General features: G+C 51.6%; 2 protein-coding genes and 1 pseudogene across 4 annotated transcripts in view; 2 read left to right on the forward strand and 1 right to left on the reverse strand.

The window, feature by feature from the left end:
- Positions 1 to 11,853: 11,853 nt before the first annotated feature.
- PGF (placental growth factor) lies at positions 11,854 to 24,942 on the reverse strand. Of its 3 annotated transcripts, none has more exons than XM_069465123.1 (7): positions 24,524 to 24,942; positions 23,282 to 23,324; positions 18,786 to 18,982; positions 17,579 to 17,655; positions 15,413 to 15,442; positions 15,244 to 15,306; positions 11,854 to 12,749 (listed from the first exon to the last, which is right to left on the reverse strand). In XM_069465123.1, exons 1-7 carry the CDS (start codon positions 24,596 to 24,598, stop codon positions 12,722 to 12,724), a joined length of 513 nt encoding a protein of 170 aa, XP_069321224.1. In that variant the 5' UTR covers positions 24,599 to 24,942; the 3' UTR covers positions 11,854 to 12,721. The 3 variants fall into 3 exon arrangements, with proteins under 3 accessions (XP_069321224.1, XP_069321225.1, XP_069321226.1); XM_069465124.1 differs by having other exon boundaries at positions 12,098 to 12,749; positions 23,282 to 23,321; positions 24,524 to 24,598; XM_069465125.1 differs by lacking the exon at positions 15,244 to 15,306 and having other exon boundaries at positions 12,098 to 12,749; positions 24,524 to 24,598.
- LOC138398619 (elongation factor 1-gamma-like) lies at positions 24,702 to 55,398 on the forward strand (annotated as a pseudogene).
- A 7,384-nt stretch (positions 55,399 to 62,782) lies between these two features.
- The window catches only part of EIF2B2 (eukaryotic translation initiation factor 2B subunit beta), a 6,160-nt gene continuing 270 nt past the window's right edge, over positions 62,783 to 68,672 (forward strand). Inside the window, exons 1-8 of the mRNA XM_069465126.1 lie at positions 62,783 to 62,995; positions 63,117 to 63,237; positions 63,389 to 63,537; positions 64,388 to 64,551; positions 65,184 to 65,279; positions 65,874 to 66,011; positions 67,082 to 67,148; positions 68,394 to 68,672. The exon at positions 68,394 to 68,672 is cut by the window's right edge and continues 270 nt beyond it. Coding sequence (XP_069321227.1) covers positions 62,833 to 62,995; positions 63,117 to 63,237; positions 63,389 to 63,537; positions 64,388 to 64,551; positions 65,184 to 65,279; positions 65,874 to 66,011; positions 67,082 to 67,148; positions 68,394 to 68,551 — 1,056 coding nt within the window. The 5' untranslated portion in view covers positions 62,783 to 62,832 and the 3' untranslated portion in view covers positions 68,552 to 68,672. The remainder of the gene's footprint in view (positions 62,996 to 63,116; positions 63,238 to 63,388; positions 63,538 to 64,387; positions 64,552 to 65,183; positions 65,280 to 65,873; positions 66,012 to 67,081; positions 67,149 to 68,393) is intronic.

The raw sequence follows: 68,672 nt of genomic DNA on the forward strand, positions 1-68,672 counted from the left end.
GGGTTGGGGAGGGAAACCCACATCCCCAGCTCATGGGGAGCTGAACCCTGGCCAAGATGCAGCGGCGGGAGGTGGAGGGAGGCCGCACCCTCCCTGCTTGGCCTGGCCCAGACCAGCCAAGGGTGACATGCAGCTCTGGGGTCTTGCTCCGGGGGATGGGGGAGTGGCGTGGGGGAGGGGGAGAGGCCAAGGCCGGATGGGCCGGGCTGGGCCGGGCTGGGCCGGGCTGGGCAGGGTTGGGTGGGCCCTGCTGCAGAGGCCGCCCTGCCTGGCCGGGTCCTGCCAGGCAGAGCCGCCTGGCCACAGCAAGCAGTGGTGCGTGCAGAGAGCGAGTCCCGGCACGCAAGGTGCACCATGAAACGGGGAGCGGCCGCGGAAGGCCAGGCTGGGCGCGAGTGGAGAGGGCCCCTCAACCGAGGAGGATGGAAGAGGAGCCGGGCCAACACCGTACCTGCTCGAGCCGGCAGCTCGGTCCGCGGGGCCAGCCCTGCCCCGGCCGCCACCGCCCCTTCACCCCCGTGGGTGAGCGTGCACCGCGGGCAGCTGCTTTCGGCCCCGCTGCCAGGTGCAGGCTCCGGCCGGTGCAGCCCGGCCATTGGCTGCAGATGAGCTCATCCCCCAGCGTTAGAATAAACCACCAATCAGCGGCCGGCTCAGCTTCCGGCCGCCCTTAAAGCCGCAAGGTCCGCGAGGCCCGGCGCCGGGCTGGGGCGCTGCTGAGCAGGTGGGGAGGGATAGGGAGGGGAGGGCACATCTACGGTCACCCGGGGGTGCGGGGGACGCCGCTTCAGAAATCTAGGCCCACTGACGAAACCCATGCCACTGCTAGGACTTTGCTCATTCATTACTTCATTTATTCACCTATTTAGTGGTTACATATTGAGGGTCAGCCGTGCACGAGCTGGATGTTGAGATACGGCGGCGGTGGGCCAGACGGCTCTGCTGGCGTCCGCATGGGAATTACAGTATCCCTAGTGTGGGGAACAAGGACTAAAGACCAGAACAATAGAGTTGATATTTCCTTTCACTGAGATCAGAGTTGTGAGGGAGAAGCAGTACAGGGGCGAAGATCCACTGTGTGGGGGGGTGGGGAGGGGGGTGTCAGAAGGCTTTCCGGAGGACGTGATGTCTGAACTGAGCTGAAAATTCAGGACACAGACCTCAGGTGCGCCTCTAACGCTGACTGGACTCACACGGTCCTTCCCTACTGCTCTTGCTCTCCGGCAGATGCCCTTTCACCCTTCTCCCCTCTCCTGAGGCCCAGCCCCTCCGCCTCATCCTCACCCTCAGCCAGAGCTGTCGCCACCCCCCGCAGGTCTGTGCCCACACCCTGCCTCCCCACCTCTTTCCATAGATGGCCCGTCTGTGCCCCTCGGGCCAGCCTTCTACTTGCCATCAGGTGATGGGACACCACTCCAGCAATTCTTCCCTTTCTCCCACGTTATTAATTTTTGGCTCCCACTGGATCATTCCTAACTGATACAAACATAATGCTGTTTCTCCCATCTTAATAGCAAAACAAGAAAACAAAACAAAATATGCTCTTCGCCTCACTTCTCTCTCTACCTACCATCTTAGGTTTGCAGCAAAACTCCTTAAAAGAGATGTCTATACTTGCTGTCTCCTGTTTCTTTCCTTTCACTTTCTTCTGAGCCCCCTCTGATGACACTGTCTTCTTCAACATTCTTCTGAAACTGCTCTTGGTCAAGGTACCAATCCCCTTTGGGTTGCTAAACCCAATGGCATTTTCTCAGTCCTCGTTGTACTTGACTTATCAGGGGCATCAGACCCAGGCAACCACGGCCTTCTCTGCAAACACTTTCTCCCCAGGCTTCCTGGACCCACAGGCTCTTGGTTGACTCCTGTCTCACTGGCTGTCCCTTCTGAGTTTCCACCGGTGGCTTGTCCCTCCTTGCCGACTTCTGAGTGTTAGAGTGTCCCAGGTCTGGGTCCTTGACACCTTCTTCCTTCCCTCCATTCTTATTCCCTTAATGAGAGATTGTACCTCGTCTAATGATTTTAGATGGTATTTATATCACTTAGCTCTCACTTCTATACCAGACTTAACTATTTGCCAGTCTATGAAACATCTCAATTCAACAAGTCTAGAACTAAACTCTTAAAACACAACCTACACAATGGAACAAAATATTTGGAAATCATATATTTGATAAGGGTCTAGTATCCGGAGTATATAAAAACTCTTACAATTCAACAATAAAAAGACAAACAACTCAGTTTTAAAATGGGCAAAGAATTTGAATAGACATTTCTCCAAAGAAGATACACAGATGGCCAATAAGCACGTGAGAAGATGCTCACCGTCGTTAGTCATTGGAGGTATACAAATTAAAACCACAATGTGATGCCACTGCACACCCACTAGGATGGCCACAATCAAAAAGCTAACAAGTGTTGGCAAGGATCTGGAGAAGCTGAAACCTTCTTGCATTGCTAATGAGAATGTAAAATGGTGCAGCTGTTTTGGAAAGTAATTTGACAGTTCCTCAAAAAGTTAAAAGAGGCCGGGCGCGGTGGCTCACGCCTGTAATCCTAGCACTCTGGGAGGCTGAGGTGGGCGGATCGTTTGAGCTCAGGAGTTCGAGACCAGCCTGAGCAAGAGCAAGACCCCATCTCTACTAAAAATAGAAAGAAATCATATGGACAGCTAAAAATATATATATCGAAAAAATTAGCCGGGCATGGTGGTGCATGCCTGTAGTCCCAACTACTCGGGAGGCTGAGACAGGAGGATCCCTTGAGCTCAGGAGTTTGAGGTTGCTGTGAGCTAGGCTGACGCCACGGCACTCACTCTAGCCTGGGCAACAAAGTGAGACTCTGTCTCAAAAAAAAAAAAAAAAGTTAAAAGAGAGTCACCATATCACCCAGAAATCCCCTCCTAGGAATATACTCAAGAGAATTGAACACATATGTTCATATGAAAACTTATACATGAATGTTGGTAGCAGCATTATATTCATAATAGCCCAAAAGTGGAAACAACCCAAATGTCCATTGACTGATAACTAGACAAATAAATTGTGATATATCCATATAATGGAATATTATTCGGCCTTAAAAAAGAATGAAGTACTGATTTATGCTACAACATGGATGAAACTTGAAAACATTATGTTAAGTAAAGGAAACCAGATACAAAAGGCCACATATTGCATAATTTCGTTTATGTGAAGATTCCAGAATAGGCAAATCTATAGTGACAGAAAGTGGATGTCAGGGAGGGGGAATGGATGTGGCATTTCTTTTTGGGGGTCCTCAAATGTTCTAGAATTAGATAGTGGTGAAGGTTGCACAACTTTGTGAATATACTAAGAACCACTGAATTATACATTTTGAAAGGGTAAATTTTGGCCGGGCACGGTGGCTCACGCCTATAATCCTAGCACTCTGGGAGGCTGCGGTGGGAGGATCGCTCGAGGTCAGGAGTTCGAGACCAGCCTGAGCAAGAGCGAGACCCCCCTCTCTACTAAAAATAGAAAGAAATTATCTGGACAGCTACAAGTATATAGAAAAAATTAGCCGGGCATGGTGGCACATGCCTATAGTCCCAGCTACTCGGGAGGCTGAGGCAGAAGAATTGCTTGAGCCCAGGAGTGTGAGGTTGCTGTGAGCTAGGCTGACGCCATGGCACTCACTCTAGCCTGGGCAACAGAGCGAGACTCTGTCTCAAAAAATTAAAAAAATAAATAAAAATAAATAAAAGGGTAAATTTTATAGTATGTGAATTATATCTCAATGAAAAAATATATCATAATAAAAAAGAAAAAAAAAAACCCTGGACTCTGGATCCTCCCTTGAAGCCTCGTCCCCCTGAAACCTCTCCCAACTGCATCCTGATGACTCACCCGTCCTGTTGGTCAGGCAAAAAATCCTGCAACCATCCTGACTTCTCTTATTTTTTCACACCCCACATCAAAGTCATTAGACTATCATAATGGTTGTTCCTTCAAAATATATCCAGCATCCAACTGCCTCTCACCCCCTCCACTGCTGTGATTCTCGTAGGAGCGTCTTTATCTCGTGCCTGCTTAACTGTAGGAGATTACTGTTTCTCCCCTCGCCACGCTAGACGCAATTCTCAACATTGCATCCGGGGAATCCTCTCAAGGTACAAGTCAGATTCTGTCCCTCCTCTGCTCCAAACCCTGCAAGGGCTCCCATCCTACTCTAAGAAAAACTCAGAGTCCCTGCTATGGAGTCCAAGGCCCTCATGGTCACTTCCCCGCACCGCCACTCCATTCCTTCTCGTCTGCTACTAACCTCACTCATTCAGCTCCAGCTGCTCACTGCCCCTGGAACGCACCAGGACGCTCTCACCCCAGGGCCTTTGTCCTGCAGCTACCATCCTCTTGGAATAGTCGGCCTCCAGATATCTGCCTGGTTATCCCTGTCCCTATTTTCTCCGATGTGACTTTCTTGTGAGACCTCTCCAACTACACCTCACCCCCAGCACCTCCATCCCCCCTCACCCTGCTCTTCCACCTTCTATTCCATTGCACTTAGCCCCATTAGTATGCTGTATAATTTCTTCACTTGTTTCTAGGTTTATTTTCTTTCCCATCCCCAGTGTAAGATCCACATGGGCAGGGTTTGTCTGCTTTGTTCACTGCTATAGCCCAAGTGCCTAGAACAGCATCTGGCACATGGTGTTACTCAATAAATATTTGCTGAATGAATGAGAGAATGCTAAAGAATGAGAAGGAATTAATCAGAAACAGAATATGTATAAATGCCTTAATAAACTAAGGGAGCAAAAATAACACTTACTCATCAGACATAAAGTCATCTGATAAAAGTTAACACCCATTCATGATAAAGACAACCTCATTTTTTTTTTTTTTTTTTGAGACAGAGTCTCACTCTGTTGCCCAGGCTAGAGTGCCGTGGCGTCAGCCTAGCTCACAGCAACCTCAAACTCCTGGGCTCAGGTGATCCTCCTGCCTCAGCCTCCCAAGTAGCTGGGACTACAGGCATGTGCCACCATGCCCGGCTAATTTTTTCTATATATATTTTTGGTTGGCCAGCTAATTTCTTTCTATTTTTAGTAGAGACGGGGTCTCACTCTTGCTCAGGCTGGTCTCGAACTCCTGACCTCGAGTGATCCTCCCGCCTCGGCCTCCTAGAGTGCTAGGATTACAGGCATGAGCCACCTCGCCTGGCCAAGACAACCTCTTAATTTGCTTAATAAACTCTAAATCTCAACTCATGAACTTTACTTCTTAACCTGATAAAGGGATATTTACCAGAAAGTTAGAGCAAACACCACGTGCGATGGTGGAGCATCGGCAGGGTTCCCATGGTCCAGCTGTTCTCTGGCATGTGGTAGGATCCCACCTCCCTATGCCTTTGGAAATTGGGCTCAGCCACGGCACTTGCTTTGAAATGCTATTGAACATTACATGTGTTGCTTTAGGGTGGGAACTTCCAAAGCCAATGCATTATTCATCTCAGCCTTTCCTCCTGCCATAGTTTCACAGAAGCACCTGTCCATGGAGGCACGGAGCCTCCATCAGCCTGGATCTCTGGGAAAGGGAACCTCCTCCCCCATCACGTGACTTGTGTTGGATGTGAGGTGTGAGTGGGAAATAAATATATAAGACTTTCCTGGAGAAAACAATAAGCTTGTACTGAAAGATGCAAAACAGACCCAAATAAATGGAGACGTGTTCAAGAATGGGACGACTACCATTGTAAAAATGTCAATTCTCCCCAAACTAATTTAAAACCTCAATGCAATCTCAATCAAAATCCCAAAAGTAGAACTTGACAGGATGCTTCTAAAATTCATGTATCATTCATTCATTCCATAAAATCTTATAAAGAGCCTACTATGGGTCCAAACCTGTTCTAGGTACTGGGGATACAGTAATAAACACAACAAAATTCCTGCCTTCAGGAAGCTTTCATTCTAATGGAGAAAAATGATTATGAACACATAAACATATGGATACATAGTAGCTCATGGTGATTTTATACAGTGTATATGAACGTGCAACAATAACACTTTGGCAAAGAATAAATGGAGGGGATTAGAAGCTTGCCTTACCAGATCTAAAGTCATACCTGTTATAAAGCTACAGTTTTTATTTACTTTTATTTTTATTATTTCTTTTGGGGACAGGGTCTTCCTTTGTTGCCTGGGCTAGGCTGCAGTGGCATCATCATAGCTCACTGCAACCTCAAAGTCCTAGGCTTAAGTGATCCTCCTGCCTCAGCCTCCCAAGTAGCTGGGACTACAGGCGCTCACCAGGACACTCAGCTAATTTTTCTATTTTAGTAGAGACAGGGTCTCGCTCTTGCTCAGGCTGGTCTCAAACTCCTGAGCTCAAGGGATCCTCCCGCCTCAGCCTCCCAGAGTGCTAGGATTACAGGCGTGAGACACCGCGCCCGGCCAAGCCTCCTGGATTCGGATGTGAGAGAAATCCTAGCCCCTCCTCAGCCTCCCCCATGTCTGGGAGAAGTAGTATTTCCAGTTGATCCAGGACAGCTCCAGGATGTGCCCTCAGGTTCCAACTGGGCCTGGTGACTTCCATGACTCCCAGGACCTGGCACCACACGTGAACCTGAGACCTCAGCTTCTGCAGCCACAGCCGGCTGTCTGCCCCGCTAGAATTCCTCAGGCAGATTTCTCACCCTCTCAGGACTTCCTTCCAGCTTGTCTGGCAAGTGAGAAGAGTCCACAAGCTTTGGAAGAGGAGCTAACGAGCTAACAAGCTAACGAGGGAGGGTATCACCATTCCAGCCTAAACCTCAGGCGCCCACTGGGGCGTCAGGTGGCCCATGTCTGCAAACACCCAGTGCTGTGGCTCGTCTCTGGGTTGCCCATGTGGCGACTCCTGGGTGGCCTAGGCTGGGTGGTGGGGCAGGGCCTTAGAGGAGAGAGGAGAAGAGGAAGGCTGAGAGCATGCGGGTGACGGTGGGGTCTCTCCCACTCTGAGTCCCCACTGAGGACCACGTGTGCAGTGACCTTGCAGAGGAGCTGACTCTCCGGAGTGGCTCAGTGAGAGGTCACTATGGTGGCAGCTCTCTCTCCTGCCACCCAGGCAACACCCTCTCAGTGAACCCAACTCTGTGAGGAAGCCCTTGACCTCCTGCCGGCCTGACTGGCCTGATGGTGGTTTCCATGGTAACAAAGTTCCCTCAGGGACTAGAAGCACCATCTTTTTGGCCCAGAGCCTCTGAAGTGGGGCCTCATCTGCCTCAGTCACAGCCAAGGTCACGGGGAGGTGGAGTGTCCCAGGCTTCCCTCAGGAAAGGGAAGGGTCAGGCTTCTCAAGGAACACAGCTGCTGAGCCCTGGTGCTGACAGATGACCATCTTCCCACACCAAGACCCTGTCCTGTCACGCCCTGCTGGAGCCTTGATTTCCACAGAGTCTGTAGCGGCCTGCTCTGCTGGCCCACCCCAACCCACCTCCAGATGGTCTGGCCGGCCTCTCAGGCTGGGGGCAGACAGAGTTCCCTTCCCGCCTCCCTGCCTCCCGGCCTCGCTCTCCATCCCGAGGAGGAGGTGACGTGGGGAGGAGTCCCATCTGGACTCAGTTCACTTCAGTCACTTGCTGGTCAATTTCAAAATTCTAACTCACTTAACTTACATGGCTTTGGACAAAGCCTGGGCCTCACCTTCTTCATTTATAAAATGAGGAGGTGGAAATGAATTATGCGTAGATTTTCTCTCGGCCCTGAATTGGTTCCTGTTTAAAAAAATTCAGCACCTCCCGCCCCCTGGAACAGCCCTCGCCCCCTGGCACGGCACCCAGGGCCAGCCTCCCTTCCCACTTACCCGGCACTCTTCTGCCTCCCCTACTTCAGCACCGGCCAAACTGAACCACGTGAGAATCCCGGAGCGGCTATGGGTTTTCCACCTCTGGGTCTTTGTTCACGGGCGGCCTCTCCCTAGAATGGCTTCCCCAGTCGTCTCCCCACACCCAAAGCTTGCCTAGTCTTCAAGTCACCACTCAGGTGCCACCAACTTTGCAAAGTTTGTCTTGATATTCCCCAGGTGTAGGTCATCTCAGATTTCATCTGTATTTGCTTAAGCTACATGGCCTTCTTGCCTTCTTTTACAATCACCTGTCCATCTGATTCCTCTGATTAACTTTTCAAGGTCAGAGACCATGTCTTATTTATCTCGGGGTAACCCTAGCTAATCTAGGCGCTCCACTGGGTTCAGTCTCTGCCTGGTGTCTCACTGAGCGGCCTCTCTCAAAGAGCATGAGGGCCTTCAGCAGTGGGGAGGCAGAGCGGTGCTTCCAGCCCTTCTTCCCCCTCCCCCCAGATCATCTCACATCAGCACGGGCTCCACAAGACCCCAAGCTCCTTCTTTAGGAGCCCTGAGACCTTTTATTCATTTCTCTCTCCATGCTTGCCCTCTCTTCCCTGGTTCTTAGGTAGATAGACTTAGCGCACCCCCCCCCAACTGTGATCTCACTCCTTATTCTCCTTATTTCTTGCAGAATAGAATTTTCTTCAGTAGGTGGGGAAACTGCGACTTCTGCATACTAATATATTTTGCCCCAGCATACGTGTATCTACTGCAAAATACCTAGAACTAGTAGGCTCAAAAAATGCCCGTGAATGAGTAAGTGATGAGGTAACCAGCCCGCATGCATAATTAAGGCCAAGCTGACTGTAGCGGCTGGGAGCTGGAACAGCTGGGGCTGGCCGAGCATCTCTCTTTTTCTACATCTCGACATGGCCAGCTTGAGCTTCCTTCCAACGTGGTGACCTCGGGGTAGTTGGATTTCTTACATGGCAGCTCAGGGTTCCAAGAGACCAGGGCAGAAGCTGCCAGTTCTCCTGAAAGCAAGGCTTGGAACCATTAGAGTCTCATCTGCTATATTCTATTGATCAAGGTAGATCCAGGTCAATTCAGATTCAAAAGGAGGGAAAAGAGACCTCACCTCTCAAGTGGAAGAATTTTAAAGCATTCAAAACTATCTCTAATAGGCCAGAACCACATTTGGGCAAAAAGACATTTTCTTATTTATTTATTTGTTTACATGGTTACGTAACTTGCTTATTGAGCAAACAGTGGGATACAAAGAAACCAATTTTGTTTCCTTCCATCATTGCTTCTAGATGAACTGTGTTGGTTCTCCTTTTCCTGTTCCAGACCAGCACTTGCATAGATCTTCTAATGTTCTTGTCACTTTAATTTATTAAAAGTCCATCCTGTGCAAGACTGACACTTTCCCTCCCCTAGGCAGGGCCACCTGGGAGTGGAGGGTGGGGAGGGGTGTGGTCTGCCCTTGCATCCCTGTCCTTCCCTCTCCCAGTCCCCTTCTCTTCTTTCACACGTGTGGGGAAAAGTCCCCCCAGCTGTGCCCATCTCTTCTCTGGCTATGAATGCTGGCATGTCGCATCCAGAGGCCAGCTCTCTTGCAGGCTCACCGCAGGCCACCCTGCATCGCTGTTCCCCGATGAGGGAGGTCCCTTCAGATCTGTATCTGCCACCCCCACTCAGCCACTGCCCCAACCCACACCCCGTGGCCCACAGCCTGTGGGTCTCCTCATCTGCAGGCCTCCCTCTTGGGAGGACATGGGTGACACAACTCAAGGACATGCACCTTCCATCATGTCCACCTGACCCGTGAGGGATGCCTGCTGGATGCCCCAAAGTGTCCCTCCCCTCTCTGTCCCTCTGTCATGCTTCAATTCCTCACTTCCCTCACCTCTCCATCCAGAGAGCACATGGCACAGGCAGAAGAGGGGAAGGGGCCAGCACCCCAGGACTCCAGTGACCCCACCTCCTTCTCTCTCCCTTCCCTCTCCCTGGTCTTCTACTTATGGAGACTGAGGAAGGGGTGCTGGGTGACGTTTCGGCGTAGCAGAATTATTTCAACCATCTCTCAATAAATCCTGTAGGCAACTGTGTCCAGGCCCAAATTGTTTCTTCTTTGTTTTAGAATGTGGGGTGCTCAAGACCTCGTTCTCCTTAGCTCGGAGTCCAGTCACCAATTCGAGCAACAGAAAAGACCCTCCCAATATCCTCTAGCACCGCGGGCCCCAATCCCCAGTCCCCGGCCTGTTAGGGACCGGGCTGCAGAGCTCCTCTGGCCTCACCCCACCAGCTGTGGAAAAATTCTCTTCCATGAAACTTAGGAAATGGAACTGGGAGGAGGGGGCAGGGAGATGCACAGCAGGAGGTGAGCAGCGGGTGAGCCAGGCTCCATCACCCCGCCCACCCTATGGAAAAATTGTCCCTGGTGCCAAAAAGTTTGGGGACAGCTGCTTATCACACGATCATGTAAGACCCATGAGAGCAGGATTCTTGTGTGTTTTAGTCCCAGCTGGATCCTTAGTGCCCAGAACAGTGTTGGTGACATAGGTGGTGCTCCACGCACGTGTGACAAGCAAATGGAAAGGGCCCTTTGGGACCTAAAGGATCTGAATGCACCAGCCAGTCCCCTCCTCCTTGCTCCTGCTGCGAGGCCCCTGGCCATGGACGTGGCTTTTTTTGCATCTGGCCTCTGGGAGCTCTTCTGGTTCCTGGCTAGCTCCCTGCAGGGATGCTGTCTGGGTGGGAGGCTGCCCTCCGTACTGGTGACCTCATGGAGATGCCACAGGGGCTGGCTTGGGGTCCTCAGGGCTGAGCCAGAGGCCTGGCCATGGGGAGGGGTGCTCTTCTCAGCTCTCAGTGGGCCAGATGCAAGGGCTCGGCACAGCTGCAGCTGGAGGTGGAGAAGCAGGAGAAAGTGTGTCCCCTAGGGCTGCCCCACACCCTGTCTGTGATCGCCGGCCAGACGCACATTCTGACCAGCGTGTCCTCCAGGGGACACAGGCCTCAGTGAACAGACCGCCAAGGGCAGCTGCCTCTGCAGGGCCACCCCACCTGCTGGACCAACCTCGTCTTCCCGAGGTGGCCCTGTCACCTGGGTCCCTGTGGGTTTCTCCTGAGTAGACTCAAATGAGGAAGCGGGGCCAAGGAGAGAAAGGAGAACTCCCCTTCCCCCAACAGGTACATTGTAACAGACACACCCGCACCTTGCCTGGCAGAAGCAGATGGGAACCTGATAATAAGAGGTTGAAGTTAAAAAAGAAAGAAAGAAACATTTTTCAGGAAGAAGCATTAGGGGCAAGGCAGAGGAAGTCGGCAGGAGAAAGGCAGGAGAGATCGGGGAGCATCTGCAGCTCCCGCAGCAGCCCGCGGCGCCAGCAGGCCGGATACACAGCAGCCCAGCGCCCTGAGCCCAGGCCAGGCCGTCTCCCCTGAGGGCCCGAGGAGTCTGGGAGCTGCGGTCACTCAGGGTCCAGAGGGCCGGGCACTGGGCCGGGTGTGGGGCACCCTGGGGGAGGGGAAGGGGACTGTGCTCTTGAATCTGATTGTGTTCAGAGGTGGCTGGGGACAGGCCTCTCCCCAACTTTGGGACCACGACTACATCTTGGGACTGCCTCATTCCAGGGGATAGGAACAGGCCTGGGCCACCCCCAGGGCAGCCTTGAAGTAGCCTGTACAGGAAGTCTCCCAAGACCATCTGGGGCCCCTGAGACTGGAACCTGGGGCCCTGCTAGAACATGTCAGCCCCTCAAGTTAGCTAAGCCTCCCAAGTTAGAGATGGCAACTAAGGCAGAGGGAACCCCAGTGCCCTTGGTGAGTTAGAGACAAAGCCCAGGCCTCTGCCTAGCTCCGGGCTCTTTTAACTTTCCGTCAGTCATTTCACCTTCTTGGGTCTCAGTTTCTTCAGCTGTCCAAAGGAAGAGGGAAGAAAGCGACATATTGACATGACCTGTGACATGCTCTCTTACAGGTTTTTTCCCCACTGCATCACAATCCCGTGGACTGAACAGGTTTAGTAAGACGCGGAGACTGAGGCGCGGAGAGGGCGCAGTGCTTTCCAGACTAGAATACTTTATTCGAGAGGATCTGGCTGGGCAGTCAGACGGCCCCTCAGGGGCAGCTTGCGGGGCGCAGGGGCCCTCGGGGAACCTGCTCCCCTTGCCACAGCCTTCCGCTGGGACACACAGGCTCCTCCCCTGGTGACCTCATCCCCACTGGCCGGGCTGCGCCTTGTCCCTTTGGGCCCACTCTGCATGTGTCCCTGAGAGGGGGCGGGATGGTAGCGCCTCAGCTGGAAAGAACAATGTCCCAGCACAAGCAGGTGGCAGAACGTGAGGAGAAGCCACAGGGGACAAGGGAGTGGCAAAAACCCTCAGGCAACCACTGTTCTCCAGAGCTGAACGTTCTGATCTCCAGGGTGAAGGGCTGCTGCCAGGAAGAGGACGAAGTGGCTGGGTCCCCTCCGCCCGCTGCCTGCCGTCCCACCCAGGGCCAAGGCGACAGCGGGCTCCTGCCCCCCTTCCTTGGCCAGGAGCTCCCAGAGCAAGGGCTGCTTGTATGTGCAGTGCCCGAGGCCCAGGAACAGGTGGTGGGGCCCCTTCTTTTCTCTTCTTTAGTCCCCCGGAGACCCTCAGGGCCTCTGGGGACTGGCTTGCCCCTCACAAGGCCACATGTCTTGCTTCTTCCCAAGCGGAAGCTCCCGTGGGTCTGTGGCTGTGGCTTCTTTCTTTCTCTCACGTTAAGGCACTGAATTCCTGAGGGTCCTGTCCCTTCGTGCCCCTCGTCTTGGAGGGAGCGAGTCATTCAGCAGGGATACAGTTGGCTAATAAATAGAGGGCAGGTACCAGCAGGGAGGTAACCGAGAGTGTGACGGTAATAAATACACGAGCCGGGTGTGGGGTCTCTTTCCTCCGAGGGGCTGGTTACCTCCGGGGAACGGCATCTCCGCACCTGCCAGAGACCAAGCACAGATGCGGGGCAGGTATCAGCACACTGTGGAAGGCGGGGTCCCCCCCAGTGGGGGGCAGGCCCAGAGGGGAAGCGTGGCTGGGGGCACGGGGAGGATGCAGCACTCTTGCTCCCTGCGTGTGCCAAGGCAGTGAGAAGCTAGAGCTACCCTTCACCACGCACTTACCCAGGTGCCCAGCCCTGCGCTAAGCACTGCCTCGTCTACCCTTAACGACATCCCATGAGGAAGGCACTGTTATCGTCCTTTCGCAGGTGAGGAAACTGAGGCCCAGAGAGGTTAAGAAACTTGCCTAAGATCACACAGCTAGTCAGCGACAGAGTCACCTTTAAACTCAGCGTGGCTTTATGCAATGATGCCTCTGGTTACCCCAAGACAGAAGTCTTCAAACGAGGGAACTGAGTACTCTTGATAGCTTTAAAGAAATCAATTTTCGGCCTCCACGTCTACTCTGCCTTAACATCGTTTTCATGAGAAAGCGCCTTCTCCCTTCAGAAAGGGAGGGACCCATTTGAAATCCTGTTCAGATGCTTTGCTGCAAGGTAAAAGTATTCTGGGGCCAGGAAACAAAAGACCAATTTGAGATACTTACTGGTGTAGGTGTTCAGAAAGGAAATTTGGCTGAGGACTGGGTTAGCAAGACTTTTGCCAGTCGGGTGGTTTCCAAGGCTTTCAACAAAACTGAAGAACAACTTAACCAAATTGTCAACCCATGTGTCATTAGAAGTAATTTTTGTTAGCAGATCACCTGGAGATTTTTGGCAAATAACTCGGAAGGAGTTCAAGTAACTGAGTGGCACCCTGTACCTGTTCGTGTGAGACGGTTTCTTAACTTCTTCGTCTCTAAAACACGATAAACAGGAACGGAATTAATGCCGGATCCTGCCCCAGTCTGGCAGGAAATGACATTCATTAATGGATTCATTAGCTAATTGAAACGAGGTAGCCACATTCATCTCAGTGAGCTGCAGTCCCAAGAAGATGGATGTATTTGTGCTGTTTTGACCAAATGGTACTGATAATTATTTTGATAATTTCTTCCAGGAGAAAATGTCGTTTTATGCTCACAGGAAATTTAAAATAATTCAAACTCATTATTTTTGTGTCAGATAAATATGACAAGGTGATAAATAAAAGACTTTTGAACATTAAAAATAATATTCCATTAGGCTGGAATTCTGTGGGGGAAGTGAAATGGAAATACAATTTCCAGAAAAAAAGAAACAATGTAAATATGTAACTATTAAAGGCGGTATTCATGTATTTTTTTTATGTTTGTTCATTTTTTGAAAAGTGGATGACGGTGAGTGTTAAATTAGGGTGGCAATTCCATAAGATACATCTGAACAGTGAATTATATAATAGCTTTATATTAAAATATTAATATTTATAGTATGCCAGAAAATATATCCTTTGCAACTGTTTATAATTATGATGATAAAGTCCAATGTCACATGTGTGCAAGGGAGCACATAGGCTTTTGAAATTCCTTCAGGAGATTCCTGAATGAAATGTTTGAAGACTGCTGCCCTGGGACATGGCATGATGGGACACTTTCTCTCGGGGGCTGCCCAGCTGGGGTGGTGACCCTGAATTGACTTCACTGCCAGCTCTGTCCCCAAATCACTGTGTGGACCCAGGACACAAATGAGGGCTGTAAGGCCCGGGGGACAGACCCAGAATCCCCGTCGTCATGGAGTGGGGCTCATGGGGTGAGGACTTGGGTCAGCTCCACTCCCATGGCATGAAGTGACTTCCTGCAGTCTGGGAGCTGGAAGGGACAGGCCCTGAAGGAGAACCACAGTGTGGCCGAGGTACTGCACATGGGAGATGTTCTAGTCTTGCTATTCACTCACAGACCTGGGGTTCCTTTCTCTGATCCTTCTCTCCCAGCTACCCTCAGGCCTGGGGCTCCGGCCTGCTGCCCTCAGGTATGAAGCCAAGATGGGCAGGTAACCTCAAGGAGGGAAGAGGAGGCAAGGGGACCCCAAGGCAGAACCACTGGACTGGTGGCCAGTTGGGAGGAGGGTGCATCTTCCCCAGGGCCACTAGGAAGTAGCCCTAGATAACCTCGCAACGGTCAGATTTTTCATCATGAAAATGCAAGCACTAGAAGTGCAGGAATCCGGTCTGTTCACTGACGTACCTGGCACACAGGAAGTGCCTGGCAAATGTTTGCAGAATGACCAAATGCTTGGTGGACCCCCTGCCCCCTCATTCTACACAGAGAAAAACTAGGCCCAGAAAGGTGAAATGATTTGTTCAAGGCCACACAGAGACTTAGGCCTAAGCCAGGACAAGAACCAAAGTCCCCTGATGCTTCCTGGGCCTAGAGTCTCAAGGAGGCACAGCCTCTGTTCTGGCCCCCAAGACTGGCCTGAGCCTTGCCTTGCCCCTCCCGGCCACTGACCCCTGCCTGCAGGACGGGGCTCCCCTGGGCCCAGCCTCCTTGCCATCCCTGGGCCCCCGCGCACTCACAGGTGGCAGTCTGTGGGTCTCTGCTTCTCTCTCTTCCTCTTCCCCCTGCCCTTGGGTCTCCTCCTGCAATAAGCCAAAAGCGTCAGGACAAGGTGGCTGGGGGGGCCCCATGCTAGGACAGGGGCTGGCAGGTCTGAGGACAGCCCCGAGCCCCAGCCAGGCCACTTACCTTTCTGGCTTCATTTTCTCCCGCAGAGGTCTGGGGAAACAGAGAGAGAGAGAGAGACACACACACACACACACACAGGAGAGTCAGGAAAGCAGTAAGTGGGGGCTCCCTGCCACCCCAACACCTCCCCTTAGACGTCAGAGTCCTGGTCCTGCAGCTGGCGCTGCGGCCACTAGGGGGTAGCATGGAGCTGGCCGAGAGGGCAGCCAGAGGCCTCTGGGCTGGGCTCGGACTCTAGGCTCCAGTGACCCCATCAAGAGAGGCACGAATTCCCTCCTGGGGCCCCTCGCCACACCCTTCTGCACCCTTCAGCCTCTTGGCATCAAATGTGGGGTCTTTTCAGTCTGCTCTCTGTTGCTTCACTTTCTGTCCACTTCCCTCCTGTCCAGGGTGCATTCTGGGAGTTTCCTCAAGGACAGTAAATGATGGCAAGGCCACGGACTGGCTGCCTGTCAGGGCACACCCCCACCCCATCCTGGAACAGCAGGGAGGGGAGGAGAGGGGAGGAGTGGGGAGCACGAGCCCCACGGTCCCCAGGCATGTCCAGGCTCTGCCTCCCAGGGCTGTGGCTGTTGGCCCAGAAGTGAGAAGAAAGGTGTCCCTGTTGCCCGGCCCGCTGGAAGGGGACAGGGCCTCAGTCTTCCTGGGAACAGGGGGTGGAGGCTGGGGGCAGCCTGATTACGGTCAGCTTTGGGGCCAGGGAATGCTGCCCTGGGCTGGCTCCCAGCATGGGAGCCAGGGCGAGGTACCGGGGCTCTCGGGGCTGTCTGGCCATACCTCTCCATATTGGGCAAGTCAGAGACACCCTTGGAACCTGTCTCCTCATCTGCCTGCCCCAAGACAATGGCTATCTGGGCAAAGGTGACGTAGAAGGTGACTTTGGGTCCCCGTCCAGCACTTGTCTGCAGGGCTAATTACTGAGCTATTGTTACATGGCTAAGCTCTGGCTGGGAGGGACAGGTTGAGGCAGGGCGCCCGACACCAGCACGTGGAGACGGCCTAGAGTCTGGGCTCAGGTCCAAAAGGGACAGCCATAGCCCTGCACACAAGTCAGGGGAAAGCCCAGGGACTGTGAGGGAGCAAGGTCATGGCCACGAGAGGTAGCCTGGAAAAGTGCAGACTTAGGAGTTAGGCCAGAGTGCGAATCCTCCCACACTTACTAGCTGCACAAATCCCCAAACTGTATCCAGCCTTGGTGTCCTCATCTGTACCATGGGGATGACAGTAGTACTACCCGCTAGGGTAGTTATGAGAGTAGGGACCTTGTCTCTCTTGTTCACCACTGTATCCCAAGCCTCTAGGACAGTGTCTGGCGTACAGTAGGTGCTCAATAAATGTATGTGAATACATGAGAAAACACATTCAGGTGCCTACTGTGGGGCTAGGCACAGAGTAGGTGCACAGTAAGTGGCAGTCCTCCCGCTGCCCACTGCCAGCTAGGGCTCAGGACCTCTGGTCTGGTGCCTCCATCCATGGCCCGGCGGTACCAGGAACAGCATCTTGGCCTGTTTCTCTTTCCCGAGCCTGACTGGCAGTGCCAGGCCTGCCGTTCCTGGTAACGAATCTTCCAAGTGCCCCGGGCACAGGCAGCAAGACCTGGTCAGAGGCTCTGCGGGTTGGGAGAGGGAGGGGACGCGGGGGTGCTGCTACTTTAAGGAAAACACAGTGCCTCCCTTCTTCTGCCTCTTTCCTCCTACCAGGGCTTTCCTTCCTTCTGCTTCTCAGCCCATCTGCCCCCTCCCGTGGGCACACAGCCTGGCCCAGACCTAAGTCCAGACTCACAATGTCTTTGCCTCCAGGCACCGCTTCCAGGAGCCCTCCCATCCGTGGCAGCTGCCTCCCGTCTTGGAGAAGGGGTACGATGTACATTGAGCCCCTGAAAGTCTGGGAGGCACCCAGGCTTTCTCTTCCCCTGTGGCATCTCAACAGCTGTCCTCCAGCTGCTGGGACAGCTCACCGGGCAAAACCGGCCGGTGGGGGTACAAAATGAATGTCAGCTGCCCCTGGTGCCTGCCTTCCCTGGTCTCCCCTGGAAGAAAGTGCAGCCTGTGGCAGGGATGGGCAGCCTTCACCCCCGCCCTGGGACCCATCTTTGCTGAGGCTGCCAAGAGCACGGCGGGGGGGGGGGGGGGGTCCCTGTCCCTGCTACCCGCCCGGAGGACCTACCGGCACTCGCACTGCACATGCTGCGAGAACGTCAGCTCCACGTAGGAGGGCCTGTCCCCAGAGCGGATCTTCAGGAGCTGAGGGAAGAAAAGGTTGATGCCTGGGTTAGGGGTGGCCCATGAGTTTCTAGCGCCCAATCCACTCTCTCCTTTCGTGGAGAACCAGACTCTCTGCTTCCTACCAGCCTTTGGAATACAGGCCCTCGTTCTGCTTTGGGCTGGGGCAAGCAGCTCTCCCGCCTGCATGTGGACCGGAGGGAGGCCCCTGTCCCTCCCTACTCAGGGGGCAGCAATAGCGTAGAAAGGGGGCCCACGTTCTTGAGTCAGAGAGACCCGTGTTCAAATCTCAACTGTTCCACCTGCTGAACAAGTGAAATAACATCTCTGAACTTCAAGTTTCTCATCTGTGAAATGGGAATGACACTTGCGTCGAAGGATTAAATGAGGTAACATTTGTGGCAAGCCCAGGACAGTGCTTGGTATTGCTATGTAAGTGCGCAATAAACCCTTGTGTCCACGTGCGTGTGCGCATGTGTGAGCCTTTGCAAACAAAGCTCAGAGCTTGCTTGAGAAGGTGTCAAATACTCCTGGTATAAACAAGGACTTTTTGTTTCTTTCTTTCTTTTTTTTTTTTTTTTTGCAATAGGGTCTTGCTCTGTCACCCAGGCCAGAGTGCAGTGGCATCATCATAGCTCATTGCAACCTCAAACTCCTGGGCTCAGGCGATCCTCCTGCCTCAGCCTGCCAAGTAGGTGGGACAACAGGCACATGCCACCACGCCCAGCTAATTTTTCTACTTTTTGTACGGATGGGGTCTTGATCTTGCTCAGGCTGGTCTTGAACTCCTGACCTTAAGCAATCCTCCCACCTCAGCCTCCCAGAGTAGTAGGATTATAGGCATGAGCCACCTCGCCTGGCCATGGCTTCTTTAATATGAGCAGATTTCTTTTCTAGCCTCACCTAGATGTCCTGAGTCGTGGGATGGGGCTCAGTGAGAGGCTGAGAAAGTGGATGGTGGGGAGGGGTGTGGGCTCAGAGCCATGACGGAAGGAGGGGCCCTGTGCTGGGTGCTGGAGTCTGGTTCCAGTTCTGGCACCTTGGCCTGCCTCCTGCCTCTCTGGGTCCCTGCTAGTGGGCAGGCTCTGCGGCCCTCTGAGCGGATGCGGGCCATGGGGCAGGCAGGGACACGAGGATGAGAGCCTCCCTACCTGCATGGTGACATTGACCGTCTCCACAGGCACACAGTGCAGGTTCTCATCGCCACAGCAGCCGGTGCAGCGCAGCAGCGAGACACAGGACGGGCTGAACATGTGCTCCACCTCGCTGGGGTACTCAGACACGATGTCCACCAGCCTCTCCAGTGCCCGGCAGTAGCTGCGGCCCCACACTTCCTGGAAGGGCACCACTGCCAGGAGGCAAGAAGGCGGGGTCAGGCCAGCAGAGACCTGCTCTCTGAAGCCCCAGATCTGGCTCCCCAGGCCCCACGGGTCTTCCAGGCTCAGCCCACACTCCCTTCCCCAGGAAGCCCCTAGTCCTAAGGGGGCTCCCTCTGCTCTGAGCCCCTGATGTGGCCCCTCTAGGATTCCTGATGGCCCCTTAGCTCATCTGCTGGACAGACATCCCTGGGGGATAGAATCTCTCAGTGTCCCAAGCTCTCTGCTCTATTCCTAGCTCAGGCACCTGCAGCTGCCTTGGTTCTGTGGCGCTCTGAGAAGGGTGCCCTGCCAGCTCCCCAGGCCCTCTGGAACTTTCTCAGGCCTGACCCAGTGCTGCTTCTGTCTTGGGGAACTTGCAGAAAACAGCCAGTTTTGGAGTCCCGTAGGGAGGGTCGCCTTCCCTTAGCCCTCTGCTCAAACTCCTTCCATGGCCCCCTCATTTCCTGCCCCACTCTGTGCCAGCTCCTCTGCCTGGCGGCCCAGACTGCATCCAGCCATGTGCGCCAGCCCTCGTCACTTCGTCCCACCAGCCCTCGCACAGAGCCAGCGCGGCAGCACGGCAACTCCCGGCTCTGGGCTCCAGCACTTGGTGGTCCACGCGGCTGATGTTCTTTCCTCTCTTCATTTCTCTCCCATAAAGCTCGTCCCCATCCTCACGGCTGCCTCCCCACCTCTTCAGCTACTCCACCAAGCACTGATGTCCTCCCGGGAGCACAGCTTGGCCCCAAGGATTTGCCTTATCTCGGTGACTGGGGACTCTTATCTCCTTTACAACCAAACTGAGGCCCTCTGAGGATGGGCAGAGGCCCTGTAAACACAGGCAGCATCATTCCCGATTGATCAGATGACAGCTCACTGAGAATTATCAGGGACATCCCTGACCCCCACGATGTCCCAGTGGTTGTGAATGGGATCTGGGCACTGATCTGGAATCCCTCAAAGGATGCTGCTCCTTCAGGGACAGGCCTGGGAGGCCACACCCCAAACAGAGGCTCACAGGGAGTGGCCAGGGCCGGGAGTCCTGGCCTCTAGTCCTGGCCCTAGCCTGGCTGTGTGACCTTGGGGCGGTCACTTAACCTTTCTGGGAATATCAGTTTCCTCAGCTGGAGAGAAAGAAGGCCAGGAATAGATGGCTGCAGAGGTTTCTCCTTCCCTGACAGACTGTCTGTGATTCAGCGTGTGCAAGCCAGCCGGGCCCAGCCGGATCTGGGGCCATGCACAGAAAAACATCCCCGGGCCCAGGTCATCCTGCTCCATATCTGGCGGTCATCTCAGCTGGAGGGGGAGGACGGGGAGCCAGGTTGTGGGGGGCCCTGTAGCCTCTGCCATGGAGTGATGGCCTCTCCCTGCAACCCCTCACTTCCTTCCTTGGCCCTGCCTTAGAGGCAGAAGGGGCCGAAGTCCATTCCACTGAGCCTATGAGGACATGAGCCTCAGGGTAATCTCAGAAGAAAAATAAACTTCAGCCGTAGCAGAGGCCCTCGGGAAAGGCTGCAAGCTGGTGGAAAACACCCAAGAGGCAGTGTGTCCACGTGGAGCTGGTGGAGGCAATAAACTGTGCTTATCTGGGTGTCTGCTGCTCCTGCCTGCTCTGCTCGGGGGCACTGGGGCTGGGCCCGGGTTCGGGCTCGGAGGGGATCCAGAGGCTGCCCCTGACTCTACCTCTCCAGGCCACTGGATGCTCCCTTAGACCCAAGTGGGAAACAAGGCCTCTGTCCTCATGAACGGCCCTGAAGCCCAGGGGAAGCGCAACGCCGGGTCAGAGAGCACCTCCCTATCGCCAATTCCTCGAGCTGTGTGTTTAGTCTAAAATCTTCACGAGCAGTACGTGACTCTAAACGTTTAATCTCCACCTTGGAAACATAAATAACAGCAGAGGAATAGCCAGCTGCCAAAGCACCACACAAGGCTCAGGCTCCTGCCCTGGGACCAGCCATCAGGGAGGGGACAGCAGCAGAGAAGGGGAACCCCAGCCCCCACGATCCCACAGACTCCCACCCAGCTGGGCTGTCGGGGCCATGGCCGGCTTTAGCAGAGCTGGCTAAAGCCCCACATCCCACCACGCAGACTCCAGGGCCCTGAAACCCTAAAACCTGCCACTTTCCCGGCCCTTGGTCAAACTGTGTTGGGAGAGGGCTCAGAAGGAGGTGGGCCAGGGCTTGGTTTACCTGGCAGCCACCAGGAAAGAGGGCAATTGATCTCTGAAGGCCCCAGGCTGGGTGTGAGGGAGAAACAAAGGGGGCGGGGTGAGGGGGCGGGGTGAGAGGCCGGGCTGAGGGAGCACAGTGACCACTCCCAGATGTGGCTGAGCCCCTCAGGAAAGAGCTCGGCTCAGCTGCTCCTGAGAGCACTTCCGCTGGCCCCAGACCTGCTCCGGGTGGGGATGGGAGTGGGGCGGGAGGAACGGGAGGCTGAGGCCTAGTCAGGAGCCAGACCAGGGCTGCGCAGTCCCCCAGGGGCTGCTCCTGGGGCTGGCCCGGTGGGTGAGCCTCCCACCTGGCTACCTGCCTCCCAGCTGCCACCCAGGACAGGGGAGACCCCAGAAAGGAACTGTTTAATCCCGAGAGCAAGCTTTTGCAGAGGCTGCTGGGGAGGGGCTACAGAGCTGGACAGAGCCGCTGGCCACCAGCCCAAGCCCAGCAGGTGTCCTTTCCATGGTCACTGGCAGGGCACACAGCCAGCCTGCCACAAGGGACACCCTGCTCATGCCTGTTCCACCACTGAGCTGTTGGGAGCACTCTGGTTCTGCCAAATACACTGAGGCATTTCTGAGGCTTTAAGCGACCCCTGGGGCCTCTCTGGGCCTCAGGGTCTGCATCCATAAACTGTGAATCCTAATGCCTTCCTGGTGCACGGCCTGTGGTTGGGATGGAACTGTAGAGAATTCCCAGCCATGAGCAGTAATAGTAAAAATCAATGTCCACAGCTGGCCATGCTCTGGTGTTAGCAGGAGTGGATGGTATTTTCAGATTTTCAGAACTAGGGTCCAAGTCACATTATACTTCCCCTGGCACGACACAGGCTCCCTGACTGATCAGGATGACAGGTGAGCTGACCTAATGAATCTACACTTGCAAGCCTCCTCACCTGGACCCTGGATAATACATACACCCTTGTCTCCTCCATGGAGTCAAAGAACAGATCCCTTAGGAAAGGAAGAACCCTTAGATATCATGCAGTCTAATGCTCTCATTTTACAGATGTGAAGACTGAGGTTCAGACATCTTTGGGAGCTGTTGCCTGAACTACACGGAAAGCATCAAAAAGGGCATGGTGTGGAGGTGGGGGACGGGTCCCTTCCCAAATCCCAGAGAGCATCGTATTGTGCCAGTTCCAGAGGGCACAGCAAGGGAGGTGGCAATGAAGTCAGGGCAGCTACCTCCCCCACTTGCTCAGTGGCCAAGGGGCCTGGGCCTCAGGCATCAATCAGAGCATGGCCAGGCCCGGGAAGGGCCGGGTGCCAGGCAGGCAGGTGGGTGGGCGGGCAGGCAGGCCAGCAGAGGGTGTTTCCAGACAGCTATCACGCGTGTGCATGTGCACGTCCCCACACGCTCCCTCTCCCACGGCATGGTGGGAACCCTCAGCAGTGGTGTGTGGCCACTCTGCACGTCTGGGAGAGGCAGGGAGGGAGGAGCGAGGCAGGGGGCCTGGCACTGGTCTCCTGCCTTCTGCACGTATGTCCCTTTGGCAAATGTCTCGTTGCCCTTTGAAGATTCCCTCTTGATGTAACCCAGGGCGGGAGTGGAGGGGCCAGGGAGGGCGCGACTCATGGTCTGTCTGTTTGTAATCAATGGAAAGGCCTGGTCAGATCCCTGCAGCTCCACAGGGCCGGGCTGCTGGGGAGGGCCCTTTGCCCCTCCCTGATCCTCTTCACTGCTTGCCCACTATGTCCAGCTCCCAGACTCCCATTCTGGCCGCCAGCACTCACTGCCCACCCTGCTCTCCAAGACCCTATCTGCACCCGTACATCATGCTGGGAAAGGGCTCTGATTCAGCCGGGCAAACCCTGAGTATACTGGCCCCAGCCCTGCTCTCCGTGTGCTTGGAGACCCTGACCAGGAATACACTATTCTCAGCCTCTGGATCACAATGGGGGGATCTCTCAGGCTCTGCCAACTTCATCAGCCACGATGTCTAGCTTGTAGACTCTCCCCAGCTTTTATCAGCCTGCACCCACACTTCATACCAACCCCTTCCCATCCTCTGCAGAGGCCTGGGAGGAAAGAAGAGAAGAGTGAGCATGCATACCCCAAGTCTAGCCAGCTTACCTTCTGCCTCTGACGAGCCGTTCCCAGCAGACAGGGCCCACTGCTGTGAAAAGAAAGGTGCAGAGATGAGGGGAGCACCTTGGGGCTCTGTGCTCTGGGGCCAGGTGTGATGACAAGAGGGTAGAGGGCCTCTGAGCTCCTTCTCACTTGTGACACACACTCTACCCTGTCACAGAGCAGCCTCTTTCCAGGTGCATCTAAAAGCCCACTGGACCCTGGCTAGGTCCCACCCCTCTCTGGCCTCAGTGTCCTCATTCGGAAAAGGGTGGGAGGCTGGAAGCTTTTGGAGACCCTTTGAAGGCTGTATCCCAAAGATCTGGCAATCCTGCGGGTCTCCCGTCTACCCAACCCCCAGGCCAGCCCTGCTGGGCCCTGCACAGCCCGCCTTGGCTGGGTGCCAGAGCCCAGGGGGAGGTGATCAGCTGGTGGGAGCTGAGGGGCTGGAGCGGGTGGCGCCATGAGCTGGTGCTGCCGGTAACGTTACACCTCTGGCCAGCCCTACGGCAGGCAGGCGGGTGGCTGGCCTGCTCAGTCTCAGGGGACTGCCCAGCCCACCCACTCTTGGGCTGGGGTTGGGGACTCCAGGGCAGCAGGGCAGTGCAGTGGGAAGAGAGCTCATTGGCTTTGTCAAGATTTTGCTGCCCAAGCTGGCTCCCAGCCAGACTCACCCAGCTCCTGGGAAAAGGGCCCTGCTCACTTCCCCAGGCCCTGCACTCAGGACCTCCAGCCACCCACCAAGGAGAGAGGGCACAGCGGGACCCCTTGTCTCGCCCCCAGCCCACCGAGGAGCCCCCAGCTCAGCCCTGAGCCCCAATGGGGGAAGGGCCCAGCCTCCCTGCCACTAACCTCCTCAGCGGGCTTCCTCCCACCAGGCCAGGTCAGAGGTCCTGGGGATGCCTGGCTGGTCATGGGGCCTCGACCCTGATCACAAGGCCAGGGACCTACCGGGGATTAGTGGACAGATGCTTTTAGCAAAGCCACTAGGCTCCGGGGGCCAGACAGGAAACCTCCCTCCTTCCCTGTGGCTTCCCCGCCCCCGCCAAGACAGCCCCCAGGACCTGAGGACAGCCCAGCCTGAGGTCTCTTCCCAGACAACGTGGGTCCAGCCTGGCCCCTAGGAAGTGTGTGGACATCCTTGGAGTTGCTGCTCCCTGGAGTGGGTCTGTGACTTCAGAGCCCCCTGATTCCAGTGCTGGGATGGGAAGACCCGGGAGCCAGGCTGGGGATGGGAGGAGTTCTTACCTGGGGGGGCACAGCAGGCAGCGCCAGCCCAGCCAGGAGCTGCAGGAAGCAAGTGAACAGCCTCATGGCAGGCATCTTCTCAGACGTCCCGGGCCAGGGGGCTCCAAGGCAAAACCACCATGCTCGTCCCCCGGGGAAGCCCCTGGCACAGGAGGAGAAGAGCTGAGTGGGGGGTTGGATGTCCCCCTCACTGCTGCCCCGAGGCTCCGGCCGGTGGCTCGAGCATCTTCTGGAAGCCCTAGAGAGCCAGGAGCCCGCAGGTACGGCTGTGGCTGGGGAACCTGACGGGGCGCAACCGGCCAGGCGGGGCGGCGTGGGGACGCTCGGAGGGTCCGTCGGCGCCCAGCGCGACCCCAGGTCCTCTCGTGGCCAGGCGGTAGCCGAAAAAGCAGTTCCCTTCTCAGAAGCGGCTCCCTTCTGGGACCGAAGCTTGTCTGCGACTGGGTTTCAGGGGCCGGGGCGGGGCGGGGCTCCAGGCGGCCCCGCCCACCGCAGACGAGGTTCCAGACCCGCTTCCCGGGAGCCGAGAGCGGGTGGCCCGGGGCTGGCGGCCGCGCGGCCAGAGCGCGCGGGACTCCGCGGGGCGGCGACGGGCGCTCCTGGCTCAGATCCCAACGCCCGCCGGAGCCGCCGGTGCATGGGCGCCAGCCCCCCGACAGGGCTCTTCTGGGCCAGCCGCCTCGCGCGGGGCATCCAGGTGTGGAGCCCAGCGTCTGCCATCAGGGCTCAAGACTTTGGCGGCCTCTGCAGGAACCGCAGCGCCGGATCCCTGAGAAGCAGCAACTTGGTCTGGCGCTTCACGGCCTCCTATGCCATCCCCATACTCCTCGGGAGAGGAGGGATGACTAATCCCGTTTTATAGATGAAGAAACCGAGCCTCCAAGAGTGCCCCTACTGCATGCAGAGCACATATGCACTCTTGGAAAGTGTGTGTATGTGTTTGCCTGCCTCCCTGTGTGTCCCAGCCACTGGCAGAGACAAAACCCAAACCATGTGATTCCAGCACCATCTCTCCACCCCATACACCACCCTCCTCCCGGGGCACTCAGACAGCAGGGCAGCCCAGCTGTGGGCTGCCCAGAGGAGACACCTCAGGGCACCTGGCTAGTGTCAGCACTACTTCCTCCCAGGGAGGCAGTCCTCCCAGGACCACCCTTCCAGGCCAGCCCACCTCTCCACGCGGGATGGACAGTGGCCTAACCCAGGGGTTTCCTCCTGGCCCTAGACAGAGGAGGAACTGCTGCACCCTGACAAGATCTTTGTGTGTCTGCGCATGCGTGTGGGCATTTGTGCGTGACTGTGAAGATACACATGTGCTATGTGTCTGAGTCGCTGTGTGGTCTGAGTGTCTGCGTGTGCCTACTGTACGTCCAAATATGACTCTGTGTGGGTTTGTTCTCTTCGTATCTCTGTACGCTTGTGTGATTACGTGTGTGTATGTGTCTGCTGTGTCTCTGGGTATGTTTGGAAGTGTGTCTGAATGTGTATTTCAGTGGGATTGTGAGTTTGTGTGCCTGCCTGTCTCTGCACGTGTGTGTCTATCTCTGTGTGTGAAAATCTGGACAGGTTTCTGTGCGTGACTCTGGGCATTTGTGTGTGCCCTCCCTTGTCCTCGATCCTTCTTTACCACCACCACCCTTGCTGCCCTCTGTTCCCACCTCCCATGCTTCAAAAACCTGGCAGGATTGGGAGTCACGAGTTGGCCGGGCCTGGGGCTGGTGGGTGGCTGTGGGGGAGGAGGAAGGCCTGGGAAGTGGCCCCTACAGCTCACATTCCAGCCAGGAGCAGGGAGGCCAGGGCAGCCCTGGCTTTCACCCCAGTGACCTCTGTGTCCGCTGCCTGCCTGCCCACCCACGAGGGGCTGCCAGAGAAGCTGCCTCCCTGCCTGGCCAGCTCTAAGCCCGGAGGTCCAGGAGCCTGGGGCCAGTCGCTGGCCAGCTGAGCGGGGGCTGCAAAGAACGCTCCGACGAGCTTCAACATGCTAGGGCTCTTTGGGTAGACAGACTCCTTTCTGGGCCCAGGGTCATCGTGGAGGGTCCTGGTGCATGTGTATGAAGGTGAGTAGATGTGTGTTTGTAGATATCTGTATCATATGTGTTGCCCATAACATCTGTTTATGTGTGTCTTTTTTTGGATTTGGATCTGGGTATGTGGACCTGGGTGTGTATTGTGCACAAGTGTGTGTGTATTTAAGAATCTGTATTGTATATGCTTGTCTGTAACTGGATGTTTCGAACACTTACACGTAGGAGTATATCTGTTGTGCAGTGTGTGTGTTTGTATTCATTCATTCCTTCTTTCCTTTGCACATACTGCTTGAACCCTCCTATGCTCCAGGCACTGCTCCGGGTGATGGGAATGTGATGTGGAGGGTCCCTCGAAGTTTACGTTCATGGGGGGCTGGGGACACAGCTGGCTGAGGATGCCGAAGCTGTCTTTCTTCCCTCCTGATTTGAACACCACACTTTCGGCAATTCTGTGATTCTCACAAGTACACCTCAGTGTTTTGTCACTAAACTAGGGACATTACCCTTCTAAGCCCAGCTTCCTGGTGTGAGATGAATTAGCTAGGGTACGCAAGGTGGCGGAGACCAAGAGGACTCCAAAATTTCCATGGATTGAACAGAGAGTTTCATTCTTGCTCACGCCCAGGCTGGGGCAGGTGTGCCAGCAGCTCTGCTCCCTGCACCCTGGCTCCATTTCTGACCAGCCACGTCACCTCAAGTGACTTCCTCTGCTTCCAGCGCCCTGCTTCTGCATCTATAAAACAGGAATCATAAGAGTACTTACGTCATAGTACTGGCCTTCCTGGGTGCAAGAAACGGTAGCTGTTGGGCGTGATTTCTAATTCAATTTTTGATTCCTATTAGAGAAATAAAAATACTACAGTTACGGAGCAGAGTCCTTGACAGAATGGACACAAGACAGATAGAAAATAAAAAATATTATCTTCTGCCACTTGCAGAGGAACAAGAGGATGGAGAGGTTCATGCGTAGGTCCACGCAAGCAGTAATTCTCACACTCACAATCCAGGCAATCAGTCCTCTACTGTCACTGGGGTAGTGACCTCAGAGTAGCTCCAGTGCTGAGGGGATGACAGAGTCAGTGCCCATAATTCCACACAATTATTTATCACCACAATCACTTACTGCTGTCTCAGGGAGAGAACTAGTATTTATTGAATACCTCTTATATGCCAAGCATGCCTCGTGCTTTAAACACCTCAGCTCATTGAATTCTGACCACAGCCCTATGAAGGAGGTTTTAATCATTACCATTTTAAAGATGGGAACATGGAGGCCCAGGGAGTTTAATCTGCCAATAGTCATTTAGCTACTAAGAAAGGAACAGTGAGGGGGATCAAGCCTAGATCTTTCTCCAGTGAGCATGAGCTCTATCTCCCAACCAGACTGCAAGTGCCCTGAAGGCAGGGCCAGTGTCTCCAAACTTTTCTGGATCTTCCGCTTGCTGGAGCAGAGTGTGTGCTTGACAAACTCTGGGCAGTTGATGTATAAGAGGGAGAAGCCCTGTTCCTAGGGACTGACCCGTCCACAGGGAGTCGGGCAAATACAGATAAACTCGAGGGGCTAGGCTGCAGAAACACTGTTAGGGCCGTGACAATAAAAGGGACCCCTAGCAGCCCTGGGTCCCAGGCTGCAGGGCAGCCAGGCCAGCCCTGGCTCCCAAGGATGCCCACAGACACAGGGCTTCCCATACCTGCTATTAGTCATGGTCTTAGCCTGAAACACCTGCCCCAACCCATCCCAACTTCTTGGCTTCAGCGTCCTCGCTCACTTGCCCATTTTGGTTTAGCGTCTTCAAACGTTTCCCCAACTACGGCCTTTGCTTCTCTCTTAACAGCAATTCAGCATCTGCCTCTGGAGAGGTGTCTCAAGTGGCCCTGGGTAAGCACCCTCTCCTTCTGACCCTGTTCCTGGGCCCCGGACTTGAGTGTGCTCAGAGGCGGCTGGGAAGTGGAATGTCCAAGGACTAAACTCTCCTTTTCCCTGGCTGGCAGAGAGAGCAGCAGTGGGCAGCTCCAGGCCAAGGGCCTTTTCACTTCACAGGCTGAGCATGTGTCATAGCCACCAGCTACCCAGAGTCCCCAGCAACAAGATGCTTGGTTGGCCACCTCCGCCTTCTCCTCCTGCCTCCCAGGCTGGGATTTCCTGTGGACCCCCACCCCCTGGCCTCGACCCTGTGCCCTTCTCTCCAGGCACTTCTTCTAGGCAGGATCCGATGGCTTCCCTGGCCACAGACACTGGGTAAGATGCCCCTCAGCCAGGCTCCCATAGCACCTGGAATGCCCCTCCCTCCTGGCACCTGGCCCTCAGTGTCAGTCATCTGGTTGCTTATCAGTCTTGCCTCACAGAATATAAGACCTAAGAGGCAGGTATTGTGTCTCTTGTTCACCCTGTATCCTCAGCGCCTTGCTCAGTGCCTGGCGCATAGTAGGGCTTAATTGACGTGTGTTGAGTTGGGCCAGTCCTCAGAGTCTACTCTTTTCCCCATGGGGGAAATGTCCTAAGTCTGCCCATTCCTTACTCAAATGTCCTTCAGCTATTCAGAGGTACCCCCTCCTGGAACCCACACTCAAGACCTTTCAACTTGGGTGGGCCTCTCTGGTAGGGGTGAGGGAGGGAGTGTGGGAGAGCCACCTCCTCTTACTGTGTAATCATGTGCTGGGCTGGTCACCACAGTGCCACCAGCCCCCATGGGACAAGGCTCAAGTCTTAGGCTAGAGCCCAGAACCCAGTGGGAGGCCTAGGGTAGGGCCCAGTTGGAAGGGGGCCAGGACAAGAGCCCATGGGTGACCAAGTGGCTCCCAGGGGTGGGAAACAAGATGGCACCCACCACAAGGGCTGGGAACAAGGGAAGCCAGGCAAGGTGCCCACGGCCTTGTCCCAGGCCTCTGAGGCGTCATGTTGTCACCAAAGGAATGGAAACCTGTACTTTGGGAACTTGGCAGCTAGGGCTGGGTTTTTCGTGTTTTCTGTAATTATTTCCCTTTTGTTCTCCCTTAGTATTTAGTAAAGCCCTTTGTGCAAATGCCAGCTGGTCTCAGCTGTGCTAAGAGGAGTGACAAAGGGGACTCTGTGCATGCTCAGCCCTATGCTTTAATGGAGGGACCTAGCATAGTGGTGGCAGCAAAGTCAAGGACCACCAAGGACATATGGAGGCTCTGGGGACCACAGCCAGCACTTCATGTCCAGACAGCCTCCTTGTCACCGCATCTCCTTCCAGGCCCTTCCAGCCCCAGCCTTGACAGCCTGGGCTTTCTGGAAACCTGGGGGCTGGAGAGCCAGCCACGGCGGCTTTGAGGAGGGGCATTTGTTCAGATCCTAGTGGTGTCGGAGTTGACAGCTCTCATGACATCCAGGGGCCGGGCACCTGCTGCGCTCCAGCTGCCCAGCAGGGGGGCAGTCCCTCCCCGGCTAGGGGCTGCTTGACAAGCTGCTCTCGAGGAATAGAGGAATCGGCCTCACGAGCTGGCACCCGTGGCTACCTCCTGCTCTTACAGCCCAGGGCCCTTTCGGAGCCCTTGTCCCCTGCCTATCTGCTGCCCACCAGGGGTGGACCCTCGCCGGTCCCTTCCCACGTGCATCCTTATTTCCCGTGACTATGCCCCTTTCTCCTCCTAAGCCCTCTTCTCAACCCCACTGCGTCTGTCAGCTGCTCTGGTGAGAGGGGCCGGGGAGACCTTCCTCCTCAGGAACAATCACCCCTTTCTCTCTGTAGCGTAAGTGATACACGAGGAGAGGAAGCTATTTGTGACTAATTGGCTGTGATGTGGAATGGAGCCTTTGGAGAGACGGAGAGCCCGCCAGTAGCTCGGAGCTGTCCCAGGCGACAGCTGGGTGGTTCTACTCAGACCAAACAGCAGGTCACCCCTTCCTCCTCCCCGACTCTGCCGGGGTGGCCTGAGGGATGTTGGCAGGTGGTAGCTGCTGCCCACGTCGCACCTACTGTGTGCCGGGCTCCCTGCTCTGTGTGCTCAACACACGGATATCTCCCAACCACCTTCAAGGGAAGTATTGATATTATTATTGTCTCCACATTTCAGACAAGCAATTGGAGGTTCAGAGAGGTGAACTCACTCATGCCAGGCCACGGCCAGCAGGTAGCAGAAGGGAGAGGGGTGGATGAGGACCGGCTGCGGCTGTAGAAGGAAGCAGTGTCAGGTGGGGATTAAGAGCCTGCTTCTCACCAGCTGGAGGACCTTGGGCAAGTCTTTGCGGCTCCCTGACCCGTCTCGGAGGCTGGCTGCGTGGCTTAGATAAGAAAGTGGTAGCTGATCATGTAGCACAGTACACTGTAAGTGCTTAATAACTGCAGCTATTATGATTATTTCCTGGAGGAAACAAATTTCCACCAACCTTCAAGCAGACCCCGCACGGTGAGCAGTCAGGGAAGCCATCTCAGAAGAGGAGTGTCTTCTGCGGAATTCCTCTGCCTCCAAGGGTGGAGCCAACTCAAAGACCCACTTCTCCATGGAGCCAGGATCTGGGGGGAGAGGGGTGCAAAGAGGGCACCCGAGTCCCTGGGCCTCTGCCCTGTGCCGGGCACCTAAGGAGATGGCAGGGACGGTCCTCGTTCACAGACACTCACAGATAATTACGACTAGCATCTGAAGGACCACAGTCGAGGTGCAAAGTGCAGTGGGAGCATAATTGGTGGGGAAGAGGATGCTGGAGTGTGCGCGTGCGCGCATGTGTGTCTGTGTGTGTGTGTGTGTGTGTGTGTGTGTATCTGCACGTTTGCGTGTGGGTGCATAGGTGTACAAAAGTGGGGAATCAAAATAAACATTGGAACTCCCTGGCCTAGGAATCCTAACCATCTCTTCCAAGCCCAGCTGGAAGATTCTGTGAAAGGGGAGGGGAGCAGGGCCCCAGAACCAGGGTCTGAGGCTTCTTGGGGAAGGAGGTTTTAATACCCTAGCCATGTCTTCAAGGTGGCAGTGTGACCTGCAGGAACACTCCCAAAGGGAGAAAAGCAAGGCCTGCTTTGTGGGTAGCAGTCGAAGGACCTCCCTGAGCAACTGGGGGAGGCACTTGGGGTCCCTATGTCTTCAGAGGCAGAGGAAGCAGCCCCCACCCTCCGCACACTGTGTCCAGAGGCTGCAGAGTCTGGGGAGGCAGCCAGTCTGGCCCTGATGGCTGTCGCTTGGCGTCCCAGAGCTGGCAGTAGGGTGAAGTTCTGGAGTGTCAGCTTGGCAGGACAGGCAGCACTCACCCTGATCACAAGGGCCCAGGGGATGGCAAGGGGCTTCTGTCCTTGTCAGGAATGACGCTGCCTCTGCTAGGAATCGGGAAGTCAGTGGAGACAGCATAGACTAAACATGTCATAACTGGAGCAGCGTGGATCTGGGTGAGGACCCTGTGAGGGCCTGTATCTGTTCCATTTTAATGTCATCCCTTGGAGTGTTAGCTCTGGCCAGTTGTCATCTGTACTTCAGAAGGAGGGGGGCTGGGCTGGGTGAATCATCGGGACCAGTGGACTTGCTCGGCAGACTCTGAGTTGGCCCCCGACAAAGAGTGGGGGCCCCTGGCAGGGTTGGCCTGGGCTGAGGATGGGGGAGAGAAGAAACTGCATGTTCTGTGGGTCCTTCATGAATCAACCCTTCTTAGTGCCAGCTCTGGGCTCAGTGCTGGGGACGCAAAGACAGTGATGGTCCTTGAGGAACTTCCCATCCAGAGGGAAAGACTCAAGGTTGTCTTAAACGATCCCAAGTCCGTGCAAAACAAAACTGCCAGGGCCTCTGACGCAGACTCATGGTTGCGGGCAGGTGAGCAGCTCTGAACGTTCCAGGTGACCTGTCCTCTCGAGTGCCTTCAGGCACGTGAAGGCTAGAGTGTTCCAGAGACTTCTGAGGAGGTCCACAGAGAGAGCAAGAAAGGTCTCCCGTGGAGAAAGTAAGGCCTGCACAGCATCTCACAGGGTGGATTGCAGGTCATCAGGAATAGAAGGGCAGAAAGAACACTGTGGTCTAAGACAGTAGCTTGACAAGGTGTGGCTTATTTGAGGAACACTGAGGAATCCGGTGGGGCTAGACTGTGTGCAGAGTAGGGGAGGGGCTATGCCAGCAGGTGAGGCTGGAAGGGAAGGCTGGGGCCAGGTTGTGAAGAGCTTTGAAGGCCATGCTGAGAGTTCACAGTTCATTCCAAGGGCTCCAGGGAGCCATGGCAGGTTCTTGAGCAAGGGAGTGATATGGCTAGATGTGTATTTTGTAAAGACAACTGTGGGCAGGTGGAGGGTTTGGCCTACAAGCAGGAAGACCAGATCTGCGGTTATTGCAGAGCTAAGGGTGGCCTGAATCAGAACAGCAGCTGTGGGATGAGACAGATGGGACCCAATGTTACCCTGATAAAGGAGTTCATTTCTCCACCTTCTTTGGAGCTGGCTGGGGCATTGTAACCCAGTTGTGGCCAATCCCTGCCCCTTAAGACTTCTAAGGGTCTGGGTATAAGTGAAAATGTTGGGTTTGACCTCTGGGCAGTATACTTAAAGGAAGATGTATGTCTTACTTCTTCCCTATCTGCCAAGCATTGCCTGGAACTCGAACGTGATGGTAGGTGCTCCTGCAAGTCATCCTGGACCACGAGAATGAGTTGAAAGGAAATTGGATCCCTGAAAACTTCGGGGCGTTGCCATACCATCCCTGGCCTGCTTACATCCAGAATGATTTTATGTGAAGGAGAAGTAAAATCTATCTTGTTTAAGCCACTGTCATTTTGGAGTTTTCTGTTAAAACGTGCTGTTTCACATTTTTTGCGTTTCAAAGGTGAGAAACTGAGTTCCACAGTTCTATATGAGTATCCCAGAAAAAAGGCTGCATTCTTCCATGACTTGTCCTGGGAAGTGAGTCATGTCACTGCTTCCTGGGAAGAACTGGGACTCTCCCATCCCCTCCCAGTTCGAAGTGGGAATGGGGAGGCCACTGCGAAGGATGCAGATGTTGCGGCCCAGCTGAGCTGGACCAGCCGCCCCCGACGCATCCCTCCCTTCCCAGCTCTCCTCTCCCAGAGAGCACAGGAAGGAAACTGTGTTGGGGGCAAGGGGTGCAGAGGGGAGCCAGATTAGCTCCTCTTATGGTTGGATTCCCAGGGGTGGAGGAGACACAAAGTCTAGCGGAGCCTTCGGCAGACAGACAGCGGACCTCCAGCTGGCCCCTCGGGCCCCGGGCTCTTCCATGAGTCAAAGAACACTTGGCTGCTCCTCCAAATATCCTCCTCTGCCTCCAGCTCCCCTCATCTCAAAGAGAGGGGCCCTGAGGGGCAGGATTGGCTCCTACTTTGGGTGTAATGGGGTGGGGGTGGGGGTGGGGGTGGCGGTGAAGCCGGGTCTGGAAGCTGCCATCTGCAGTTTTACTCTCTAACTTCCCTGCTCTAGTAGCAGGTCAGTAAAGCTTTGGGGAGGCCAGTTCTGCCAAATGATGAATCGAGTGCTACAGATGACATCATGCACCTGAATCACTTCGGTATCCCTTCCAGGAACCTGCAGAGTTCCCTGAAGCCCATATTGACCAAACACTTACTACGTGTCAGGCCTCATGTATGCATGTGTGATCTCATTCGATTCTCACAGCAGCCCCAAGGAGTTGGCACTGGCCCCATTTTAGCAGTGAGAATAATGAGACACAGAGAGGTTAAGCAACTTACTTCAGGTCGCCCAGCCAGTAAGTGGCTGTGCTGGAACTTGAACACTAGTCATGTGATTCCAAAGACCATGCTTTTTTTTGGTTTGGCTTTTGTTTTGTTTGTTTGTTTGTTTGTTTTATTTCAAAATGTTAAGGGGATACAAATGATTTTGGTACATGGATAGCTTTTATAATGCTTAAGTCAGGGCTGTTAGTGTGCCCATCACCCGCATGGCGTTCATTGTACCTGTTGGGTAAGTTTCTGCCCCTAGATCATGCTTTTTGTCCCAGGCATCATGGGGCAGCCACAGTGGCAGGAGAGGCCTTTGCTGAGGTCACAGAGGGCAGTTTCCAGGGGGTCCCACACCCAGATCAAATTGGGAAGGAGGGGCTTAGCCCTCGCTCTCCCACCCTCCTGCCTCTCGTCCCATCTCACCACCTCCCCCTTTTCCTCCAGCCCATTTTCACTTCTGGCTGTCTGCACTGGGAAGGTCTTCAGTGACGCTGGCTTTGTGATACAACCAATAATAACATCAATAATCCCGTCAGACATGTATGATTTCAAACCCCTCTCACATACTTCGTGTCCTGGAAACGCCACTGAGAGGCAGGCGAGTAAGGAGATGGAGACTCAGAGAGGCTGAGGGACTTGTCCGGGGCCACACAGCTTGTGAGGGTGGCGTGTTGGGACCAAAACTCAGTCCCCTGGCTCCTTGCAGTGACTGACTTCTGGCCTGGGGCCTCTTAGCACTGAGTGAATGACAGCTTCCCTGTTCTAGGCCCTGTGTTGCATGATGGCAGAGAGTCTGAGGCCAGAGAGATACTTTGAGGAGCTGAAACCCAGGAGTAAACGAAAGACGAGCCAAGGAATCCCCCGCAAGACACAGAGCCAGTAAAGCAGCAATTGGAGGGTCTCGGAAGAGTCTGTTGGAGGTACCACTCCTCCTGGGGGTGGCTGCGTCTCTCCAGAGACCAAAATGTTCAATAACCGTGTGCCACATGCATGATGCTTGCCATATCTGAACACACCTACACGACTCTCTATCTACAGTTAGTCCCCCTACCCACAGGGGACACATTCCAAGACCCCCAGTAGATGCCTAAAAACACAGATAGCACTGAGCCCTACATAATGCTATGCTTTTCCTTATACACATACCTATGACAAAGTTTAATTGGTAAATTAGATACAGTAAGAGAGTAACAATAACTTATAATAAAATAGAACAATTATAACAACATACTGTAATGAAAGTGACATGCATGTGGTTTTTCTCTCTGTCTCTCTTTCTCTCCTTTCTCAAAATATCTTATTATCCTGAACCGCAGGTAACTGAAACCGTCAAAAGGAAAATCATGGGTAAGGGGGGACTACTGCATTTGTTTAAATCAGTTTTTTTTTTTTTTTTTACTTAAAAATATTTTTAAAGGAAATTGTATATCACTACCTTACATAGAAAGCTAACTGTAAAAACCAATTCAGTTACAGCTGGATGTTGCTGGGGAGGACGCTGAGGCTGAGGCCTGTTTTATTTTTGTTTAAAAGGAAGTGTTAGTGAGGTGTGAGAGACGTATTAGCTCTCAGATGAGGCCTTCTTTTTGACTCATTAGAAGGTTGGAGGCCGGGCGTGGTGGCTCACGCCTGTAATCCTAGCACTCTGGGAGGCCGAGGCGGGTGGATCGCTCGAGGTCAGGAGTTCGAGACCAGCCTGAGCAAGAGTGAGACCCCGTCTCTACTAAAAATAGAAAGAAATTATATGGACAACTAAAATATATACATACAAAAAATTAGGCCGGCATGGTGGTGCATGCCTGTAGTTCCAGCTACTCGGGAGGCTGAGGCAGGAGGATCGCTTGAGCCCAGGAGTTTGAGGTTGCTGTGAGCTAGGCTGAAGCCACGGCACTCACTCTAGCCTGGGCAACAGAGTGAGACTCTGTCTCAAAAAAAAAAAAAAAAAAAAATAGAAGGTTGGAGAGAGGGTTGGAAAGGGGACAGTTTCCTCGCTCCATGATTTAATGTTATAAAAGGCTGTGTTCAAGTCCAGCTAAATTCATCTCAAACACACCCCCAAACATCTCGTATGTCCATCCGTGAGATGAGCCAGTGGCAAAGGAGAAAGGACATTTCAAGCCCACGGTCAGGGTAGATGTGATGTCGTGGGAGCCGAGCCGCAGAGGCTGGCAAGCCACCAAGGGCAATACGGAAGGTCCGCGGCATCTTCTCTCTGGAAAAGAATGCAAAGGATACATAGACTTTTCAGCTTTGGCACATTCTTTTACAACTTGCAAAGAGTTTTTTTTTTTTTTTTTTTTTTTTTTTAAGCATTTGAGGCTCATAGCCCTGTGGAGCACACAAAACAGTACTTTCTAGTATGGCTGAGAAACCTCAGCTAGTGAGGTTTGCAGGGACCAGCCAAGGTCACCCAACAGGTTACCCCACAAAATACGGAGTAAACACTGGGTCACCCTCTCTGGAGTCACTCCGTCCTCAAGGAGGAGCATGTAATATCCACTTTGTAAAAGAAACCTGTCCCCAAGTGAAGCAAAACCTGGACTCTCGGAGGTTGGTCCTGGAAGAAGAACTTCTGCAGGATCCTGGGAGTCTGATCTCTGCCCTCAAAACCACATTCATCTCCCCTTGGGGTCTCTGTCTTTCTGATTCCTGCTGCTACCACCCTGTTGGTCCCAGTGGATGCTCAGGGGAGGGAAGGTCAAAGGGGAAGCAAACGCTGAAGGAATAGGAATGAGTTCAGAGATGGAGATTGCTGCCGCAACCCCCCTACCCCCCACCCCTTGCCAACCCCCTGACTGTGTCGCTGGAGCTGGGCAGGGGCCTTAGTTCCTATCCTGCGCCAGCCTCCACATGGACAGCCTGTCTTAGAGCCCACCGCCTGGGAGCTCCTCCAGCACTTGGCATCGTCTTCACGGGCCAGGTCAAGAGAACCCTGTTCCCAGCCCTCAGTCCAGCCAGGCCTTTGCAGCTCAGGGTTGGCTTCTGCGCCAAGAGACGTACTTTTCATAACTGTTCCCGCAGCGCCTCCCTGCAAGTGAGACCCACCCTCTACGTTCAGGGGTGTGGCCTAGCAGGAAATCACATCAACTTTGTCTTAACTAAACAATATATATTCATTGTGGAAAATACAGATTAGCATAAAGAATAAAGTAAAAATTGCTTGCCCAATCTCATTACCCCCACTAATATTTGATGGTATATCCTTCTAGACTTTTTTTCTATCATACATATTATTTTCCTTGTAAAAATGGCATCATATTGTTTTATAGCATGCTTTTCTTCATTTTATCATATTTTGTGAGTGCCTTCCCGTTGTCAGTAGTGAAAATTCTACAGCCCTGCTGTTCAAGGTGTGGTCTGGGACCAGCAGCATTGACGTCACCTGAGAGCTTGTTAGAAATGCAGGATTTTAGGTCCCATCCCAGACCCATTGAATCAGAACCTGCAATTTAACAAGCTCTCCGGGGAATTCTTGTGCACACTAAAGTTCAGGAGGGACCATTTGGTGTAACTTTGAACAGTCACACACTCAGAGAGAGCTCACCACTGCAGGTTAAATTTTTCTTTTCAAACTCACCTATAAGTGGGCGTTTAGGTTATATCTAATATTTTCTCCATTGTTAATAATGCTGTGACGAGCATCTCTATACGTATTTGTTGCACGTGTCCCTTAAATTCCTAGAAGTAGAATTTCTGGGTCAAAGGCTTTTGATGCTTATTGGCAAGTTGCCCTACAAAAAGGTTGTTTCAGCATACATGCCTCCTGCGATGTCTAGGAGGGACAAGATCCCTATACCCTGGTATTATTGTTCTTTGATGTCTTTGCCCATCGGATTCATGAAAGTCGTGCCTCAGGGTTGGCTCCAGACACACTTCCTTGCTTGTTAGCCAGTCCAGTTGGACATTTCTCCAAATGAGTATTGGCCACTTGCAATTCTTCTGGCAGTGTGTCTGCTGGGGTGTTTTTTATCCCCCAAGCCCACCAAAATAGTGACAGATGTTGCCAGGGAGGGGTGCAGGGAGGGTGGCCCGAGCCCAGGCCTGGTGTAGAATCCTGCGCACAGAGGTCACTCATGTTGCTGCCTGGCTGAGGGCACGGTGAGCTTGGGCCAAAACTCAGACCCCGCCTGGCTCTCTTGCAGGCGTCAGACTTGTGCTGTGTCCAGACCCCAGAGCAAGTGCCCAGCCAAAGCCCTGCCTCCTGGCCTGTGAGGCCTGGGCCCCGGCTGCCACCCAGTATGGCGCTTTCATGCTGTGCTGGCCACCCCATGGTTCTCCAGGCCACCAGGCAGACCGGCCAGGTGTGCTGGGAGGAGCCAGCAGTGAGGACAATTCAGGGAAGTGACCCTACCCGGTCTCGGAGGGCCTGCCGCAGCAGGCATTGTGAGCCGCCCACTGGCCACGGCTGCTGGAGCTGCTGACGGTGGCGGCAGGAAGCGGGGCGCTTACTCAGCCCCTGGCCGCACGTGGCTGTGTTTGCAGCCTCCCTTCGCCCAGCCTTCCTCCCAGTGCAGCCTGCCCAGCCAGCAGCTGGGGGAAGGAAGCAGGAGGGACCACCCTCCACATCCCCTGCAAGGCTGCACCTGTGCCCCGGCGGCCCTGCCACCTGTTGCTGACTGGGCATGAGGCCGGCCCTGGGGCCTCAGCCATGGAGTAAGTCGTGGGCCTGGGGTGTGTGGTGGGCAGGCAGGCTTGGGGTGGGCCCCTGAACTGACATCGACTGAAGGTACCATCTCGTGGGGCTCACTCTGCCCAACCCCCACAGCTCTGGAACTACGTGTATTATTATCCCTTCAACAAACAAGGAAATCAAAGCATAGAAAAGTAATACTACCTAACCTAGAGATTGCTTGTAGGTGCCAGTAACTCTGCTGAACGCGTTACGCATGTTAACTTATTTAAATCGCATAAGAATAGTAGTACAATAGTAGCCCCATTTTCCAGATGAGGAAAGCAAGGCATAGAGAGGTGAAGCTACTTGCTCTAGGTCCGCGGTCCCCAATCCCTGGGCTGCGGACGAGTATCGGTTCATGGCCTGTTGGGGACCATGCCATAGAGCTCTGCCGTGCCCCCACCCCTGGTCAGTGGAAAAATTGTTTTCCATGAAACTAGTCCCTGATGCCAAAAAGGTTGAGGACCGCTGCTCTAGGTCACACAGTCTGTTATGGGCAGACCTCAGTGTCTGACTCCAAAGCTCACACCCTAAACTCATTCCCATCACTACGAGCAGGTGACTTTCCAGAGCCCCAGGCCTGGCCGAGAGCAGCAGTGGAGAGGGGGACGGGGCCAGGCTGCTGTCCTCAGTAGATCATCTCAGCACTGGCCACCCTGCCCTCCTAGGAGCACCCAAGTGCCCCTCCCGGATGCCGCCTGACCCTGGGCCTCTGTTGTGTGTGTCCTCTTCTCCTGCCTTCTGACCCGGTGTCCTTGGGGACTGTCTCTCAGATGGTTGTCTCTCTCCTCCCCTGGCTGTCTCTGTCCTGCTTTTTGCCCCTCTGAGGCTGGGTTTCTCTGGCTCTTCTTTCTAGGGGTAAAAAGGAACAAAGAGAGAATTTGCATGGAATGTGGGAAACCTCCCGTCAGTGGGCACTTCTGGAGGTGCCTCTCATTGTGGCCCCCAGTTGCCATGGGCAGCAGAAGAGTGTCTCCGGCTGGGAGCTGCTGGGTAAAGGACAAAGCCCAGGGAGGGGGGCCTGTTCAGGGGCTGGGGGCCGTGGGGCTGGGGGCTGGAGGACGAGAGGCTCTTGCTGCCCAGAACGAGGGAGGGTGGAGCAGTCCAGGGCCCCACACACCCAGCCTCCCTTCACCTTCCTCCACTGCCGGGTGGCTCCAGGCTGCCCCTGGGGCTGTAGCAGCTGTTGCTGCTGATGCAAGCTGTTGGCCATGGAGGGTGGGAGGGCGGGGAGGAAGGAGAGAGCTGTTCTCAGAGTGAGGGTCTCTGCGTAAGCCTGTTGACAAGCTTTCAAGTCTGCAAGACAGGACTTCGGGTTCCCAACCAGATTTGCTTCTGTCCCAAGCAGGGCTCAAGGCCAGGCCACTGGGCCTTGGGAGATCAGGGTGGAGTCCAATCACCCGTTGTCATGGCAACCTGCATCTCTTCAGGACTTCACAGCGAGGCCTAGAGCCCACAGCCCAGGGACAGGGGCCCAGAAGTGCACGGCAATGGGCAAACCCATGGTTGTGCCAGGAGGAACCTGACTGGGTAGATCCCAGAGAGGGGCCCATCTTTGGCCCAGTCGCTTCCTTCTAGTCCTTGCCTCTTCCCGGCAGTGTCTCCTGGGTCTGGCCTAAATAAGTTGGGCTCTGGCCAAGCTGGCTGGCCTCCAGGTGGATTTGGGACAGACAGCTGGGATGTGGTGTTTCTCCCCTCTGAAGAGATGGAGGCTGGAGATGGGGCTGTGGTGAGGCCGAAGCCTAGAGGGCTCGCAGCTACGCAACCGCAGCAGGGTGGTGGGGGCAGAGTGGGTGGGGGCTGGGGCCAATCTTTGGTTGATGTTTCCCAGGGAGGGGATGTGTCAAAGGATCAGGGCCTGGTAGCCCCCAATACCTCCACACATTGGCTGTTGCCCCTGAGACCTGAGTGGGTCCCCCTGGCAGGCCAGCCAGCGAGCCCTCGCACCCCTCCCTGACGGCTCCCACTCATTCAGGAAAACAGCTCCCCTCCTCGCTGGGGTCAGGTCAGGCTGGCCTAGGGCAGCATCAGGCAATGTTCACTTGCTTATTTTTGCATGTCCTGGGGGACTGTTAGAGCTGCCTGGACTCCTTGATTCTGGCATAGACACTGTGTTCAGCTCCTCAGGACAACCTGTGCTCCACTCTATGGGGCACACGTGAATGAGTAACACAGCCCCCTTTCCACCATGCACACGCAGCTGCCAGGTCCAGCTGCCAGCTCTGGTCATCCTTCCTGTCCTTCCTTGTCTGGGCTACTCTGACCCATCCTTTGAGGCCCGTGTCCAATAGGAAGCTGTTCCTGCTCCTCCCCACCTGCTCCAAGCAGCATCACTCATGTCCCCCTCTATGATCCCTTAGCACAAAGCACACAGCAGGCGCCGAGTGAACGAAGCTGCCCAAGGAGCCATTCTGATCCTTAGACTCTCCTGCTCAAAACTCCTCCACTGCTCCCCACTGCAAAAAGCGCTTCTGCACTTTTTGGCTTCATCATCCCTTGGGCTGCACCAGAGAATCCGCCACTCCAATCAGCCACCTCCTGGCCTTCTACCGAACTTGGCCTGAGCCTTCTCCCCTCCATCCCGTGCTCAGGGCACCCCTCCTCCTACAACCATGTTCACCTCTTGGAACTCTTTCCACTCTGCAAGGCCTGGGGTCTCCTGGTGCCCTGGAGGAACATAGGGCTCCTCTTCCACACCCTCCCCCTGCCCCTGCCTAGAGTCAATGGCTTTGGAATTCCCACACTATATATTCCATAAATTTGAAGCAAGTAGCAGCTAACAGCCTCCCATTAATGTCCCTATATGTGTGCACGTGAAGTGTGTCGTTGTGTGTGGATGAACATATATATATGTTCATGTGGAGATATGAGCAAGTATGTACATGGAGATGGGGCCTATGTGTGGCAATGACTGCGCCGGTGCCTGTGTGAAAGTGGGTGTGTGTGAGTGAGCCTGTGCACGTGTGCAAAGCATGTGCCTGCATGTGTATGGATTGAAGGTATGTGCTTGTGTGTGCAGGCGAATCTCTATGTGCACGTGGGTGTGAGTTGACTGCTGTGCTTCCTTCTGCCCAGCGGGGCCACTGGGGAAGGCCAAGGCCAGTCAATCTGTCTTCCACACCTCCCCAGCCCCCACCTCCAGGCGAGTGAGGTGGGGCTGCACACGCATCCTGACTTTGGACAGAGATAAATGAAGCATTCCTGGGGCTTGTGGGGCTGCAGCAGTGAGCAGCTTTGAGTGGCAGGGGTCTGGCCTCATGGTGGCCCCGGCCCCTGGCCTCCAGTCCTCAGCACATCCTGTCCCCACTGCACTGGCACCTAGGACTAGGAGGGCTCAGCATGGGTCCAGCAAGAGATGGTGGCTCTGCCCTGGTGCCTAGGCAACGGGATCCCTCTCCGGGCCTGTGAGGAGCTGCATATGTTGTGCCCTGGCAGTGGGGACAGTGACAGGACCAGAGTACCCAGGAGAGGCCAGATCTAATGCTCTTTCCTCTGGGGAGTGAACTTTGGAGGAACAAAGCAACAGGTTAACGCTAAGGAAGGATCCATTTGTGTGAACCCACTTCAGCTGGAGCCAGGAAACGCAGGTTTGGAGTGCAGCCAGGAAGGCTTGTCTGGACCTAAGGAAGGCGTCCTCCAGTGACAGAGGCCACACAATCTGTGTCCGCATCCACCCCTGGGGCCGGTGGAGGGGGTCGGAGGCAGGAGGCTGGCCCAGATGACCTTTAGAAGCGCCTCCTCCCCCCACAGTCCCAGCTCTGTCCCATGGTCTCTGCAGTTCTGAGGGGGCTCAGAAGGGAGTCTGGTGGGGACCCTGGCCAGGCGCACTTGTGTGCACTGCTCCCAAGCTCCTTCCCTCCACTCCCTGCTCCGGAACCTTCTTATCCTCAATTTCCTGCTGCCCTCCTCTCACCTCCGAGTGGCTGCCCCAGCCGTGCCCCCAAAGTGGTTTCCTCACTCCCTCCCTACTGCTCCAGAGTTCGGGAAAGGAGCCACAAATTATCCCAGCAGACCACCCCCAAAGGCCCAGCCCAGCCTCGCCAGGTCCCTGGAGTGCAGCCTGGGCCTCCACCCACCAGAGGTACTTAGAGGCCCAACCCGGGCCTCGGTAGGCATGTTCCTCCACCAGGGTGGTCCTGGGGACATCAGGCCAACTGGACAGGAGAGTGTGCCCTGGGGCAGGGTCAAAGAAGCCCTGGGGGCCACCACGTGGGTGCTGGGGTCCCCCTTTCCTGTAGAGCTTTGGGGCCCCTGCTTTGCCTTCCCTGGTGGCTTCTTCTCGCTCCCCAGGGAGTGGCTGATGGGAGAGGACATGCAGAGGTGCTTCGGGAGGATGTGGAGGGAGAGTGGGTGTCCCCCCTGTACCCTGTGCTCCCGCCTCCTCCTCCAGGAGCCTGAGCCTTCCCTGGGAGGTCCGACCCAGACCCAGGCAAGCCCGGGGACGAGGGAGGAGGTCGTTAATCACCATTATTTATCATTTCTTATGTAACGGGCTGTTATGAAACGTGCAATCTTGTACCAGGCACGACTGGGAAGATGGGAAAGACAGTCCCTACCAGGAGGAGCTTCCTGTGAGATGACCAGGCGGGCCCAGGAGCCAAGGCAACCTGCAGACCAGCCTGGAAAGGGAGGCGCCGGCCAGGAAGGGCTCTGGCTGGAGGTGAGTCTGTCCTGCTCCGGCTGGATAGTGGGCAGTGGGAGCCCCAAGGTGGGAAGGGAGCTGGGTTTGCTGCCCCCCCCCCCCCCAGGCCCAGAGCAGCTCTGGCTCCAGGGTGGCCTGGGTCACAGCTGGAGTTGTCACAATATTGACCCAGGAGGAGATAACATCCAAAGGGCTTGGAGTCCCAGTCGGACAAGGAGGGGGATGTCGCCGGAAAAGATCCTTGGCCCCCAGGGGGATCAAACTAAATGGGCCTTTAATAGGTCTCTTCCAGCTCAGATTTCATGGATAATTGGAAGCAGGTCCTGAGCTGAGCAGAGTGGGCGGCCCTAGTGGCCCTACTGCGACCAGGAGACAAGTGGGGATGAGGCGGGGTGGGGGATGCCGCCTCTGTGCCACCCCACGTGTCCCAGTGTGGCCCAGCCGGCCTCTGGCCTCTCTGGGGCTGCTGGACTTCTGCTCCAGAAGTGCTGCTGTTTTAACCCCTTCAGGGAAAGGAGGCGGACAAGCGAGGAGAGAAGTCCTGAGTCCGAGTTAGCTTGCAGGGAAAAAGAGCAGCTTGTCCTGACATGCCCTGGGCCTCATTCATTCATTCATTCATTCAATAAATATACATTAACATGTCAAGTTGGCGACAACCCTGTAAAATAAAATCCTTGCTTTTTGTTTTTATTACAAAAGAGGTACATACCTACCTGTTGAAACAAGCTCAAGGTATATTAAGCGAAAAGTGAAAATCCTCCCCCATTACTCTGTCCCTCTCTCACCACCCCCATACTCCAGAGGTAACTCTCTGTCTATAATTTATTGGACATCCTTCCAGAACATCTTCAAAGCATTCTGTACTACACCCCGCTGTTTTCACTCAGCAAGGCATGGTTGATATCCTTCCAAGGCAGTAAATAGAGTGTGGGTTTTCTCCACTCCCATTTTAAAGATGAGAAAACTGAGGTTCAGAAAGATTCAATGGCTGTCCCAGGCTGCACAGCCAGGCCTTGTTCCTGTCTTGCCGCAGCTTCCAGCCTCTTCCTTGGGGAGGGTGGGTATGATGGGGCAGAGGGCTAGAAAACCCCAGCGGGAGGGTCAGGAGAAAGAGAACGGAGCAGCGGTGGGCTGGGGAGGGCTGCTCCTTCATCAGTGTCCTGAGGAGCCGCAGTGCTGAGGCAGAGGGGCCTGGGGCCCTGGAGGCCAGGGCTGGGCAGGGCTGGGCAGCAGGCAGTGGAGGGGTTTTCAAGCAAACCTGGTGAGAGGGCAGGGGTGTTGCACTTCAGCCCTGGATGTGCCTGGGACATGCATATTTCTCCCCAGGCCCGAAAGGCCATTTCTCATGCTGCCTACTAATGCTGAGGACAGGCCTGTGTGCTCTGTCGAGGACTACCATCCTGCACCCCTCTTCAGTCTCTCGCTACCTGGCCACCTGCACGTACAGCAGCGAGGGGGATGCCCCTTATTCCAGCGCAGCCAGGAGCCCGCTCCTACTCCCAGAGGGCTTGGGGCACCTCCTAAAGGAAGGGACTGAGGGGACAGTTAGGTGGGAGTCCAGAGCAGCCTGTGCCTCAGCCTGAGGTGTAAGCAAGGCAGGCTGGAAAAGGTCATGACCCAGAGGCCTCCACACCAGACACCTGGCCTTCCTCCTCCCTGCCTGGGCCCTCCAAGGGAGGGAAGCCGGGCAGCTGCGGGAACACAGAGGATGCACAGGGAAGAAAACACTCAGGGTTCCTACTGGGCAGACCCCGGTACACCCACCCAGGCACATGCATGCACGCACACACTTGTGCACAAACTACGGAAAGACAGAACTCAGCAGAGGTGCTTTGCAGGTGCGCAGCCGAAATGGCTTGAGGGAGGCCTCCCTCTGAGGCAGGGGCACAGAGCTGGTGGTCTTTGGAGAGCTCTGCATTGCTCCTGCAGGTACCACCCAGACTGTGGACGGGGGCTCACAGAGATTCTCCCACAAGGCACTTAGGCCAATTGGGGAAGGGACCCCGATCCACACAGCCTGCCAATATCATTGGCAAACTTATTCTGTGCCAGGCACCATGCTGGGCCTGGGAGGACGGAGTCCACCTGCGAGACTCGGCTAGTACCAGGCACCACTGGGAATACGGAAGGAGGGTCCCTGCCGGAAAAGCTGATCCTCCACTTGGAGCTGGCTGGGTGGTCACCGATCTGCAGAGAGGTCTTTGGCCAAGCTTAGTTCTGGAAGAAGACACTGCACCCCCACCCCAGTTAGCGCCCAGTGGGAAGGCTAACGTTTCCTCTCTGCAGCAACACACCCCCTTACACACGGTTCTGGCCCTGGCTGGGGCCCCAGGAAGGAAACCACTAAGGAGGATTGAGTGTCGATTCACAGCCTAATCCGATCAGTGCACACAGCTACAGCGCGGGCTGTTCCCCGCACGGCCCCCTCCCCTGCTCTGCAGACCCTGGCGGCTGCTGGCTCTCAGGCCCGGCCCTGCCTGGCTGCAAGACCAATTACTACGGCCTTAATCACCACGGTGGCGGCGGCGGCGGCGCGGTGTTAACAACTGTCTGCCCATCAGTCTCCTTCCTGGGGCGTCGTGGAGGGGATGACCCCTTGCGGCTCTCCTCGAAGGAGCATGAAACTGGATCCCAACAACAGCTCGGGTGGCCGCCGTCCAGGGTAACGCCTGGCTCCCTCTTGCTGCCTGCTGGTCTCCTGTGTGTTTGCCCAGTTTCTCCTGCCATGGGGCTGAAAGCCCACGAGGAGGGGACCGAGCATCCCCTGAGCACAAACGCCATCGTGCTCTCCAGCCAGCACTGCCAACAACTGAGCTGGAGAAGGCGGGTGCTCCCTGTAGCCAGAGCAAATTAGGTGCCCGGATGTTGAGGTCTGGCTGGCATTTCCTGTGTTGGCTTTGGCTGGTGAGGCCAGGCCAGTGGGCTGCCCTCTTGACCTGAGTGGAGTCAAACAGGCACGTCCCAGACTCTTGAGCCCACTGACTTCTGCCCTGTGCCTCACAGGGAGTCTTGTTCTGGAAAAATGATCACCCCTCCCGCCTCGGTTCATGCTGAGCAGGCTTCCCCTGCCTTGTAGGGTGCTCTGAATGCCCGAGGCCTGGCCGGACCCCAACCTGTTGTTCTCACTGCCTGTTCCTCACGCTCAGGAATGGAGCCCATGAACTCACAGATCCCTGAGCCTCCCAGTACCTGCTGGATGTGGCGAGGCCCCTCTGCACGCCAGCCCTCAAGGCTGTGGTTCAGTGGGGGGCTCTGCCGCTCCCATCTGTGTGTGGAACAGTGTCCCCAGCCCAAGGCCTGCTCTTTGTCTGGACCACTAGGAGCCTTCGGCACCTGGGTTCCAGCTTGGGACCCCACAGAGCTCCCATCCCTGACCCCAGAGGGGCCAGCTTCACCTGCAGGCTTCAGCTTTGCTGGCTCCAGTTCCTTGGCCCGTGTTGTCTTTGGCATTGGGTCTCTGGGACACCAGATTGTCCCAAACAAGACAACTTTGTGATACTTATTTTCCCAAAGAGCAGAGTCTGTAACACAATTAAGCTCTTTGTGCATAGTGTGGTCTCCAGCCGCCCCCTCCCTAGCTGCTCCGACCCCTGCCCCAGCCAGGTCCCTTTGGGGGGTGGAGCATTCCTCGTTCTCTGTAGCCAGAGGTCTCTGGCCCAGGATTCGGCAGGGCTGGGCAGAGAGGGCAGGGCCAAGCCCCACCCCATACACCATCACTGGGTCACAGCTCTCCCTTCTCTTCTCCCCAGACTTAGGGTGCGGGCAGAGTCCCTGGGAGGAGAAGCGGGACACGGGCACAGTTGGAGCACAGGCTATAGAATTAGATTCACCTGACTATGGATCCCAGCTCTACCAGACACCAGCCGTGTGCCTTGAACAAGGTACCAAACGGCTGTGGAACTCAGGCACCTTCTCAGCAAAACGGGGGTACCCAGAGCACAGGGTTTGTGTGAGGAGCCAATGGGCCTAGCCCATAATAACCTTTCTGCATGGGGTGGGCTGGCTGGGTAGGCACTCAGGGGTCTGCAGAGTGGTCTTGGACCAGGCTTAGTCTGCACTAGGAGAGAGACTCTGCAGCCACACCCCATTCGTCACCTCCTTGCCCAGGCTGGCTCTTGCTTGGCCACTCGGCCCCATGGCCATCAGGGACTTGCCACCTTGACTAGATAGGACAGTCCACTAGGACAGAGCAGCCTCAGGGGGTGCTCAAAGAAGATGGTTGGGTCCCCTGAATCCTTGCTTGTTGAGGTCTCCACCTTTCTCCAGGGAAAGCTAGGGCATAGCAGGGTACCCCTGCATCCTACGTGCCAGGCACATGGGTGCTCAGACATTTGCTCAGTGTGACGTGAAGAAAGGAAAAGGCTCGGGTTTCCTACACTGCTCATGAAGGAGCAATAGGCGTAATTTTTCTGGAAGGTCTGGGTGATATTTATCAAGAGATTAAGGAGTGTTGATCACTTTGATGACCAATTCCACTTCTAGTATTCTCCCTTGGGAAATTATCTGAAGTGCCACAAGTCAGGTAGGGCCACAGGAGGGTCCATAAATACCTTCTACAATTAGGCAGGTATGGTGGGTGACTCACATCGTAATCCCAGCACTTTGGGATGCCAAGGTGGGAGGATTGCTTGAGGCCAGGAGTCTGAGAACATCATAGCAAGACCCCTAACTCTACAAACATTTTAAAAATTAGCCGGGTGTGGTGGCATGCACCTGTGGTCCCATCTATTCGGGAGGGTGAGGCGTTTGAGCCCAAGAGTTTGAGGCTGCAGTGAGCTGTGATGATGCCACTGCATTCCAGCCTGGGGGACAGAGTGAGACTCTGTCTCAAAAAAAAAAAATTTTTTTTTCTACAAAAATGTTTTTCTCAGTGCCATTTATAATAGCAAATAAATAACCAAAACACCTCAGTATCTAAGGGTAAGAGACTGGTTAAATATATTACACTATTCCATCCACACAATTAAAGGGCAAGCACTAAAAATCATGTTTAGGAAAAACATTTAATGACATGGCAACATCTGAGTAAAAAAATCAGGATATTTAACATCTGACAAAGTATAATCTTGATCATGTTTAAAAAAACGGGCTATGAATGGATAAACAAAGTATGACACACAATGGAATATTATTTGGTCTTAAAAAGGAAGGAAATTCTGACACATGCTACAACATAGATGAACCTTGAAGATAGTACGCTAAGTGAAGTAAGCCAGACAGAACAAATACTGTATGATTCCACTTATGTGAGGCACCTGGAGTAGTCATGCTTGTAGACAGAAAGTAGAAATGCCGTCACCAGAGATGGGGTGATGGGGGCTTGGGGGACTAGGGTGGGGAGTTAGACTTTAAGCAGGACAGAGTTTGGGAAGATGAAAAGTTCTGGAGACGGCTGGGGGTGATGGTTGCAAAACAACACGAATGTGCTTCATGCCACTGAACTGTGCACTTAATAATGGTCAAAATGGTCAATTTTATGTTACGTATATTTTACCACAATAAAAAAAGTAGGTGATAGGGAAATACGTCAAAACGTTCATAATGAATATTTTTGAGTGAAGGGATTACCGGTGATCTTTGTTTTATTGTTTATTTTCCAACGTTTTCCCCCTAGTACATGAGATTTTTTGTTGTGTTTGTTGTTTGTTTTAAGGAAGCCTGCTCCAGCATCGTCCAGATGTGTGCGGGGGCTGGGCGAGGGGGAGAGGCTTGGTCCGTCCAGCTGCACAGAGAAAGGAGGGAGGACCACAGCCTGGGGGGAGGGGAGAGGGGGTGCTCAGAGAGGGCCTGGGACTCCCAGCCCCCTCGGCACTCCCTGCCCTGCTGGCTGGCCTCCTGCTCTGCCTTCCCTCTGCTCGGCCTTGCCTTGCGCAGGGACCTCTCTCCCAGTAACAGCTCAGTCACTGGCCTGGAGAGGCTGCCCCAGCCCTAGTGGGAATGCGGGCTCGGGGCTTTCTCAGACGGTCAGTGCCCGAGACGCCTTCCCGCTGCTGCTCCGCCCCGTCCCAGCTGCAAAAACAACAGCCCGTACCCGAAGCCCTGTTATTGCAGCCGAGAGCGGAGCCTCAGTGGACAGCGGAAGGAGTGGGGATGAGGCCCGGCCAGCCCTAAATGGACCCAGGGGCAGGGGCGCCTTGGGGAGGTGGAGGGTCCCCTCCCGCTCCCCTGGGGAAGCCAGGCTCAGGCATGTGGGGAAGGGGCTTTCAGAAGCCCATGGGACTCAGGACCGAGGGCCAATTCTGCCAGTGGCCTCCCTGGCTCCCTGGGGACTGCGGGAGGTGGGGGCGGAGGGGGAGGAAGTAAAGCCACTTGGGATCCCGCTAAGCCAAGTGGGCAGGAGGCGGCACCACCGTGGCTCCCGGGCAGGCCAGGGCCAAGGCTTTCCCACGGGGTGCGACTGGCCACTGGGCTCAGCGCAGCCGCCCACCCCGGGCTGGGGCCCCTGTGCCCCGGGGGGTTTCCATGCTGTCGTCTCTTCTACAGGCAGGGGCACAGGCCGGATTCAGAACCCCCCAGCGCCCTCAGGTGTGTGCTGAGCATCTTAGCGAGGTCACGGCTTGCAGAGACCCGCCACCCAGTTTTCTCGGCATCCCTTCCGGTTTCATCTGTTGGCTTCATACTCACGTGACAGGGATAGGGCCGCGGAGCCTGTATTACCAAGGCCCTGCAGGCCTCAGAGACTGGTGGAAGCCTGGCCCCTGTCTCACCCCAAAAGGCCATTCCTCCCACTCTAACATGAAGGGTGTGGATGTTGTGGAATTAGGAGGCACTGTGGAAGTCTCTGGAGACAGACAAACCTAGGCTAGAACCTACACTCTGTCCCCACCAGCTGTGAGGGCACACCATTTAGCCTCTCTGAGTCTCCGCTGTAAAATGAAAATGTTAATATTTACCTTGTAGAGCCTTGGAATGCTTAGAGGTAATATATATATGTAAAGTCTTTGGTGCAATGTAGGTGGTGCTTTTTTTTTTTTTTTTTTTTTTTGGAGACAGAGTCTTGCTCTGTCACCCCAGCTAGAGTGCAGTGGTGTCATCGTAGCTCATTGCAACCTCAAACTCCTGGGCTCAAGCCATCCTCCTGCCTCAGCCTCCTGAGTAGCCCAGCTAATTTTTTGTAAAGACGGCGTCTCACCCTTGCTCAAGCTGGTCTCAAACGCCTGAGCTCAAGCAATCTTCCTGCCCTAGCCTCCCGGAGTGCTAGGATTACAGGCCTGAGCCACCCCTCAGCCTAGGTACTTCTTGAGTGGAGGGCATGATTCTTATTACTCAAGCTCCAACAAGTGAAATTAGCTGAGATTGGAAAGAATTTTCGGTCCTCAATTCTCAGCTCAGATATCCCCACCCCCCACATTCTGCACAATGTAGAAGGCAGCTTGAGAAGTTTTGCCTCCCTGCACCCCTCCCCCCAACTCTGGTCAGGAACCAGTTAATCAAACTGCTCTCTGAAGTTAGACAATGACTGCTCTTGTTAGGATGTTCCTGGCCACAGGCATCAAACCAGGGACAGAAACTATTCCTGGGACAGGGAGGAGCCAGTCGGGAGAGGATGAGCCTTGGGCCTCTGGGAGCCACCAGCAATCTCTATCTGCAGGGGAATCACTGAGAGTCACTTATGCACCAAGAGTGGCAGGAAGCTGCTGGGACCCAGGACATAACCATCCTGACTCGGCTGAACCATTACGCAAGGTCATTGCTCTGAAACGCTGTCAGGTAGTTAACTGATGAGTCCTCGAAAGAGAGGCGTTATTGAAATAAAAGCTGGCATTATTTTTCTCTGGATTATTCAGTCTTTGAAAATACAACCAGGTCTACTATCTATGAAGAGCACATTTTATGGAGATTTTTTGTTTGTTTGTTTTTTTGTTGCTGTTGTGAGACAGGGTCACTCTCTGTCACCTGGGCTACAGTGTAGGGGATTTTAAAAAATTCTCTTATGTAATGAGTGTGCAGAACTACTACTTTAAAGATCAATAGTAGTACATGTCTCTACGTCTTTGAGATCGTTACTGTTTCTCAAGGGTCACTGTTATTACCATCTCCACTGACAAAGGTCACCCAGCTTGTGAGGGACAGAATTAAGGAGATCTGTATCACTTCTAAACCCAAGCTTTTACATGGTTTAATATTCAGCGACACCGCTGCCATAGCTAAGAGAATAGCTAATTGGCTAGTGGGCCTTGATCTTCATATACTTTTTTCAGAGTTGTAGACGATTTGTTTTCATCTACCTATGCGCTTGGTTCAGCCTCACTTAGTGTGGACCTATGGATTGCACAGTAACTATCTGTTGACCAGAACCAGCCCATCTCATTGGGCTGTCATGGATACCAAAAGAGATAAGGAATTTAAAATCCTGTAACCAAAGGCAAAATCCTCTAAAGTGTAGGGAATGATGCTGTTTATTAGTATTGAGAATTTTCTTGTACAGAGGCTGTTTTCCAATATGCAGTGTTGGTGCTTGGTATAATATAAAGGTGCACAATAAACATCTGTTACATGTTGACTATGTTGATCTATGAAGAGCACTAGTTAATACACAATCCTAAAAACGATGGGGTAGTATATTTTTTTCTAGTCTCCCTGATATGTGATTATTACCGCTATCTATGTTTGTCATTAGACTTTCCCTTCAAATTCCTAGCATCGACCATGTTCAAGTGTCAGGGAAGCTCAAGAACAGAGCCAGACTCCACAAAATTATAAATCCATATTTCAAGCAAGATTAGTTTCTTGTTTAGCAGAAGCAACCAAATAATGAATTCCTACCTTGGACAAGAATAGGGTTGAGCTCCTTGGAAGACAAGAGAATCTTCGTCAAGGCTCTAGCAACTCAAAAAGTTAAGCCAAAGGGGAATTTGTTGAGAAGTCTAAGTGTGGCTCTACCTCCAGGCATGGCTAGACCTTAGGGCCTGCAGCAGCACATCTCAAATCATCAGCTCATTTGCTGCCTCCCTGTAGGGCTTGGCTCCGCTTGCTTCTCCTAACTTTCTCCTACAGCAGACAAGACCTCTCTGTGAGGCAGGAAAGGTGGCCACTGACAGTCCAAAGCCAACCTCTTTACAGCAGATGTTCTAAAGGGCAGAACCCTGCTTTGTTCCAGGGTCCGTATGGCAAACCCCAGGGAAGGACTGGATGGCTTTGCACAACCAATTGGCATGACAGTTGGATGGTGGACCAGACCTGGGTGGTGTGACAGGCCCGTGGTTGGGGGCCACTTGGGGCAACCGGGAGGCGCTGGGATTGACAGTTCCACCCAAATCACATGGGATGCGGAGGGGCAGTTCCCAACGGAAAGGGGGTGCGGGACAGACAAAAACAACAGGTGTCCACGACAATAGCACTTGTTCTCAGGTTGCGTAGAGACAGGACTTATCCACCAAAACAATCAGAGAAGGATAAAAACAGTAGAGCGTTCACATGCCCAAGTGTTGAGTCAAAGCCCTTCAGGAAAAGGAAGTGATCCTATGGCCTAAAGGAGAGTCTTTAGAACAGGAGGAGAAAGACACAAATATTTTAGTCAGCCTCCCTCCTCCCAGTTGAGAATTGTCATCATAATCATCTTCGTCCCCAAGTTAAATTCAGGAAGCTGTTATTTGATGATTATGCAAACAATTAGTCAGAATGCTTAGAATTGGGACACTTCAGGAAACTCTGGGAGATTTGATCGACATAATCATATTCCTGGTTGAGAGACTGGGCCTAATGAAGGATTTCTTACAATTTCTTTCTGATTATAAATGGAGTATGTTGATTGTAGAAATTTTGGGAAATACAGAACAGTACACAAATAAAAATCACTCTTGCATTTATTGGGATTGGGTATGACTGCAAGTGACAGAAACGCCAAGATAATAGTGGCTTAAACAAGACTGCAGTTTATTTTGCTCTCAGCGACATGAAGTCAAAGGCAAATAGTCCAGGCGGGTATGGGAGCTCCACTCCACAGAGGCCTCAGGGTGCCCAGGCTCCTTGCAGCTCACTGCACTGCCATCCCTACAGTATGACCCACACCCTCATCATTTAGCTGGCAGAGCAGAAATGCAGCAAGGGGGAGAAAGGGATAAAAAAGCCAAAGACCCATCCCAGCTATCTCTCAGGGTAAGTTCTGAGAAGCAGTAACTCAACACTTCCACACCATCCCATTGGTAAGAACATAGTCACATGGCCACATCTAGCTGCTAAGGAGACTGGGAAATGTAGTCTTTATTCTGGGTGGCTATTTGCCCCGCTAAAACTCTATTACTGCAGAAGAAGGGGAGAATGGCTTTGGGGCAATTAGGGGTCTCTGATAAACCTGTAATCGTACTACCCAGAGACAGTCACTGTTAACATCTTGATATATATCATATACACACACATACACACCCCTGTATGCATATATGTGTATGTATATGTGTGTATTGTGTACACATGTTTTTATTTACAATACATATATATAACATACATAAATAATTTTAGAATGAAATTGAGGTCCCTCCAAATATACTATTTTTGCGTCTTGTTTTATTAAAAAAATTGCAGACTTTAGACAGTCTCTTATTATGTATTTTGGCATCAGGTTATTTAACAACTATAGCTAGAATTATTTTAAAAAATTGGCCCTTTCTCTGCAGAATCACCGTGCTGGCTGGGACCCGGAACACAAAGCCTGAAAACTGGAGGACCTTCAAGGCCCTCGCTGCTGCTCAGTATGATGGCGCTCAGGTCCACGTGCTTTCTGCACCACCCCACTTCCACTTTGGCCAAACCAACCACACTCCTGTATTTCTCTGCAAATTTCCTGCTGGCAAGGTTCCAGCATTTGAGGGTGATGATGGATTCTGTGTGAGAGCAATGCCACTGCCTACTACAGGAGCAATGAGGAGCTGCAGGGAAGCACTCCAAAGGCAGCAGCCCAGGTGGTGCTGTGGGTGAGCTTTGCTGATAGTGACATAGTGCCCCCCTCCAGGACCTGGGTGTTCCCCACCCTGGGCATCATGCGCCACAACAAATAGGTCACCAAGAAGACAAAAGAGGAAGTGAGGCAAATTCTGGGGCTCCTGGATGCTCACTTGAAGACGAGGACTTAGCTGGTAAGCAAATGAGTGACACTGGCTGATGTCACAGTTGTTTGTACCTGATACCAACTGCTGGCTCCTCACCTGCATTAACCAGCCCCAGTTCTGGGCTGTCTTGGGGGAAAGTGAAACTGTGTGAGAAGATGGCCCAGTTTGATGCTAAAAAGTTTGCAGAGTCAGCCTAAAAAGGACACCCTACTGAAAGACAAGGGTTTGTGGGAAGGGGAGCAGAAGTCCCAGGCCGAAGGGAAAGAGGAGAAAAATGCAGCTGCCGCTGCTCCTGAGGAGGAGATGCACCAATGTGAGCAGGCCCTGGCTGCAGAGCCCAGGGCCAAGGACCCCTGTGCTCACTGGCCCAAGAGTACCTTTGTGCTGGATGAATTGAAGCACAAGTGCTACAACAAGGACACACTTTTTGTGGCGCTGCCATATTTTGGGGAGTACTTTGAGAAGGATGGCTGGTCCCTGGTGCTCTGAGTACCGCTTCCCTGAAGAGCTCACCCAGACCTTTATCAGTTACAGCCTTATCACTGGAATATGTCAGCAATTGGACAAGCTAAGGAAGAATGACTTTGCCAGGGTTCTTTGGAACCAACAATAGCAACTCCATTTCTGGAGTCTGAGTGTTCCGAGGCCAGGAGCTTGCTTTTCTGCTGCGTCCAGATTGGCAGGTGGACTATGAGTCATATACATGGTGGAACCTGGATCCTGGCAGCAAGGAGACCAGGCGCCGGTTCAAGAATATGTTTCCTGGGAAAGGGCCTTCCAGCATGTGGGCAAAGCCTTCAATCAGGGCAAGATATTTAAGTGCACATCTTGTGCCATTGCCTAGATGCCTATACCTGCCCTTCTGGGAGATGGGGCTCATTAAGGGAAACTAAACATTGCAAAAAAAATTGACCACCCCCCACATGTAATGCTTTATAATTTTCTTTTAAATAGATGTGCTTATTTTATAAATCCTAGTTCTAAAATTTTTTGTTTATTTATCTTGAAATAACTGTAGATTCACAGAAGGTTGCAAAGAAATGTACACCCTTCTCTCTCATGTACCCTTCCCCCAGCCTCCTCCAATGGTAACATGATGGTACAAAGCAAAACCAAGAAGTTGACATTGGTACAATCCATAGAGCTTATTCAGATTTCACCAGTTACATATGCACTGTGTGTGTGTGCGTGTGCATGCGTGTGCATATGTGCATTTGCAGTTTTACCATGGGCAGCCTAGCATAACCACCACCATAATCAAGAAACTCAACTTTAGTATCACAAGACTCCCTTGTGTTACTCACTTATAGCCACACATCCCACCCATCCCTAATGCTTGGAAACCACTAATCCATTATTCTTTATAATTATGATATTTCATGAATGTTACATAAGTAGAATGATGCAGTATGTATCCTTTTGAGATTTTTTTTTGCTCAGCATAATTTCCTCGAGGTTCATCTAAATTGTTGTATATTTCAATAGCTGGTTCCTTTTTATTGCTGAATAGTACTCCATGGTATGGATGTACCACAGTTTATTTAAACATTCACCAATTGGAAGACATTTGGGGAGCTTCCACTTTTGGGCTATTAGTAATAAAGCTACTATGAACATTCATGTACAAGTTCCTACATGGATAATTCTTCATTCCTTTGGGATAAATGACCAAAAGTGCAATTGCTGGATCGTATTATACGTCCATTTTTAGTTTTGAAAGGAACTGCCAAACTATTTTCAAGAATGATTGTTTGCAAGCTGCCTTATAGACTTACCAATATGTTGTCATCTGGGCTCTGAGGCACACGATTGTAGTCCCAGCAATGGAGGCTGAAGCAGGGAGGATCGCTTGAGCCCAGAAGTTTGAGGCCAACCTGGGCAACATAATGAGACCTTGTTTCAAAAACAAAAATAAAACAAAACAATATGTTGTCAACACTTCTCTTTATCATTAAGAATTTTCCACGTCAGAATTCTAAAACATGGGCTGGGCACGGTGGCTCACGCCTGTAATCCTAGCACTCTGGGAGCCTGAGGCAAGAGGATCGCTTGAGGTCAGGAGTTTGAGATCAGCTTGAGCAAGAGCGAGACCCCGTTTCTACTAAAAATAGAAAAAAATAGCTGGGAGTGTGGCACGCATCTGTAGTCCCAGCTACTGGGGAGGCTGAGGCAGGAGGATCACTTAAGCCCAGAAGTTTGTGGTTGCTGTGAACTAGGCTGATGCCACGGCACTCTAGCCCGGGCAACAGAGTGAGACTCTGTCTCAAAAAAAAAAAAAAAAAAAAAATTCTAAAACATGATATTCCATTGTATGGCTATATTATATAATGTACTAAACCAGTCTCCTAACTTTTAATATTTAGATGCATTTCTTATTTTGTTATAAATAATAAAATGAAAGATATTGTAGATAACTCTATGTGCCCGTTTCTGATTATTTCCTTAGAATAAATTTCTAAATACGGACATGCTAGCTCAAAGGGTATGAATGAACATTTTTAAGTCTACTGCTACATTTTCCCAAACTGTGCTACTGAAAAGTGCTTCCATTTACACTCCCACAGCAATATATGAGAATTGGGGCAAAGTTTCTAAAAATACTAATATTGCCACACAAATGGCACTCAAATGGTTGGTATCCTAAAATAAATAGATCTTACAAATCAACTAGAAAAAGATAAATACTCTATATCAAGTTGCTTTGGGCTGCAAGTGACAGAAGACTCCATTCAAAATCATATAAATAACAGAGAAATGTATCATTTAACATAATAAAAATCTAAAGCTAAGGTAATTTCTGGATTTGTTGATTTCACACAGTGACTTTAATAAAAGATACCACAGTACATAGACTAACAGTGCAGGCTCTGAAGCCGGACTGTTGGGTTTACATGCCAGCTCTACTAGGTGTGTTACATTGAACAAGTTACTTACTCTATCTATGCCTCAGGTTTCTCTTTTGAAAATGATTATATTAATAGAACCTATCTCTTGGTATCAAAGTTATTGAAAGAAAAAAATAGCACCTATCTCAAGATTGTTGTAAGAATGAAAACAGTTAATATACGTAAAATCCTCATTAAGTGTTGACATTATCAAGAACCTAGGTTCTTTCTGTTTTTCTGTTCTTCCATCCTCAGTATGTTAACTTTATTCCCAGTCTTGAGACCTCATGGTCACAAGATAGCTTCAGTAACCCCAGGCATCATATCCAAAAAGATTAGAGATAGAGGAGACTATGTAATCTTCTGTTGCCTTCTTAAGAGCAGGCAAAACTTTCCAGGAAGTCCCAAACAGATCTCTTTCATATCCTGCTGACTAAAAAACGTGTTACCTTACACCAATCTGTAAAATAAGGAGAATGGAACTACCATGATTGGCTTAGACCAATCAAGATTTACCCATGAGCTAGGGCTACTTTCTTTGTGGGTAGAATCCAAAATCAGTTCTGTTAACAAGAAAGAAGAAATGGATATTGGGTGGAAAACCAGAATGTCTGCCACACATCACATTAGAAAAAGGAACAAACCATATGACCAGCAATTCACAAGAGAAGAAATGCAAATGATCAATAAACATATGAAAAGATGTACATCTTGACTAATGAGCAAAGAATGCAAATTAAAAGGAGTTGTATTTTCTCAACCAAGTTGGCAATAATGAAAAAGAATGATGATCATCTACAATAGCAACAAACATATAAGGTGGCTAGTAATAAATATTAACACAAAGATGTGCAAGACCCATATGGAAAAAATCATAAGATTTTACTGAAAGACTCTAAAGACCTAAATAAATGGAGATAGATACCATGTTCATGGATAGAAAGACTCAGTATCTTAAGGATGTCAAATCTTCTCAAATTGACACATAAATTTAAAACAATTCCAATCAAAATCTCAATAGAAGCTGGACATGGTGGCTCATGTTTAGGAATTTTGTTTCTAAAATATGCATGGAAGTGCAAAGGCCCAAAACTAGTTAAGACATTCTTAAAGAAAAGAATTAGGCAAGGAAGTTTTCCTTACCAGATAGCAAAACTTTTTAATAAGGCAATTGTTATTAAGATACCATCATAATGGCCCAGAAATAGACAAATTTAGCAGTGAAACAAAATAGCCCTGAAACAGACTCACACATTATAGAAACTTGACATATGACTGTGGTGACATTAAAAATCACTGAAGGCTAGGTGTGGTGGCTGGCACCTGTAATCTTAGTACTTTGGCAGGCTGAGGTAGGAGGATTGCTTGAGGCCAGGAGTTCAAGACTAGCCTGAGCAACATGGCGAGACTCTGTCTCTACAAAAAATAGAAAAAAAATTAGCTGGGCATGGTGGTGCACACCTGTGGTCCCAGCTACTCGGGAAACTGAGGCAGAAGGATCACTTGAGCCCAGGAGTTTCAGGTTGCTGTGAGCTATAATGCCAATGTACTTTAACCCAGGCAACAGAGCAAAACTCTGTCTTACAAAAAACAAAACAAAACGAATGAACAAACAAAAACAAAAATACCCTAAAAATCATTGGAGAAAGAAGAATGGAAAAAAACAAAATAAAATTGGATTCTCATTTTTCACCCTACATAAGAATCAATTCCTGGCCAGGCGTGATGGCTCACGCCTGTAATCCTACCACTCTGGGAGGCTGAGGTGGGTGGATCGCTCGAGGTCAGGAGTTCGAGACCAGCCTGAGCAAGAGCAAGACCCCCGTCTCTACTAAAAATAGAAAGAAATTATCTGGGCAACTAAAAATATATATAGAAAAAATTAGCCGGGCATGGTGGCATATGCCTGCAGTCCCAGCTACTTGGGAGGCTGAGGAAGAAGGATTGCTTAAGCCCAGGAGTTTGAGGTTGCTGTGAGCTAGGCTGACGCCACGGCACTCACTAGCCCGGGCAACAGAGCAAGACTCTGTCTCAAAAAAAAAAAAAAAAAAAAAAAAAAAAAATTCCAAATTATATGTAAAGATAGATTATATTTATAACTTTGGAAGGATTTCTCAAATAAGACTCAAAAGGCATTAACTATAAAAGATAAGGTTGATACATTTGAACACATTAAAATCAAGAACTCCGTTCCAAGACATCTCAAAGTTAGTAAGAAGACAAGCCATAACTGGGAGAAGACATTTATAAGATAAAAAACTGGAAAAAAGATTAGTATCTAGAATACATGAAAAATTTCTACAAATCTATTTTTTAAAAGATTTCCTTAAAAAGCCAAAAGAAAGTAGGCAAAGGCACATTTTCCCAAAACACATGGTCAGTAAACGTGAAAAAAAAAAGAACAACCTCAGTAATCAGGAAAATGCAAATTAAAATCACAATGAAATATCCTTTTATATCTACCTGACTCCCAAAAAAGAAGATATTTGATAAAAGTACCTGTTGGTAAGGATGTAGATCAGCTGGAACTCTTCACTGCTGAAGGAAGCAGATATTAATTTAACCACTTTGGAAGTCTAGACCTATTTTTTTATTATTATTATTTCAGCATATTGTGGGGGTACTAGACCTATTTGTAAAGTCGTACATTCATATAACTTATGATTCAGCTGTTCCACTTATAGATATGCCAAAGTATACACAAGAACGTTTATAGTGTGTATTCACCGCCCCCCAAAAAGATTGAAAACAACTCAAATGTCTGTGGAAGAAAAATATGTACATAAATTGTGCTAAAGTCACATGATGAAATATTATGCATCAGTGCATATAGGAGAACTACAGATACATATAACAACATGGATAAATTTTAGGAACGCCTATTGAGTGAAAAAGGCAGGTTGTAGAAAGTTACATTATAATACTATTTGTAAAAAGCTCAAAAACAAGCAAATCTAAGCAATATTGTTGTTTACAGGTTATAATATATACTAAATTATTTTTTATGAAGCAAAGGAATATTAATCAAAATTTAGTTTACCAGTTATCCTTGGGTGTGGGAGTAGGCAGGGAAATAGAGTAGAGGAAGAGTATACACATTGATGTTATGATATTGGTAGCATTTTAGGTTTTTTAAAATATATATATATACACACACACGCCATATATTTTTTTAAATTGTAAAATACACATAAAATTTACCATCTTAACCCTTCTTTAAGCGGACAGTTCAGTGGCATAAAGCATATTCACATTGTAGTGCAATGTAAATGCACAACCACCTATCTCCAGAAGTCTTATCTTCCAAAACTAAAACTCTGTAACCATTAAACAATAACTCTCCTCCTTCCCCAAGCCCCTGGAAACTACCATTCTACTTTATAGATCTATGAATTTTAATATTTTAGTTTTAAGTTGAGGGATTGGTTAATGAGTGTTCATTTTGTTTCACGCTTTATAACTTGCATGTATGTATGTATACATATACACACATATAAATTCTTTCATATACATATAATAGTACATACTTTAGTTTTTCAAGGCTTGATATATGGAAAAATAAAGAATGAAAATATCCAAAATTGGCCATAACATGGCAAGTGCTGGCAAGCATTTAAATTGACACAATTTTAAAGACATTTTAAAATTAACACACAGCAAAATTGACAAATATTTTATGGCTTTTTAGAGCAATTGTGTTTTCAATTTCAGTTTCTGATTGTTCATTGCTAGTATACAGAAATATGATTAATTTTTGTATCCTTGCTAAACTTGCTAAACTCATTTAGTTAAACCTCATAGTTCTAGGAGGTTTTGTTGCTGTTGTTGACTCTTTGGGATTTTCTATATAGACAATCATGTCTTTTGTGAATAGGGACAGTTTTCTTTCTTTCCATTCTGTATGCTTTTTATTTCTTTTTCTTGCCTTATTGCAAGGGCTAGGGCTGTGTGTATATTAATTAGGAGTGGTAAGAGTAGACATCCTTGCATCATTCCTGATCTTAGGGAGAAAGCAGTCTTTCACTATGAAGTATACTTGCAGGTGTAGGATTTTGTAGGTTCACTTTTTCAAGTTAAAGAAGTTCCCTTATATTCCTAATTCTCTGAGAGTTTTTACCATGGATGGATGTTGAATTTTGACAAATGCTTCTTCCTACATCAATTGATATGATTATGTGGTTTTACTTAGATTGTTAATATGGTGTATTACATTGATTTTCAAATTTGAACCAGCTTTGCATTTCAGGTTTAAATTATTTTTTTTTATGTATTGCTGGACTTAATTTGCTAATATTATAATTTGTTGTGGATTTTTGTGTCTACGTTCATGGCAGATATTGGTCTGTAACTCTTTTCTTGTACTATCTTTGTCTGACTTTGGTATTGATACAATCCTTTTCGGGGGCAATTTGTCAACTGTAACAAGTCTTTAAAATGTGCTTGCTTAAGGATTCCACTTTGAAGAATTTCAAGGAAACATATTTCTATTACGCAGACTTTAGGCTCAGATAGACCTGGATTTAAGTATGAACTTATCGCCTTACTAACTGCTTAAATTCTATTCGTCTGTTTTCCAATCTGTAAGATGGGGATAAGAGAACCTATTTCAGAGCTGTATTGGATGAGACTATTCACACAGTGTCCAACACCTAGCAAGCCTTAAGTAAATGGTAGCTCTTGGTATTACGTTATACTTTCTAGCCTCTGCAGGAGGACAAGTCTGTGCAAATCGGAGGACATCATCTTTGCTCCTGTATTAGCTTCACTTTGAATCTCATTGGTGGGTAGTCTCCTCGTCCCTAATTCCTCTGTCTTCTATTCCATGTGCTAGACCTTGGGAATAGAAGGCAAAAAAAGATACAGTCCCTGTCCTCAGGGAGTTGAACCTATTAGAGAAACACAGGCACAAACAGTTTCACAGAATGCAAGAATACTATAAAGCGGCGTCTGCCCATGGGCCCCGGACGCGCACTCGGAGCGTCTGTGTCAGGACGCCGGGCGGTCACCGAGCTGCAGGGCCAGGAAGGACGGCCGCAACTTCTCCAGTTAACCTCAGGTCGTCAAAGGGAGGCGTACAGACTCGCTGTTCCCATAGCAACAGACTACCCACCCTTTTTAGGCCTGTCGGGTCACGTCGTTCAGTGTCCCTAGAGCCAGGAAAGGCCACTTCCGGTCCTCCAGCCCGGGAGGCGTGCAGTCGCTACGTTGTGACTGAAAAAAAACACCCGAGCCCCACGTCTCTGATTGGCTCAGGCAGATAGAGGGGGCGGGAGATAGCAGTGAGGGGCGTGGCTTGCCGCGTCTCAAACTTGAGTTCGTTCTCTCAGAGCGGAAGCCGACCTCGCCCGCCCCGGAAGTGCAAGCTTGCTGCCCGGCAGGTGTGGGTTTTGCTGGTGAAGGCGGCTACCTTCGGGATGCCGGGGGCCGCGGCGAAGGACTCGGAGTTGTCCGAGAGGATCGAGAGCTTCGTGGAAACCCTGAAGCGGGGCGGTGGGCGGCGCAGCTCCGAGGACATGGCTCGGGAGACCCTGGGGCTGCTGCGCCGGATCATCACGGACCACCGGTGGAGCAACGCGGGTGAGGCAGGCCTAGTTCCACCCGCGACCGCGGCCCCTTGTCGTTCCCGATCCCAAGGCTTAACGTCGCCCAGGCCTCACAGCGCGCTGGCTCCGCTCACCCTCTGTCTTTTGGACTGCAGGGGAGCTAATGGAGCTGATACGCAGAGAGGGCAGGAGGATGACGGCTGCGCAGCCCTCCGAGACTACCGTGGGCAACATGGTGCGGAGAGTGCTCAAGATCATCCGGGAGGAGTATGGCAGGTTAGGCTTACGTCCTGGGCTCCACGTTGAACCTAGTGGCGCATTTTGCACGAGCCCTTCTCCCTGCCTGAGATTTTATTGGAGCTGAGCAGCTCCTGTTACCTACCTGACCACTCCTTCCCACCTCCTTTGGATCTTTTTGCCTTCATAGACTCCACGGACGCAGTGACGAGAGCGATCAGCAGGAATCCCTGCACAAACTCTTGACATCCGGAGGCCTGAGCGAGGATTTCAGCTTCCATTATGCCCAACTCCAGTCCAACATAATTGAGGCGATTAATGAGCTGCTAGTGGAGCTGGGTAAGAGGCTTGTTCACTGGGTGGACCGGACAGGTTGCAGGCAAATAAGGGAGCAGAAGCTCCTGGAAGCTGTTTATCAGCAGAGATGGGAGATTACCAGCCTACTGGTTCTCAGAGGTTTGTCCTCCTTCCTGATTAGGAGATTTTGCAACAGGTGGCAGGACTAAAGTAATCACGCTCTCTACGTTTCCTTACAGACCAACCCTTTATAGACTGCAGATCCACTGGCAGAGACTGTATTAAGACAGAGCTTTATTTTCATTTTAAAGAAAACAAAGTATGTAAAACCACAGTTGACAGACCCTCCACTGAACTTCTTGAATGTTTACACATACGTACATACCACCTCCATCCGCCTTGTCTTTGTGTCCCAAGAGACCTGCAGATACTCTTTACAATCAGGGTGAAGAAGCTGCTTCCAAATTCCTCCCCCGTTTTTTTTCCTCTGACCTCCCTCTCTCAGGTGGAGATGTTGTGGCCACCTTTTGGAGGAAGAGTTCTTTTGGGGAAAGCTCTGTTTACCCCACTTAGCACTTTAGGATTTCCCAGATTGCCACTTCTTGCGTGAATTCATTGTCTTCAAAATCAGTTGTAAGGAGCTGTGTAGTGGCAGGGAGGTGGTTGATGAGTAGCAGTGCTTCTGGGAAGAGGGCAGACTGAGAACTTGGAAGGTAGAAGATCCCAGAGGAGTGGAGCTTTTAAAAAATTGTGACATTTCGTTTAAACATATTAACCCTGTGATACCAGGACCTGCTAGGTAGCCAGTGTATGTGAAGGGCAGACATCTCATCATGTCTGTTTGTGATGTAGCATGGCAGTTTCATATTTTCCTTGCAAAACTGTCTTGTAGAAGGGACAACCGAGAACATTGCAGCCCAGGCTCTGGAGCACATCCACTCCAACGAGGTGATCATGACCATTGGCTTCTCCAGAACAGTAGAGGCCTTCCTCAAAGAGGCTGCCCGAAAGAGGAAATTCCATGTCATTGTGGCAGAGTGTGCTCCTTTCTGCCAGGTAGGGGGACTGCTGGAATTGCTAAGAAAAATGAAGAGGGCATAAAGGAGGGATGGCTGAGGTCCTGCCAACTTTGAATTGATAAGCAAGACATTGAGAAGTAAAACATTAAGGGAATTTTCAAATTGTTCATCCTGTGAACATTCTTAAACAGTGTTTAAGAAAGTTGGGTGAACTGCTGAGTCCAAAGAAAAATAAATATTTGTTCTTTTAGAAATCAAAATAGGGTAAATTTCCTTGAAGATGACTGATGCTTGATCTGCTCTCACTTAATCCTTAAGGTCTCAAAAAGAAAATAATAGGTCTCATAAAGGAAATATGGAAGGATGCTGGATGTTGTAAAATACCAAGCCAGCAGTTATCTTGTCAGCTATGCTTGATTACACAAGCAAGTTGTATTTCCAGTTTTGTGGCTGCTCTAGAGCTACTGTGGAGTATTATACATTTATTAGCTTCCCTTGGGCTTCCCTGAAGCTTACCAGAGCTACCATAGGCAGGAAAATTAGTTATCTATTGGAAATTGTGTACTGGATATGCCCATATCACAGAATTCCCCAGGTCCAGTTACATGTGAGAATTCTTCACTGTCTCTCACTCTTTCTCCTAGCATCTGCCTTTCTCTCCCATTGCAGGGTCATGAAATGGCCGTCAATTTGTCCAAAGCAGGTATTGAGACAACTGTCATGACTGATGCTGCCATTTTTGCTGTTATGTCAAGAGTCAATAAGGTGGGTGTATTTGAAGTTTTGTTGAATTCATGAAGGTTATACTTCTAAAGTATTGTATTTTATCTCCTCCTATAATATCCTTTGTAAGAGAAGAGTTTCTAGCACCTTTTGAAAGTACTTACTTAGGCCTTTTTAATCTATTAATTGAATTTCTTTTCCCTTTATCTGCACCACTGTTCCTCACTTGGAGTAGCTTCTAAAGTTGATTAAAGCATTGAAAAGAATAAAGTAGAACTAAGCCAAGAGTGTCAGCTGCTAGGGGTTGGCTTTGGAGCTCCTGCCTTAGGCTCCAACAGCTTGGCAGTGGTGGATGGTGAGTGAAAAAGGCTCCTGGCTTCTCAGAAGGTGTGGCATGTCGATTTCCAGAAAATATGGGACTAAGAACAGTAGGTTTTGCAGTTTCTTGTTCCATTCTTTTCTGGGGAACCCACTTTTAAGCTAGAACTTGTACTGAGCCTAGGATCCCTTTCCCTCTACTGCTCTGTGACACCTCACGATGCAGGTCTGAGGCCTCAGCATTCGGCCTCTCGTGGCCGTTGACCCTTTTAAGCCTCTACCCCTAGGCTGGCTCACAGTTTTCTTCCTGTTCCAAAGGTGATCATTGGCACAAAGACCATCCTGGCTAATGGTGCCCTAAGAGCTGTGACAGGAACTCACACTCTGGCACTGGCAGCGAAACACCATTCCACCCCACTCATCGTCTGTGCACCTATGTTCAAGCTTTCCCCACAGGTACGTCTGTCTGTCTCTAGCTGTAGCCAACAGAGAGAGGGAAGCCAAAGTGTAGGCTTAAACTCTGAGTCTTCGACCTGCTCACTCTGGGGCATTTGCTCAATGGATTAGACTCGGTGAAGGCTGGAAAGAGGCAGAGAAATCTTGGTCCAGGAAAAGCAATTGATAGTTATAACCAGCCAGCTTTAGGAAGTTAAAATTATGTCAGGACAATACTTAGTTGGGAAAGGCCCTTTGCTTACAATTGCTACCACTCCCCGTCACCTTGACCAGTTTTGAAAATGCCAAGCAGGTTGAAACTAGCATCATAGAATCAGTTTCATTTGTCATTGTTCCAGGGCCTGTCCTCTGTAGGCTGAATATACAGGCAGTTACTAAGTGAAGAGCCATTTCATCAGTGATAGAAGCTTTGAAAACGTCAACCTATTTATATGTCTTTATTTTTTTTAATTAAAGTGAAATTCACATAACAATTAACCACTTTAAGATGTACAATTCAGTGGTATTTAGTCCATTAACAGCATTGTGCAACCACCACTCTCTAGTTTCAAAACTTTCTCGTCATCCCAGGAAAACACCCTGTCCCCATTGGGTAATCACTGCTTATTCCTGCTTCTCCCCATCTCCTGGTAACCACTAATTTGCTTCCTGTCTCTGTGGATTTGCCTGTTTGGGATATTTTGTATAAAAGGAATCATACAATATGTGACATTTTGTGTCTGACACTTTCACTTAGCATGATGTTTTCAAGGTTCATTCACGTTGTGACATGGGCCAGAGTATCCTTTCTCTTTAAGCCTGAATAATAATATTCCATTATATGAATATACCACAATTTGTCCATTTATCTATTGATGGGCCTTTGGGTTGATTCTATGTTTTGGCTTTTGTGAATAATGCTGCTATAAGCCTTTGTGTACAAGTTTTCTGTGTGGACCTATGTTTTCATTTCCCTTGGGTACATATCTAGGAGTGGAATTGCTGGGTCTCTGTTTTTTAAAACTTTTTTTTCTTATGATTTTCTAGCATGTTCATTGAAAAAAACAAACAAAAACTTTTTTCTTTTCTAGTTCCCCAATGAAGAAGATTCATTTCATAAGTTTGTGGCTCCTGAAGAAGTCCTGCCTTTCACAGAAGGTACAGAAGTTACGTGTGTGTGTGTGTGTGTGTGTCTTGTGTGTGTATCTTTGTGCATGCGTGTGTTTTGGTCTTTTTGTTGTTTTGGTGGTCAGTAGGATTGAATGCTGTCAGGGTGTTTTTTTATCATACTTCTTGTGGGGACTGTTTTCTTTAGCAGGTCAAAGTGCTTGGGGACCTATCAGGTGCATGTTCATTTGTTCTGAGACTCATATATTTTAGCTGAGTTATTGGGGCTGTTGGACCACCCAGCATTGACTAGGTTTGGCTTTGTGCATTATTTGGGATATTGGCAGTAATCGAATGGGAAAACGTACCTGTTTTCAGTTGCTGTAGGGAGTCACTTTGGTGAACTCACTGGCCAAGGAAGCAGGCTCTGCAATGTTCCTACTTAGAAGACTCGCCTGTAGCCTGGATCCCCCTGGGTGTTGGGGGTCCTTTTCTCTGGCTTTTGAAGACAGCAGCTCTGCTTGTGAGCCTGCTGCCTCCTCAGCAGTCAAGCTGGCTTCACACCCTTTGAGAGCAGAGCACAGTGCTTGGGATCCTAATTCTTCTTGGAAGTTGAATGACTTCATCCCTTTATTTAGACATTCATTGTTCAAGAAATAGTTATTGAGCACCTATATGTATCCAGCACTATCCTAGGCACAGGAATATAATCAACAAAACAGGTAAGGCCCTGCTCCTAGAGAGGTTACATCCTGTGGAAGACAGACAAGAAAATGTCAGATATGGGATGTCTTAGGAAGAAATCGAGTAAGGGCGATGTGATAGCAGGTGGCGAAGGGGGCTAACTAAGGTTGGGGAAGAGTCTTAACGAGATGACATTGCAGCTGAGTCTTGCATGAGCAGAGCCCACCACGTGAAGATCAGGGAGAGCTTTCCAGGCACTGGTGCAAGGGCCTGAGATGGGCACGTGCCTAGCCAGTTGGAAAAAGATGGCCATGTGGCTGGAAAGTGGGAATGGTACAAATTATAATTACTGTGGTGTGGAAGGGAGGAGTTAGATCTTGAAGCTTGAGTCCCAAGTTTGAATTTTTTTCTAAGGGCTATGCAAAGGCATTGCAGAGTTTTAATCAGGGAGTATCGTGATCTGAAGTCAGCTCTTCTGGTTTGCATTTTGCCACAGCTTCCCTTCCATAGGTAGCTGGTATTCCTGCATTATTGAGCCTAGAATCTATATGCTACTTAAATATTCGAGTGGGAGCCTCAGTTTCATCTTTAGCACATGTACTTGCCTTTCAGGGGACATTCTGGAGAAGGTCAGCGTTCATTGCCCTGTGTTTGACTACGTCCCCCCAGAGCTCATCACCTTGTTTATCTCCAACATCGGTGGGAACGCACCTTCCTACATCTATCGCCTGATGAGTGAGCTCTACCATCCTGATGACCATGTCCTATGACCACCACTTGTCCTAAGCAGAAGTCGCTTAGGCAGACCCAGGATGGAGAGGAGACTTCAGTGCTGCTGCTGAGACACATCCTCCTTGCGGCGGGGGAGTGAACAGGAGTCAACCTGAAAGA

This window comes from Eulemur rufifrons, chromosome 2, assembly GCF_041146395.1.
Source record: "Eulemur rufifrons isolate Redbay chromosome 2, OSU_ERuf_1, whole genome shotgun sequence".
In the NCBI taxonomy this organism is placed as follows: domain Eukaryota; kingdom Metazoa; phylum Chordata; class Mammalia; order Primates; family Lemuridae; genus Eulemur; species Eulemur rufifrons.

Bases quoted from the DNA above. Each gene is read 5' to 3' on its own strand.
- PGF (XM_069465123.1), bottom strand. From the start codon at position 24,598: ATGCCTGCCATGAGGCTGTTCACTTGCTTCCTGCAGCTCCTGGCTGGG. The intron at 18,983-23,281 runs GTAAGCTGGCTA...GCCTCCTGGCAG, and splicing joins CGGCTCGTCAGAGGCAGAAG to TGGTGCCCTTCCAGGAAGTG. The intron at 15,443-17,578 runs GTAGGTCCTCCG...CTGTTTCCCCAG, and splicing joins CATGTGCAGTGCGAGTGCCG to ACCTCTGCGGGAGAAAATGA.